The sequence below is a fragment of the Gracilinanus agilis genome, chromosome 5, assembly GCF_016433145.1.
Source record: "Gracilinanus agilis isolate LMUSP501 chromosome 5, AgileGrace, whole genome shotgun sequence".
NCBI classification, from domain to species: Eukaryota; Metazoa; Chordata; class Mammalia; order Didelphimorphia; family Didelphidae; genus Gracilinanus; species Gracilinanus agilis.
Window position 1 is genome coordinate 82,787,091 of NC_058134.1, and position 72,089 is coordinate 82,859,179.

The following is a 72,089-nucleotide window of genomic DNA, read 5'->3' on the forward strand; positions in this document are numbered from 1 at the left end:
ATATTATGTTTTTAATTATTTTCCTATAAAGTAGATCTGCAATATTATAATAATCACCAAGACAGACTTACTCATTATCTCTGGTACAGTTGTAAATGCAATATAAACTAATCAGATTTACCCAGTGCTTGTTTACTATAAACCTTTTATTTAAAATTGATTTTTTTTCTTAAAAATGACAAAACTAACACAATTATTATCCAGTCACATCATTGTGGCTAAAAAGAATAATGTGTCATGAAGTGCTTTCTAAATTTATAACAAAAACTAGACATATATTTATGGAGTCTTGTCACCTTGCAGTAAACACTTTTGTACAGACTGAATAATCTCCAATGTTTGCTGTTTAGGTGAATGTGACAGAAGTTCTTGTTTCTCAGTATTACATGGCTTTGAGGCAATGGTTGAAGATCCTATTGCAGGGTTTCTTTATAAATTTCCCCACTTAACCTGAAGTTCTCTGTGGGTGACAAAAATTTTTCTAGGCCAATAACATCATAGACTTTACTATATAAATGAACATGAAAATTATATGTGATAAACACATAAGTATATACAGGGGTACCTTGGTACTCATCAATAATTCATTCCAAAAGGAGGTCAAATAATAAAAAGATCAATAATCAAATGAAGTTTTCCCATAAGGAACAATGTAAATTTAATCAATCTTTTTGAGACACTCAGAAAACCCAGATTTTATAAGGTACTATCTATATAAATGGACTTGTATTTTATTAAATCAACAATAATACATTGATATTAATAAAACAAAAATAATTGGATGAAATGAAATAATTTTTGCTTACCTTTACCTGTATTAATAGGAGTTCATGGTATAAGGAGGTGGAGGGGAGGAGAAATGTTATTTCCTGGAAGAAAAGTCCTGCCCTTCAGAGTTCTTTCTCTTTCTCTTTTCTCTCCTTATGTTGTAGAAAAATAGGTTTTTAGTTAGCAGAGCAGACTTGCCTGGCAAGGGAATTTAGAACATCGAGACTGGACACAGGAACACTTGACAGTTTAAACCTGGTCTAATGGTGGATTTGGTCAGATGAATCATCTCTGAAGTTGTTTCCCTGGATTTTAGACTATGGAACATCTTCTATCAAGCTTCCCAGTGAAGTAGAAAGGTAGAGAAAGTGGATTTGTCTTTTTGTGGTGGTCATCCCATCTCCCTCTCTTCACAATTTGGATTAATTTGCTGAGTTTCCTGTCTCCTGTACCGGCTTTTGAAGACATCATCACTGGACATCTTTGTGAGATCCTGTTTCCAGATAGACCTTGCTGTTAGCAGTCCACTGATAGATTTTAGCCTGTAAAGTAGTTTAATCCATCCCTTTTACCCTGGGTGGAGATTTAGAGATCTTAGTGGCAGCTTTCCTAATCTCCTTCATTCCCCATCCCACTTATTTATTAAACAGTTCAGACATCACAATCCTAATTTGTATGTCCTTACCCAGATACCTAGGTTGACACATTGAACCCACTGTGTATTCAAGCTATTTTCCCTGGTTTTATTCAGTTTCTGTTGACCCAGTTATCCCCAGCTAAGTGTTGTTACCTGTATTTATTCATTTACCCTTTCCAGTTCCCTTTAGTTAGTTTACTCACCTAACTGACAACCCCAATCCCATTTTACTACTAACAGTTTGGCACCCCACTTTTCCCCACTTAGTTATATATTTAGTCACTTCACTTATCACAGCTGAACTCTGCTTCAGATTTGTAAGCTTCAAAAGAAACCTATGCAATGATGTTTATTTTTTGTCTGTGTTTCAAAATTCCTCAAAAGTAGGAAATGGTATGGTCATTTAATAAATTCACAATTCTGCTTGTTAAATCATTATCAGTGTTACATATTTTAATAAGTTTTGCACTTCCTCCCATTCTGCACACATTTTTTTAAAATCCTTAACTTCTGTGTATTGGCTCCTAGGTGTAAGAGTGGTAAGGGTGGGCAATGGGGGTCAAGTGACTTGCCCAGGGTCACACAGCTGGGAAGTGTCTGGGGCCAGATTTGAACCTAGGACCTCCCATCTGTAGGCCTGACTCTCAATCCACTGAGCTACCCAGCTGCCCCAGCACACATTTTCTTGATCAATGAAATGGAGACATCCTCCTTTGTCTCATCTTCTCCTGAAGAAAACTCCACCCCCACTAGCTGTTGTTGCTTCCTTTGAAGTTCCTTCAGCTCCTCAGCATTAAGCTCTTTGCTATGTTTCTGAACTAATATGTGATCCTCTTTTTTGGCTGGAGTGGTATATGCTTCCCAAGATCAGGATACCACCAAGTTCTAGCAAGTATAATGAGTGCCAAGCAAACATCAAATACTCTGACAATTTTTTCTCTATCAAAATGTGTCCATGACCAAATTTGATGATTTCTGAAATCATAGGGTATACAGTTTGACTGTATTGCATACATATGAATGTTTTATAAAATGTATATGCATGTATAATATCAGTATACATATCTATGTGTATGCAAATAGATTAGATAGCTAGATAGATAGACAGACAGATAGACAGATGGACAGACAGATATTTAGACAAATGTGTGATTTTCTTCAAAGCAGACTAGATTTGAAATCAAAGAACCATGGTGCAAATTTTAGCTTTGATATATACTTCCTATGCAACTTTGTATCACTAATTTCTTTTAGTCTGACTTTTATAATCTAGAAGGAAATCTGAGTGAGTCAGATTAAATTCCCTCTAATGTCTATTTTAGTTTTTAGTCCTTGATCCAATTTACCAGTATATAGTTATGTAAATACTGAAATTATCCTGAGAAAATTTATACTGCATATTTCTTAATGTTTTGTGTCTTAAGTTCCTTACCTAATAGACCACTGCGAAGACCAGATGAAATGCATAGTAGGCCATGAATTTCTTCTTAGAAAAGTACTATATAATAATTTTCTAAATAATTGTACTAATAATCCTATATAATCAAAAATGTCATAAAACCAAATTTATTTGAATTTTGTAAGAGTTGCTGCTTTTACTTATCAATATGTCAGATTTACTTACATAAAAGTTATAAATAGCTGGGAATTAAAAACTGTGTGATATTTATAAGGGTATATATTTCCCACCTTTTTGAACAAGTAATAATAAATTCATTATTTTTTCTTTTTTTGTAAGTAACCCAAAATTATACATTTGTTTCATTCCTGGAAAATTTTCTTACATTGTCTTAGTGTTTTCCATTATAAACTACCTTATATTTGATGATTTTGTATTTATTGCCTTGATACTAACTCTGTGTATGAACATACCTATAGATTACAAACTATTAAGCATACATATGTATATATGTATATTCCTTTACTCAAACTCAAGCTGTCTTTGGTTGGCACCTGGACTAGCGACATCATAGATATAATCAAGCACAATAAGCATATATGATAAAGAAATACGCATATTTTGCATAGATGTGCAATATATGCACATTGTAAGAGAAGCCTTGCACAGAGAGGGGCTTTTGGAATGTTGAATACAGAGAGACTTGAGTGACAGGAGAGGCAGTTGGAAGGAATAAGAAGGACTTCTGGGAAAGGAACAGTCATGGAGAGGGGAAGGAGTTTGTCCTGGACCCTGGACTAGACAGAGCCCATACCTCACCTCAGGATTCAAATTCCCTGAATACCTGAGGATATCCCTATATTTTACTTGTACCTCAAAGACCTATGATTGTACCTATTCTCCTGGACAACAAAAGAAAAAGGGCTGGCTGAACACTTTACAGAGGCTTAAGTGTCTTTACCCAGAAAGCTTGCTGAGTCAGCCTGAAGACAACTTATTCTCACTGTGCCTACCAATGAAAGACATTGCAACCTCCCATTTAGATTGAGTTAGCAGTGTAGGAAGGAAGACGAAATCAAGAACGTTCCTGGCCGAAGCCTTTTGGTTTTGGCTTACGTCAAAAGAGACTCCACACCGTCCTATGATCAGACTAGGGCAGTGATGGGCAAACTACAGACCACAGGCCAGATGTGGCCCCCTGAAATGTTCTATCCTGCCACCGTGGAACATTATTCCTAATATGATGAAAACAATGAGTAGGATACAATACAATGAAACTTTGAAAGAGTTGTCTTAGAAACAGAATGACATCGGAGCATTTCCTTTCCTTTGGCCCCCTCTTTAAAAAGTTTGCCCATCACTGGACTAGGGCATTCCTGTTCCTTCTCTCCAAATACCTTTCCTTTAACTTGTTCATTAAACCACTCTTTTGAATTGAGATAAAACAGTCAGATAAATCCTTTTTGAGAGGAAAGGGCATGTAGGGTGAGGGGTTTACTTAAGGGTGAAAAGCTCTCTGTAGCCCCAAGTTTTGTCAATTCTTGGGGTGCCCATCATTGCTTTTTCACCCTAGCTGGAGTTGACCAGGAGGGACATGGGGGAAGGTCAAGCATAAGCAAAGTTCTGACCAACAGCCAAACCCATTTCCTTCAACGTCTCTGCCCTGGCCAGACTCCTGCTTGCCTTTTCACAACCACCATATCCAACAATGTCAGAGTGCAACCATTGACTCTCTGTCAGGAAGGGAGGAAGTTTCCCTACATGTCAACTAGTCAGTCCATCTTGACTAGGACCAAACAACACCTACTAGGGGAACTCCCTTTCAGTCTTTTGATATTTCCATCCCTCCATTAGAGAACTATCAACACAGATGGGGAGGGGATTTCCCTGGAGGAGTTAGTTCACTGACTCTCTCAACAACCTAAAATAAAAAAGAAGCAATAGAAACATATCTCACTGCAGTGAGAAGGGAGAGTAGGTTAGGTCGTATGTCACCTAAGGAAATCAGGCAGAATGAGGAACAACCAAGCACACTGCTACATGGGTAGAGAGGCAAAGAACCTGCAGAGCCAGAAACAACATGTGGCAAGCCATGCTGGTGAGGCAACTGAAGCAGAAAAGCAGGGTATAAGCCCAACACTCTTCCAAGTGGCCTAGGGTAATGAAGCAGCATAACAGGCAAGCAGAGGAGACCATTAGGCAAAAAGGTGACCAGTACTAAGGAGGGTGGGATCCAGTTGGACAAAATAGATGCAAGCTTTCCATAGGAAGTCAACTAGGCTACCCCACCAAAGTGCACACTGTGGGAAGCCAAAGACAACTAGGACTACACCAAGCCCCAGAAAAAAGCTACACCAAAAGCTTGAAAAGTGCTCCCTCTATCCCAGGAACAGAGTACAACCTCAAAAGATAGACAAGTATTTTTAAAAAATAAAAACTAGAAAAATATGCAAAAGAAAAAATACATAACCTAAGAATACAACTTTAGCAAGAAGAAAGAAAAAAAATACAAACTCAGAAAAGAATAACAATGGCAAAAAGGAAACAAAAAAGTGAGTGTGTCAGATCCTAAAAGTAATTCCTGAAAGAACTTGAAATGAAATTAAAAATGAAATAATAAGATAATTGATAGAAAGAGTTAATAGTTTAGGAAAATATTACTGAAAAAAAAACTCCTTAAAGTATAAAATTGGCCAAATGGAAATGTAGAAAAAAAAACACTAAAGAAATAACTGTAGAAAAGCAGAAATATTCATTGCATCCTTTTCTAGGCCCTAATAGAGTAAAAATTATAATTTATGAAATATTGAAAGTTAATTGGAAACTAAATAATCTTATTTTAAAGAATGAATGGGTCAAAGAACAAAACATATAAACAATCATTGATTTCATTAAAGATAATGGCAATGTGGAGACAATCTGCCCAGCCTTATTTGATGTAGCCAAAATTGTATTCAGGTACATTTATATCTCTAAATGCTTACATTAGAAAAATAGAGAAAAAAATTAGACTGATGAGTGGGCTATGCAAGTTAAAAAGTTAGAAAAAGAGCAAATTCAATATTCCCAATTAAACAATAAACTGGAAATCCTGAAAATCAAAGGAGAGATTAATAAAATCAAAAGTAAGAGAATTGTTGAACTAACAAATGAGGAAAGGAGCTGACTTAATAAAAAAATCAATAAAATAAATAAATCATTGATAAATTTGATTTACAAAAGAAAGAAGAAAATTTAATTGCCATTATCAAAAGTGAAAAAGGTGAAATCATGATCAATGAAGAAGAAATAAAAACAATTATTAGGAATTATTTTGCCCAAATACATACCAATAAATCTGACAATGAAAGTGAAATAGATGACTATTTACAAAAATATTAATTGTTCAGAAAATGAAATAGATTACTTAAACAAAGCCATATCAGAAAAAAAAATTGAGCAAATTATCTATGAATTCCCTAAGGAAAAATGCCTGGGAACAGATTGATTCACAAGCAAATTATACCAAACATTCAAATAACAATTAAATCTAATATTATACAAACAAAAAATAGCCAAAGAAGAAACTCTTCCTTATTCCTTTCATGAAACAAATATGGACCTAAGCCAAAAAAGAGCATAACCAAAGAAAGAAAATTATAGAACTTTCTCCTTCATGAATATTGATGCAATATTAAAAAATAAAATACTAGCAAGGATATTATAGTAATACAGCAAAATGTTCAGACAGAATGACTAGGCTGATTTTAAATCAAGAATGAAAGGATTGTTCAATATGAAGAAAACATTTAGCATAATTGACTATATCAGTAACAAAACCAACAGAAATAATATGTGTATCTCAGGAGAAGCAGAAAAAGATTTTGACAAAATATAATATCCATTCTCTATAAAAGGAATTAGAATTGTGATGGCAAAACTATGGCACACATGCCAAAGATGGCATATAGATAAATATCTATGGGCATTCACTACCAACTAATTAGTTACTAGAAAGACAGGGACTCTGGGGAATTTCCCCCTTCCCCCTCTCCACCATGCCTCCTTACCACTCTGCCCATCAGCCCAATCAAAGTGCTTACTCACTCTCCTGAGTGGAACACTAGGAATAATCACCTCCTTTTCTTCCTCCCCTGTCTCCGTTAAGGTGGTGAGAGGGAGTGGGGTACAGCATGCAGTGGGAGAAAGGGCATGACACATTGTCTCTAAAATGTTCTAAAAGTTTCACCATGATTGAATTAGAACAGTAGAAAACATTGAAATAAATTGGTCTTTTCTTAAAGTGATAAAAAGCATCTATCTGCTTAAAATCATCTGCAAGCATTAGTAGTAAAGGAACTAAGTTGGAAACATTTCCAATAATGTGAAAAGTGAAACAAGGATTCCCATCCTCACCACTACTATTTAATACAAATTTACTAGTAATGCTATCTATAGCAATAAGTGAAGAAAAAAGAAATTGAAGGAATTAAAATAGGAGATGAGGAAACAATATCATTACTCTTTATAGATGATAGTGATGACATAATTAGAGAACTTCAGAGAATAAATAAAAAAACTAATAGAAACGATTAACAACTTAAAGTTTCGGGATATAAAATAAAATCGTATAAGTCATTGGCATTTCTATTTACCACCAACAAATTCCCACAGCAAGAGATTGAGAAATTTCATTTAAAATAATTATAGACAATACGAAATACTGGGGGATCTTCATACCAAAACAGAATCATCAAATATAAGAACACAATAACAAAAACATTTTTCAATAAATAACATCTAAACAATGGGGAGAAAAACATGAATCTAATGGATAGGTGAAGCCAATACAATAAAAATGGTGATTCTATCTAAATTAATTTACCAGTTCAGTGCCATAACAATCACACTATCCAAAAATTATCTCATAATGCTAGAAAAAGTAAGAACAAAATTCATCTGGAAGAAGAAAATATCTAGAATATGAAGGAAATTAATTTTTAAAATGAATGAAAGAGGCCTAGCTATACCGAATCTCAAACTGTATGACAAAGTATTAATCCTCAAAACAAGATGGCAATGGCTAAGAGATGAAGTAGTGGGTCAATTAAATAGGTTAAGTAATCAATACAGTAGTAAATAACCTAGTAGCCTAGTGTTGTATAAATCCAAAGATCTGAACTCTGAGCAGGAAGAATTTAATATTTGAGAAAAATTGCTGAAAAAATTTCAAAACAGTATGGCCAAAACTAGGCACAGACTAGCATCTCATACCATATAGAAATATCAGTCAAAATAGGTACTTTATCTAGAAAGAAAGAGTGATATCATAAGCAAATTAGAGAAGCATGGAATATTTACACCTCAGATTAATGTATAAGGGAAGAATTTATAACTGAACAAAATATAGAGAAAATTCCAAAAATTATATGTACAGTTTTGATTGGGACTGCTCTGAATGATAATATATATATATATATACATATACATATACATCTACTGTGGGATCAGGCCTTTTTTTTTCTGTTCATACATTTTCTAATGACATTCATTATATTACTTTTGTGAAATGTTCCACCTTCAGCTGCAATGTGGCACATGGAACCCAACACATAAGGCTACATGGCCCTGTGCAAGGTATTTCATTAATTAGCATTTTAGGAAATTCTCTAATAATATAAGGTGTAAAGAAGATTCTGATCTGCATTGGAACAAGAAATTTTCTCATAAGAGAAATCGTGATGCTGAGAAAAGCATTAGTCTAGTCTAATTTCATACCCTTAAATTCTTCTTCCATTCCCTTCCTAATCTAGAGGAATTAAAATTTCTATACCAGTACATTAGTTGACACATTGAATTGAGGAACTGGAAGAGTTTTTTAATGTTCATCCCCATCTTTAATCATGTACTTTGGATACTCGCTGTCTTTTCTAGAAGAGTAACATTGTATCTTTGTGAGTGACAAAAGGTCATTAGTCTAATAGCTATAATACTATAATTCATTATCATTATTAATAGATTATTAAATAATGACAAAGTCTACTTTTCCTAATATATCCAATTAATAACATAATTTACTTTACTTCTCACATTATCTGTACATTCTTCAAAAGCAGCTTCTTACTGGAAAAGATAGTGAGACCAACAAAGATGCCAGCATACTTAAGACATTTTTGGAGCTTTCTGGTGGAATAAAATAGAAGTGTATTCAATACCTGAATAATTACACTGAACATGCCACACCCTAATATAGGAGGAAAACTGATTTAATTATTTTAAGGATTAACTAAACTGACTAAGCCACTGTATTCCTCCTGTGAAAAGAGTGTGTCTTTTGGAAGACAATGAACTGAGTAAGATTTGAGCACTATCCCATAAAACTCAACAAACACTTCCCTAATTCACTGCACTCAAAATAACCAAATTTTGGAAAATGGGGCCAATCTTAGGCATACTTGGGAAGTCAGAAAATTTTGTCCTTACATTGCTAGGCTTGACTCCTTTTTGAAATTACATGCTTCATGATTCCAATATAATCATTCTGCTCTCTAGTTTCACACTATAGAAACTAAATCAAGATTGTCCTATCCAGCAAAGTGTTAAAATTGAACTCTCCCCCTTTTCTCTCAAATTTTTTTATTAAGAAGAGGCTGACAGAGTCTTAACATTAAGCTAGTAGACAATGGAAAAGCACTAAACAAATTTATTATAATGGATAGAGTTTCAGGGTTGGAGACAGGAAGAAATATTCCTTAGTTGAAATCTTGTCTCAGATACTTATTACCTATATGATCCTGGGCAACTCACTTCATGGTGTTTGCCTCGGTTTCCTTAGTTGAGGAAGACATTGGATGAGATGGAGAAGGAAATGGTAAACCCCTCCAATATCTTTGCCAAGAAAACCCCAAATGGAGTCATGAAGAAATGGACATGATTGAAAACAACTGAACAAAAAGGGAATAAATAGAATAAAATAATGATGTCAGAAAAGGTAGTAGATACTTGAGCTAGATCTTAAAAGAGGAAAGGGGTGCAACTAGAGGAGTCAGTGGATTGAGAGCCAGGCCAAGGGACAGAGGTCCTGATTTCAAATCTGACCTCAGACACTTTTAGTTGTATGACTCTGAACAAGACACTTAACCCCCATTCCTGGCCATTATGCTCTTCTGCCTTGGAAACAATACAAAATATTGATTCTAAGATGGAAGGTAAAGGTTTAAAAAAAAGGAGTAAAGGCATTCTATGGGACAAAGGTGAGGAATGCATGCATTCCAGAAAGGAAAAAAGAGAGATGCATATACAAATAACCAATTATGTCCCAGCCAACATGCTAAGCATTTTATAAATGTTATCTTATTTGATCCATATAATAACCCTGGGTATTATTATCATCCTTTTTTTACACACAAGGAAACTGATGAAGTTAGAGATTGTCACTTAAAAGGCATTAAGATAATATGTTTCTGATCCTGGATTTAAACATTATTCTGACTCCAAATTTATCTAATACACCATCTAGGCATTCTGAGGGAAAGTAATATCCAATTAACCTGAAAAAAATAGACTGAAGCTATGTTGTGAAGGATTTCCAAAACAAAATAGATAAGCTTATATTTGATTTTAAAGCAAATAGGATGCTGCTAGAGAGTCTACTGAGTAGAGGAAGTATGTAGTCACACTCTGCTTAAGGAAAGTTTTCAGCCATGTCAGGGATTGATCAAAGAGGGGAAAGGTGTGAGGTAGAGAAAATAATTAAAATTCTATTTTAGTTCTCTAGAATAGCAATAATGAGGGCAACTAAAAACAAACTATGTGAATATAGAAAAGTGGGAAGACTTAATAGATGTTTTATACCTGCATTTTACAAAAAAGCTACCTGTTTGGATATGGAAGGTAAAAAGAGTAGGTAATTGATGCTTACACAATGGTAATAAAACTTGGAGTTTGGAAGAATGGTGATGCTTTCAATAAAAGTTGGAAAATTTGGCAAATAACAAGTTTTTATTCAATGTTATTAAAATTAAGAAAATATAAATATTAAATTCATTTACTACTTCATTAGTATAAAAGTGCCATGGTAGTAAATACTTTCTCCCTTACAATTATTTTTTTCTAAATTATATTTTATTATTTTCATATTATAAATTAAAGCATTACTATTAGTGCATATTTCATTTGAGCAGGCACTATTAGTGTACATTTCTCCTAGATCTATTTTCCAGGGCAGTTGTTTTTTCAATATTTCATATTTTATTCCTTTTTTCATTGTTTTGATTTAGTTTTATTGTTTCTTGATGTCTTGTGAAATCATTAACTTCTAGTTTCCCAGTTCTAATTTTTAAGAAATTATTTTCCTCCATCAGCTTTTGAGCCTCCTTTTTTCATTCGACCCATTTCTTCTTGAATTCTTTCATTTATCTTCCTCATTTTTCCTCTGCCTCTCAATTGATTTTTTAAATCCTTTATGAGTTCTTCCAGAATCTGAGTCCAATTTGTATTTTTCTTTTGAACTTTGCATGTTTTTGCTTTGCTTTCATTGCCCCCTTCTGTTTCTGTGTCTTGATTTTTGTATCCATAAAAAAATCTTTATAGTTAGGTGCTTTTTCAGATATCTGCTTATTTCCCCATCCTTTTTAAAGGTATACTCTGCTCTCTTGGATTTTATGGCACCCTCTTAAACTTCAGTCCTTCCTTTATGCTACCCTTAGTTTTATTTCTGGGTTTCTACAAGTTTCATTTTTTCCAAAATGGTATGATAGCCTGTGGGCTGGAAACTCTGAAAGCCACCTTCCATTCCTCATTCAATTAAGGCCTGGGACTGCCTACAGATGAAATTATAGCCTCTGACTTGTGAGAAAGTTTTTGATCTCACTCTGAATTTGATCAGGTCAGGCACAGAGCAGACTGCCCTGCCCTGCAGCTCTGCCTTCAGCTTTTGCCAAGAGGATGAAGGGGTACAGCTTTGTGTAGACTGACTACTTCAAACTAGGATTGATGTCCTCACCACAAGCCCAAGCTGGGACTTCTGGTCTACCTCTGGCCCTACACAGATCAGGCTGTGCGACATTAATTGCCCTAGGCTAGAATTCCAGACCTCACTGCAGGTTCCCATGGAACTTTAAGGGGTATGCATTGGTCTGGACTACTATTGGCCCAGGAAGGGTCTCCAAGTCTGGAGGTTTACTTGGGCTCATGTTTAGAACCTGCCACAGTAGATGTGAAGTGAGGTTGTTTGGGAATTGATCTTGGCTTGCTTCTTAATTCTTACCATTGCCTCCTACTGACTGTACTCCCCTCTCACCACAGTTTTCCAAATGTTCTATGCCTACCTTTCAGGCTATTCTCTTCTTGAAAGTTACTTCACTCTGGCTCCTTATTAGTTCTTTCACTCCTTTATTTGTTTTGTGGTGTTATTTTAAGACCAAATGGAGAGAATTCTCATGGTGGTTTCGAGCTTCCCAGCTTCTGTTCTGCCATCTTGTCTCTATTGACTAATTTGAACCTTAAGTAGCTTAGCTTTGACTTAAATATGTCCTAGTTACAGCCTTGTTTCTTTCTTCCATTTTTGAAAATATCTTCTATAATATTAAAGAAATTCAATTTGAAAAATATTCACGTGCTCTGCAAACTTAAAAACTTTTTTTTCATGTTGTTATGTATCCTGAGGAGGGCAAATCTGAAATGCAAGTTATGAGATCATTAAGAGAAATGCTTCCTGCCCCTATGCCTGTAAAACAGGAACTTAAAAATATTTTTCCCTCCACATTTATAAAAGTTTTGCAGATTCTACCATACACATTCAGACTCAATAAGGAATTTTGACAGGAATATCAAAAGCAGAATAAGTTCCCAGTTAAGTTTTTAAAAACATAAGTACATCCAAAGAATAGTGCACATGAAGAAATACTAAATTGAGATACCACATTTTCAGAGGAATATTCCTTTGCAGTTATTTAAGATGTAAAGCTATTTTTTTTTGCTTTTGTGTATTTTGCTAGGTTTACCTTTGGGTAATCATCTTTGAATGTTTACAAATTAGTTTTAGATGTAAATGGGGAAATATGTGGGTTAGAAAGCATAGGGAATTGTCTTGACAGCTGGAAATTAATTATTTTTCTCATCACTATTGAAAATATGGTATAATATCTTTCTTTCATTATTTTTCTCTCTTTTACCTTAGTTTTTCATTCTGTCCTTTGTTCCCAATACAAAGAATTATCCACGTGCCTGAAAAAATCATCACATAATATGCTGGAGATTGTTTGTTGTTGTTGTTAAATCAACTTGTGGAGCCATTGAATTCAGTTCCAATAATCCAGAGCAATAAGGTATTTATTTTTATTTTCTTTCCTCTGCAATCCCATGAAAAATCCAAGTTTTTCACATTTCATATAAGCTACATGGAAATACATCCACTTGTTACACCTGGAATTCTTACATTTATATTCATTTCAGATAACCTCTTCACCTTTACTTAGTCTTAAAAAACAAGTGAAAGGAAGAAAAAAGCATTAAAGAAAAATGAAGACTGTTTTAATCCATCTATAAAGCAACTAAATATTAATCAAAATTATTTTTAGGGAATGTATTCACATTGAAAGACTTAAGAAATATGATCAATGAAATAACTATGATTCCAGAAGACTCATGAAAAAGTATACTACCCACCTCCTAAAATGAAGGTGAGAGAATTGGAGTATAGATTGAAAACTATATTTTTGGACATGTACAAAGAAAGAATTTCTGTTGATTGAATTATGAATATGTTTTACAAGGGTTTCATTTTCCTTTATTGCCAATGGGTGGATTTGAAGTGAGAGGGGAAAATGCATTTAAGAGGTACTTCCCTCAGAAGACCTGCCAATTTATTGTCTAATTTTATTTGCCACATAGAATTAATAATTTAGTCTTCTTAGTATCCACTTTGAACTTGATACAATTGAGGTAAAGAAGATGTTTTAGTTGCTGAGCTATTCAGGAGATACTATAGAAGATAGATAATTGCTAGTATAACACTATTTTGATATAAGAAAACATCATTTAATGAGGTGAGAGGAAATTACTTGGAATAACAGAAAATATGAATGATAAAGATAATTTATTTCCTAAAATTTTATATTTCTAATTAATGAATGGATAGATAGATGGGGGGAAGCATTTATTAATCATTTTGTGAGAAAAACTAGGTACTGCTGATACCAGCAGAAAATCAATACTGTGCCCCTATTAAAGAACTTATGTTCTTGGGGAGATAAAAAACACAATATAACTTTGTCATATAGAGAACCCAGTGGTTCTTAGGAGACAATAGCAAAGCATTGTTTTAGTTTTATTTTGATTTATAAAGCATCTCTGCTTATGATGTTTAATAACTTAACACACTAACATATTACATTTTTTTAGACTTAGTACTTTAAAATAATTTTCCCTATTAATTACCCTGTGGAGATAAATAGTACAAGAAGTATTATGATATCTACTTTGCAAAATAAGGAAATGTAGACTTAAAACTTGAGAGTGATTTCCTTTAGGTTATTCAGTTTGCAAATGGCAGAACTATAATAGGAATTCTATGTGATAGGTGACCACTGAGTTCTAATATCAGCTCTAATATTCTAGGTGCTCTCTGTAGTCTTCTCAGATCCACAGCTCAATCTATACACAAAGACAAAAAATATAAACAAAAGGACAGAAAAAGTAGACACTTCAAAAGATACAATTAATTCTTTATTGTATGAATTGCCTTATTGAATTTCAAATCTTCTGAAACTGAGACCTGTGTTTTACTGTTATTTCCCATATCTCAATTGGTAATGCCATGTGGGTATGAATGATGGTACAATAGGATCTTAGAGGAAAAGTTAAAAATTAATCATGACCTGAAGAGAAATAAGAACATATATGGTAGAGATGAATGGATAATAGTAATAATATTAGAGAAATAGTATAAAAGATATAATCAAGGAATTTTTAGATTGGGAAAGAGAACAGACTAGTCACAAGACAAAAATGAATCATAACACAGTAAAGGATAGCTGATAAGTAGCCTGTTGCCCTGGAAATTACCAAATATTAAAATAACTAGATGTAATCTTTCCCCTAATTGGAAGGGGGGATTCTTTTGCATTATTTATAGGAGGATATGAATGATAGTTATTATTGTTGTTATTCAGTCATGTCCTCCATGGTTATATGGACAAGAACACTCAAATACTATCTCTGGTTTTTTTTGGTAAAGATTCAAGAATTGTTCATCATTTCCTTTGATGGTAGATTAAGGCAAACAGAGATCAAGTGACCTTCCAAGATCACACATCTAATCAGTATCATGAAGCTAGATTTGAACTTAGGTGACCCTGACTCCAGCCCAGTGCTCTACTTCCAGACCATCTTGCTGCCTCTTTCAGGGACAATTACCATGTCAGTGATGGGAAAACTTTCGAAAGGGGACCAAAGGTAAGGAAATGCTCATCTGTCCGTCTTTTTCTAAGGCAACTCTTTTGAAGTTTCATTGTATTGTATCCTACTTGTTGTATTCATTGGATTAGGAATAATGTTGCATGGCTTGGATAGAACATTTCAGGGGGCCACATCTGGCCCGTGGGCCATAGTTTGCCCACCACTACCATAGGTGAAAAAGCACAAGTATGTTATGGTGATAATAAGAAGGAATATTGATATTTGTGATTTCACAGATTCACTGAAGTATTAAAGTAAAATTATAAAAATAGTCAAAAAATCAAGACAAATAAGCATTTCTTTATGAAGGACTTCATACCAATTTATCTGAGCAGGTACTTAAGATACAAATGAAAATGATTTTGACAGTTTCTCTCTACTCTTTAGTGGTTTCCTTACATGTCATTAAAGTAAAGGATGGTAGAAAAGATGTAAATATTTTTCTGATATATTTTGTGTGATAACTGGGAATTAAAAGTTAGTAAACTGCATACACTATTTGGCCCAGTTTTATTACTTGTAGGCTTATATCCCCTAAATATCAAAATGTGGAAGCATATGTACAAGTATTTAAAATAGTTCTTTATTAGTGACGGAGACTGACAGTAGGTAGTGAAGTGTAGTAATAGGAACAGGACCCTCCTATTCTGAAATCCTGGATTTCTCACCAGTCAGCACTAGTTAAACATAATTTGCAAGCATTAATCATATAGTGTGTATATATGTATCCTATACTGAACCATCAGCTTTATGCCCAATTTGTTTTATTAATTACACATATTGTTCTTTATTTACCTTACTTCTCTACAGTTAAGACCATACTGCATACCCTACCCCATGTTTCTATTCTGGAAGGCAGTGAGACCTCTCCCACAATGGCCAATGTTGACAAGGTGCACTAAGGACTCTGGTATTCCAGAAGAATCCTCCAAACTTGTGCAAGATCCTTATTCCCTTTGACATACATGTCAAACCCCAACTAATTTTAGACATGCCCATTTTCCAGGTTTTGGGGGAAAGGTGAAGATTTCTCTTGAATGGGAGATGACTAGACCCCAGACTCTAATAAATATGGAAACCTTGAACATTAGGGCACTAAAACTGCTACTCTACAGCAGAAGCTTCTATTATACAGCTGGGAGCTGCTACTTTGCACCAGGGGCTGCTACACCACACATCCACACCTGAAGAGCTACTATCCTATTAACTATAAAGAAGTCACTCTACTATTCTGTAGGTCCATGATGGTGAACCTATGGCACAGGTGCTGAAAAGGACATGCAGAGCCCTCTCTGTGGGCACATATGCAGTTGCCTGCCAGAGTTTGTTACCATCAAGTCAAAGGGACTCAGGGTGGAGCTGTTCCCCTCCCTGTCTCCACTTTGCCTGAGGACATTCCTCACTTCACCTGCCCCTCTGCCCAGCAGCCCAATGGGAGTACTTCTTCCCTCCCAAATCAGGCCTAAGGTGCTAGGTGGGGAGTGGCTCACATGCTGCATGAGGGCATGGGGCAGATGGCAGCCCATTGAGTCTGTGGCAAAGGTAATTTCCATAGTGGATTTGGAGATGAACTAGGTTTGAGGGAAGTATAGCTTACAGTGTGGCACATAGCTGGAGGGGAGGGGAGTTCTCGGGCCACTCTCCTCCCCCTCTCCATGTTCTCCTCTCATCACCCACCCTTCTGCCCAGCAGCCCAATAGGAATACTTCCTCCCTCCATGCCTGGGGTAAGAAGGGAGCCAGGAGGAGAAGAGAGAGTGGAATGTGGCATTTGGTCCCTGGGGGGGGCAGAGGGAGCAGGCACGGCACTTGGTCTGAGGCAGGGTGGGATGTGAGGTTAGACCTGGTGCTCCATCTCTAAAAGGTTCACCATCACTGCCATAGGGCTACATGATTAGCCCACAAGCTATTCTACCAACTATTATGCTATTATACCACTATAAACCATTTTTCCTTCAAATAAAATTATTTTCTTATTTCTAGATTGAATGTAGTTTGAGTCTCCTATTCTTGGGATGAGACCCTGCCAGAAACTTAGGTGTGTTTCTCCCACAACATAAGTAGCTCAAACTTGGAAACTAAAGAAATTATCTTCTAATCAGGAATGGCTAGATCAATTGAAGCATATGAAGGTAATAGAATGAAAAAGGAATGTATATCCAAGAGGGGATATGTTGGTAGGAAAGAACTAGATGGATTGGTGATTAAAAAACTCACCTAGGGACTTTCCTAGAGCCAGTGAAGTACAAACCCCTTGAGACTATGGGAAACCAAGTTTATTTTACTTATTGAAGTTAAGGAAATGGTAGGTAATGTATCTATATCTCCTCCCACTTTCTACACTCCTCTCATAAGAAAGCTCTTCTGATCTTCTTTAAAAGCTTCTTAGTCATTTCCTACTCTTTCTATCCCCAAAAAACCATCTGACATCCTTGCTAAAGTAAATATCCCAGATTGTCTCTAAAAGGCTGAGGAGACAGGACTCACAGGTGGAATGAGTCCTTCCCCAAGCATGGGGTTGGTTTCTTAGGTAAAACCCAAAGTCCCAGTTGTAAAATGCTTTGGTTTATCTTAGCCAAATTGCCACAGCCAAATTGTCCACAGCCAGATTATTTACAGCCCTTCAGGGAAACACAAATCCTCTCCTAGGTATTCTTCCAAACCCAAGAATCTCCTAGTTTTTTCATGAAACTAGTTAAGTTATAGCAGTGATTCCCAAAATGGGCGCTACCACCCCCTGGTGGGTGCTGCAGTGATCCAGGGGAGCGGTGATGGCCACAGGTGCATTTATCTTTCCTATTAATTGCTATTAAATTTTTTTAAAAATTAATTTCCAGGGGGCTAAGTAATATTTTTTTTTCTGGAAAGGGGGCGGTAGGCCAAAATATTTTGGGAACCATTGTGTTATAGGAACAGATGGAACAGGTGTTATCCCTTCCAGCTCAGGGAAAGGACAGTTGTTTAATGGCGGTTAATCTCAGTTAACTCCCAAGATTCTCCTCTGTAATGCTTTTTCTTTATAGATTCTTTTCCCAGGATTTGTGGCTAAATTCTCCTCTTTCTCTTTTAGAGATAACTTTTTGCATTTTCCCCTACCCCTTATCCTTACAAGAATATAATTTCATCATAAGAAATGAAAAAAAAATCAACAGGTTCAGAGAAAACTGAATAAACCTCTTTAATCAGATTCAAAATGAAGTTTGCAGAATTAATTTACACAACAGCAGAGAGAAAAAGTTTAAGAGAGTTTAGAACTATATTTAATGCAATGATAAATCACAAGTTGAGATGACTAGAAAAGAATTCCCCCTTCTCTTGGAACAGAAGTGATAAACAACATCCAGAAAAAAAATACATGCATGTTTTGATATAACTAGTGTTTGAATTTAGTTTTGTTATTCTAAAAATTAGTATTGTGAAGATTTTTATAATTATAGTTGGGAATCAGTAAAGAAGAAAGAAAAATATTTTTAAAAATATATAGGGATGGAGGGAAATAAAAGAGAGGAGAAAGGGAGAGAAACAGACTGAAAGGGAAAGATGGAGAGAGAATATGAAGGAGAGATTAAACAAGTCAATGAAGTAAAAGATAAATTTAAAAAAAAATAAATTTGAAAGTCCTTACCTTCACAGTACCTATGATATACTTAGAGTATACCTGGCGAAGAACATGTATATGAATATGATAAAATGTAATAACAGCAAAAAGGAGGTATTGAATAGTGGTCTTTAATTTTTTAATTATTAAAATTTTATCAATAGATAAATTTGAGTAAATAAAAACTGACTCCTCAGAGAAAAAGAAAAAGACACTTCCGATATAAATCTACAGCTTTGCTTTATTCAAAATTAGACTTTTAGTATTTTTAACATTTGCTAATATATTTATTTATATGGTCATTTTTATTTTTTTAGGTAGCAATGTAGAGGCATCCCTTATCAATCGCAATATTAACTGCTGATCAGTTGTTGAGAATGTAGGTAAGACCAAGAGATCTTTGAACATCAGCAGCAATCTGAACCAATGCCAATGTGAATTCTTAGTTGTCATAATCATTACCCTAGGAAGCATGCCGTATGTAGAGATGACCTAGAAACTGCTTCTCAGGTGCTGCAACTCCCAAAGGAAACTAACAAATTTAACCTGAATTTAAGGAACAAATAAACTCCAAATAATATGAAAAAGTTGAAGTATTTAACATATCTTTAAGAGATCATAACACAATAAAAATAGGAATTCAGGTAGCACAAACAAAACACAGCCTTAAATTGAGAATCAATCTTTTTTTATACATTTATTAATATTCATTTTTAACCTGATTACATGCTTCATACTCCTACTTTCCCCTTCACCCCCCGCTCTCCCCCCACCCATGGCCGACGCACATTTCCACTGGTTGTAACATGTGTCCTTGTTCAGGGCCTATTTCCATATTGTTTTTAGTTGCATTGGTGTGGTCATTTCGAGTCCACATCCCCAATCATGTCCACCCCAACCCATGCATTCAAGCAGTTGTTGTTTTTTTTTATATGTTTCCTCTCCTGCAGATCTTCCTCTGAATGTGGGTAGCGTTCTTTAACATAAATCCCTCATAGCTGTCTTGTGTCATTGCATTGCTGCTGGTACAGAAGTCCATTACATTCAATTTTACCATAGTATATCTGTCTCTGTGTACAATGTTCTTCTGGCTCTGCTCCTTTCACTCTGCATCAGTTCCTGGAGGTCTCTCCAGTTCACCTGGAACTCCTCCAGTTTATTATTCCTTTTATCACAATAATATTCCATCACCAGCATATACCACAATTTGTTCAACCATTCCCCAGTTGAAGGGCATACCCTCATTTTCCAGTTTTTTGCTACTACAAAAAGCGCAGCTATAAATATTTTCATACAAGTCTGTTTATCTATGATCTCTTTGGGGTACAAACCCAGCAATGGTATGGCTGGATCAAAGGGCAGGCATTGTTTTATAGCCCTTTGAGCATAGTTCCAAATTGGCATCCAGAATGGTTGTATCAGTTCACAACTCCACCAGCAATGCATTAATGTCCCAATTTTGCCACATCCCCTCCAGCATTCATTAATCTCCCCTTCTTTCATTTTAGCCAATCTGCTAGGTGTGAGGTGGTACCTCAGAGTTGTTTTCATTTGCATTTCTCTAACAACTAGGTGGCTCACAGGGTAGAGAGCCAGATGTAGAGACAGAAGTACTGGGTTTAAATTTAGTCTCAGGCATTTCCTAGCTATATGAACATAGGCAAGTCATTTAAGCCCAATTGTGTATCTCTTACTGTTCTGCCTTGGAACTCAGCACCAATTCTAAGACAGAAGGTAAGGGTTTAAAAATATGTATTAACAAAATAGAAAAATAGGGATTAATGAACTGAGAATGCATTTGAATCAATGATTCCCAAAGTGGGCGCCACCACCCCCTGGTGGGTGCTGCAGTGATCCAGGGGTGTGGTGATGGCCACAGGTGCATTTGGGGGCAGTGAATAACTGTAAGGGGATGGTGATATTATGTGACAGGAGGTGTTAAGTAATATTTTTTCTGGAAAGGGGGCGGTAGGCCAAAAAAGTTTGGGAACCACTGATTTTAATTAAAAATTCAGTAATAAAAGAAATAAGCACAAGAGCAGAAAGCTTAAAAATTAGAGCAGAAATTATCAAACTAGAAACCAAAAAGACTATAGAATTGACAAAATTAAAATCTGGTTCTTCAAAAAGATTAACAAAAATGATAAAAATTTATTCATTTAATTTAAAAGTTGGCAAAAAATAAGATAAATACAGAAGATCCTTAGTTTTGATATCCTAAAGTATTTTTACCCAAATCACAAGGAAACATAATATATAATGTGGATATGCTAGAAGCATCACTGACAAATACAGTAATAAATCATTTATTAACCCTAGCCCAGCAATTATTCAATATAATTCTAGAAATACTAGCAAAATAACAATATCATAAGTAAAATTAATTAAAAATATAAAGGTAGGGAAAGAGAAGATGAAAAAATAATTATTATCTAGTGGCATGATAGTTTGCTTTGAAAATTCTAAGGAATCATCAAAGATACTAATTAACATAATTAATACTATTAGCAGTTCTGTAGGCTACCAAATAAATCCATGCAAAGCAAAAGCATGCCTATAGAATGACAACAAACTCCAAAAGTCAATAATAAAAAATTAAATCCAATTGAAAATAATGCTAAAATTCCAAAAATATCTGGAAGATTTTATAGTAAAGGACTTTTAATACTTATTTTGATTAATTGCTTCATGTCCTTCAAAAGTATTTAAAAAAACTTGGACAAAGAAATATCAGTGTTCATGGATGAACTATACCCACATAATAAAAATTACAATACCACCAAAAGTATCTCAGATAATTTGTGCTATACTAATATGACTACCAAATAGACACTTTAGACATTGAAATAAAGTCATAACAAAATTAATTTGTTTAAATGGAAGGATTAGAATATCAAGTTAACTTTAAAAAATAGAAATGATCAGAGAATAAACAAAGGAGTTAGGAATGAAACTCAATAATAGTGTTCAATAAATCTTTCAGCATGAGTTACTAAGGAAAGACAACCCTATCTGATAGGAGCTGCTGGTAAACTAGAAAGCAGTTTAGTACAAATTAGACTTAGGTAATCTCACTTTGAAAAATGTTTGCAACCTGAATATTAAATATTATAATATAAAAATGAGAACAAAAGTCATGTATATACCTTTCAGACATCTATGTAGTAAATACTTAGAATCTATTATATAAGATAAAATACATGAATTTTTTAAAAATCACAAGCAAAATTATTGCATCTATGATAGAATAAGAAATTACTGATTTAGAGAAAATATAAATATGTATATATGTACATATATACACACACGTGTGCATATATTTTCACCAATATATACAAGGAAATTTTCACCAAAGATGAAAAAGGATATGAACAATTAAAATTATTGAAGAATGCTTTAAAACAGTAATAATAAGAGAACATCAAATTAAAATAACCTTGAGGTTTTACCTAACATCATGTTCAGATTTGAAAATATGAAAATACATTGGGTAAAGTCAATATTAATGAGTTTGGATAAAGACAGAAATACTATCTTAGTGGATCTATGGGTTAGTAAAACCAATCTAGAAAGCAATATAATATCATGTAAATATATTCGCTTTTAAAAAATTCATATTGAATTTATATTTGTGTTTTAGTTCATAAATGACTAAACTAAATAACTCACAAATATATGTCAGTGGGCTATCACTAATCTCTCTCCATTTTAAACTATGGAAACTTTTCAGCAATTATATTATTGCATTAGTAGTAGAATAGACTCATCATAATCCAAGACAAATTAAAAATGTAACCTATGAATTATGAAATTCTACTGATAGGCATTTATCCCAAAGGAGTCTTTGTTAATAATAGAAAAGGCCTCCATAAAAATTTGGTTTTGATCAAGTCATTTTAAAAAAAAAATGAAAGGGGGGCAGCTGGATAGCTCAGTGGAGTGAGAGTCAGGCCTAGAGACAGGAGGTCCTAGGTTCAAACCCAGCCTCAGCCACTTCCCAGCTGTGTGACCCTGGGCAAGTCACTTGACCCCCATTGCCCACCCTTACCAATCTTCCATCTATAAGACAATACACCGAAGTACAAGGGTTTAAAAAAAAATCAAAGTCCTAGAAACAATTCATACAGCAAAGTAGATAAGATTGTGAAACATAAACAAATATAATGAAAACATAGAGAGACACATGAATAGATTCAAAGTAAAGCAAGCAGAGACAGGAAAACAATAACCCCAAGGACTACAATAGTACAAATGGAAATATATCATTCCCAGAGATTAAAAAAAAAGATGTAATAATACAAAGAATAAGCTTGGCCTTCTGCTTCTACTCCTTTACAAAAGTCCAGTGTGTTCATATGTGTAGAAACTATATTTGATGTCAGATTTTTTTCAAAATATTTATCAGTATTACTGATTTGTCCTCCTATTTATTAATAAAGTTTCTTTCTATGAGTCTTAGTTCCTTACTTTCCTTATGTTGAAAGAGATAAAGATTAGATCTTTTAGGTTATTGACACAGGAAACTTCCCAACCAGTGCCAGTTTAAAGTTTTTGCGACATGTTTAGTGTTAAAAAGGTGACTCTAGGAGGGGAAAGGAAAGGGTGATAACTGGGGAAAATTTAACAATGTGGAAGCAAAAAAAAAATGACAACAAATATCCACTTAAAAATAGAGGTTAATATCTAAGGAATAAGAAACTGAAAATAACATATTCAGAGACAACAGATGTGGTATTCAATTTATTTCCTTGTTTCTATGCAGTTGGAGCTCACAGTTCTCTCAATTCCTAATAACAGAAAGCCTGACAAAAACCTGTCTCTTCTCTAGTCAGGTAAGCTGTTTATGAGAGAGGTTGAGGCTAAGCCATGATTTTTTTTCCCTAAAAAAGGCCAGTCCTATTTTTCTCTTTAAAGTTAACTTCTGATTAAGGTTGAAAGAAGATAGGAGCACTCCCAAAGCTTGTGCCCTTTCATATCCCACTTCAGAGGAACTTCATACAATTTTTTAAGTGCTCTTCTTTTGTTCTAAGATCATTTCAGAGCAGCACATGCCTTGGCAACCTCCCATTGTCTAATTGCTGCCACTAATTTTTCCAGTCTGTTTGTGCCTTCCTGTCAGGAAGACAAGCTGTTTTATTTCTTTCCTCTTTGAGGATATCATAACATGAGCAAAACATCAGGCATAATTAGACAGAATTATGTTATAAATTCTCAAAGGAAAAAAATAGATTTTACTCAAAAAATTTTTGCATACAAGAGAGGAGTGACCTACTAGATTAGTTGGTCGGGGCAAAAAGTTAAGTAGATTTTGAAAATTCTAATTCCATCCTCAGCAATGTCCTGAAATGGTATTTATTTGCCTTGGCCCAGATTCACCTTTCAGGCCACTCTGTCTTGTTACTCCTGTGTAGAGTTAGCTGGCTTTATCTTTTTCTTGACACTTAAAAAATTCTTTCTGTTTTCCAATATAAGGATTCATTCCACCATATGGTCTGCTGGAGCTGATAAACCCTCCTGCATATTATGAAGTAATTAGAACCATGCAACACTATTCGTGCTGCAATAGCTAAGGTTATGTCAGTGTTTTCATGACCACCAAACCCTGCCCTCATTTCTAGGAGTTTATTATCATGCAGTCAATTTGATTTCAACTGAAACCTAGTAAGAATGAGCTGCCTGGCATCTTACAAGTTAACCCAGAGATCTCTTTTTCTCCATGTGGAAGTGAATAAATATATCAATTTTGTAAGGTGAAGTGAGGAAAAATTCTTACAATGGAGACTTAAATGACAAAATATTTTCTGCTCAAAGTATAGCAAAAATTGAACCTTAAAGTGTTTGTCAATGCCAGATTGCACGAATAGTGCTATGCTATTATTCCAAATACTGCTCTAAAGGGATATATGGCTATGGATAGGCCATTGTCCTAGAGGAAGAATAGTCCAGTGAGGAGAACTATCTCTGGAGTCATATGATGTTGGTTAAATATCACACCTCTGACACTTCCTTTGAAATCTTTGGGAAATCCTACACATTTCCTGGATAATAGTTTCTTCATTCCTAAGAAAAGAACATTAGATTATATGACTTTTAAAATTCCTTCTAGTTCTACCTCCATGATTCTAATGCCCTTTAATCATTAATTCATCTCTTCATTGTCTTCCTGGACTATTCTGCCTGATGGTATAGCTTTTGTTTGCATTGTATTGCTAGCTAGCATTCTGATTTTGTGACTCCATCTCTTTTCTGTTCATATTGCTACTAATAACATTTGCTAAAATATATATTGTAATATGACTTAGTCATATCAGTTATGTCTTACTCTGTGACCACATTTGGGGTCTGGATACTAGAGTGGTTTGTCATTTTCTTCTCCAGATTATTTTACAGATGAGGAAACCGAGACAAATGAGGTCAAGTGACTTGTCTAGGATCACATACCAACTAAGTACCTGAGATCATATTTGAACTCAGGTTTTTCCTTAGACCCAACCCAGTGTTCTATCCACTGAGCCACCTAGCTGTCCCTGCAAATATTTACCACTTCACAAAAAATGGTGCAAAGTACTTATACAAAATGATTTCTTTCTTCCTTAAAGATCTTATAATATGATCAAACTATCAGTTATAATTAGGCAAAATTATGTTATAAATCTAGAGTTAATGTAATGTTTTGGAAGAAATTTTCCATATCTCTAAAATTAAATCAAAGAAAGGTCATCCCACATTCTGGTTCTTCTCCACCTATTTAAGTTCATATTTTTTCTTTCATTTAAAAAATTCAGTTACATGTAGAAACAATTTTTGATAATTCTACCATTTAAGAATTCAGATTTTCTCCTTCCCTAGTCTTCCCCCTTCCCTGAGGTGTTGAATAGTCTTATACAAGTTATATCAGTACTTTCATGAAATAAATATTTCCTTATTGTTCATGTTGTGATAAAAAGCACATCAAACATATGTTAGAAATCTTATGAAAGCAGATAGTGGGCTTTGATCTTCATTCAGATCCAAACAGTTCCTATTTCAGCTGTGGATAGCATTTCCATCATGAGTACTTTGTGTTATCTTGGAGATTTGCTTTGCTGATAGTAGTTTAGTCATATATAGTTGATCATCATATAATATTTCTATTACAGTATACATTGTTTTCCTGGTTCTTCCCACTTCACTTTACCAATGTTATATGAAGCAATGTTCATATCATTATTTCAAGGTTTTTCTGAACTCATCCTGTTGATCATATCCTATGGTACAATAGTATTCCATTATAACCACATACCACAACTTGTTCCTCCATTCCTCTAGTGATGGATCACCCCTAAGTTTCCAATTCTTTGCCACTACAAAAGAGCTTCTAAAATATTTTGTAAGTCCTTTTCATTTATTTTTGATTTCTTTTAAATTCAATCCCAATAATGGTATTGCGTTATCAAAGAGCTTTGAGGTCCTTTGAGTATGGTTCCATAGATCTCTCCAGAATGGATGTATCACTTCACTGTCCCACCAATAGATTAGAGTCCCAGTTTTCCCACATCCCTTCTAACATTTATCATTTTCCTTTTTATCACAATAGCCATTCTAATAGGTATGATGTGGGTATCTCAGTTGCTTTAATTTGCATTTCTCTTAACAAGAGGTAGTTTATCCTCTTTTATTTTACTCTTTTTCCCCATGTATTCCTCTTTCCCATTCCTTTTTAATATATATCATCCCATGTTGTTTAGCTTCCTTAATTCTATGTATACACCTTTTCATTGACCTAATAGTGATAAAGTTCTTAAGTATCTTAGGTACTTTAGGTATCTTAGGTACTTTAAGTACCTTATTTTTCAATCATCATAGATATCTTAATTATTTCAATTGTCACCTTCCCAAGTATGAATATTAAGTATGAATGAATTTAACCTTATTGAAATCCTAAAGTAAACTTTACATTTTTATGCATATATTGAATGTTAAATGTGCTCATCAAATTTTTTTTAGTCCAGGTTTTTTGGTCAAGAATGTTTGAAATTCCTTAATTTCATTAAATTCTATTTTTCCCCTTTGAAGGATTATGTTCAGTTTTGCTGGATATGTAATTCTTGATTGCTGTCCTAGGTTCTTAGCAATTCTGTGTGTTTGGAATTCAAGGACGTGCCATTTAAAAGTATCTTACAAACTTCCTGTCGACACATGGGGACTTTGAAACTACATTCCCCATGATCCAATGAGTTTCTGGGTTCCGGTTTTGGACTTGGAGACTTCAGACGTCCCCACATATAGGGGAGCTTAAAATTCGGTTGTTGGGCATCAGACATCCCTTTTTTCTTGGCTATGTAGCGAGGATGGGCTGTGGAGGTAAATTTAAAAGATAGTCAGGCACGGTCATGTATATTTCACCAACATGGCCATGGCAATTAAAATATTAATTTCTCTTATTTTATCAGTCTTTATCATTTTTAATCGTAACAATTCAAAATTTCATATTCTACATCTTTCAGTCTGTTAATTAAGAATCTCTAAATCCTGTGTAATCCTGACTATGACTCAATGATATTTGTATTGCTTCCTTCTGGCTGATTATAGTACTTTTTCCCTGTCCCGGGAATTTTGGAATTATTTTGTTTTGGGGTCTTAATCAGGAAATGATCAGGGGACCCTTTCGATTTCTGTTTTTATTTCTTGTTGAAAGACATCAAGCCAGTTTCCCTTGATGATTTCTTATAATATGGTATCCAGGCTCTTCCTGTGATCAGGGGTTCTTTTGATTCATACATTATCTCTTCTGGATCTGTTTTCCATTTCATTCATTCTTCCAGTGAGTTACTTTAGATTTTCTTCAATTTTCTTCATTTTAAAAAATGTTGTCTTATTGTTTCCTAATGTCTTATGGCTTCATAAGCTTCTATTTGCCAAATTCTAATTTTTAGGAAGTTATTTTCTTCCTTGAGTTTCCGTGTTTCCTTTCTTATTTGGCCAATTTTACTCTTTAAAGAGTTGTTTTCCTTAGGTGATTTTTTTTTTGCTTTCATTTAATTTTGGCTCATTCTGTTCCTTAGGAAGTTTTTTTTTAATTTATTTTTGTGCCTTACTTTCTTCTTGGCCTATTCTAGATCTTATGGAGTTGATTTCTTCTGTGATTTTTTTTACCAAACTGTTAAGGTTTTCTGTTAGTTATCTTATTAGGTTTTTTATACTTTTTTCAGGTTCTTTGAAGGCCTGAAATCATTACACAAGGCTGTAGATTTTTATTGTCTTTTGCATATTTTTCTAATTGTTGTTTTTTCTCCCACTATTACCTTACCTATCTTTTGAAGTTCTTCTCTGTCTAGGGTAGAGAGAGCACTGATCTGGGCTTGTAGACTACTCTTCTCTGTTACATTGGTTAGGCCCAGCTGTCTTTGTTTTTTACGTTATGACTGTTGAGGAAGTGGCTCTGCTGTCTTACTCTGGGGAGATTTCTAGCTATTTTGTCCAGCTGTATTCACCTTTCCATGTTACCAGTTCCACTGTTGTTTCATGGGCTGGGCTATTCTTCACTCTGCTACTTCCCTGCCCCTGCCAAGAGGGTTGGGCTGGGAAGATTCTCTACTCTGGGATATGGTGCCTTAGGCACAGTATTACCATGTGGAAATATTTAGTTTACTGCCCCCTTTGTGGTCTCTTGTAGACTCAAGGCTCTGCTGGCACTTGAAAGTTTATATGCTTCCTGTCTTTTCTGACTTCTATACCTGTTTAGAGTAACTCAAGATGAGTTTGTTTTTGTCCTACAATTCATTGCCTCTAGTGGTATTAGACTGCCCTAAGTTCTTTTGGTTCAAATGCTGTGCTACCAGGCTATTCTCTTTTCTTTTTTTTTATTTTAATTTTTTAATTTTTTTAGAAAAAATTTCCATGGTTACATGATTTATGTTCTTACTTTCCCCTTCACCCCCACTCCAACCACCTTACCCCATATCCGCTCCCCATATTTCCACTAGTTTCAAGATGTGTCATCAATCAAGACTTATTTACATATTATTGTTAGTTACATTGGTGTCATTGTTTCAAGTCTACATCCCCAAGCATACCTGCATCAACCCATGTGTTCAAGCAGTTGTTTTTCTTCTGTGTTTCCACTCCTGTAGTTCTTTCTCTGAGTGTGGGTAGCATTCTTTTCCATAAATCCCTCAGAATTGTCCTGGGTCATTTCATTGCTGCTAGTACAGAAGTCCATTACATTTGATTTTACCACAGTGTATCAATCTCTATGTACAATGTTCTTTTGGCTCTGCTCCTTTCACTCTGCATCAATTCCTGGAGGTCTTTCCAGTCCACATGGAATTCCTCCAGTTTATTATTCCTTTGAGCACAAAAGTATTTCATCATCAGCATATACCACAATTTGTTTAGCCAGTCCCCAATTGAAGGGCATATCCTTGTTTTCCAGTTTTTTGATACCACAAAAAGCATGGCTATAAATATTTTTGTACAAGTCTGTTTATGTATGATCTCTTTGTGTTACAAACCCAGGTATGGTATAACTGGATGAAAGGGCAGGCATTCTTTTATCACTCTTTGGGCATAATTCCAAATTGCCATCCAAAATGGTTGGATCAGTTCAAAACTCCATCAGCAATGCATTAATATCCCAGTTTTGCTACATTGCCTTCAACCTCCATTACTCTCCCCTGCTGTCATTTTAGCCAATCTGCTAGGTGTGAGGTGATACCTCAGAGTACGTTCCTTCTTGTCCCCCCACTGTTTTTTTGTTTGTCCAATTAACTATTCTCTTTTCTCAACTCAATGAGACATATTCTTTAAGATTTTCTTTGTTTTGATATGATTAATTTTTTTGTGTGTGGATGTGGAGGGACTGGAAGAGCAGAGCATCCTGTATTTACTGTATCATTTAAGTTCACAGCCTCTTGTACCTATTATATTCAGCATTTCCTATTCTTCTGTTGTTTCAAGGGCTAAGCTTATTCCAGCTGTGGGCTCCACTGTCTCAGGCACTGTGCTGCCAAATGGGAGTGTATAGTTTCCTGCAGTTCAGCTGGTCCACCACTCTTCTCCCTCATATCCTCAGGTACTTGGTGGTCACATGAGAATTTGTAGGGTTGTTACTCTCTGTGTCTTCTCTAACTGTGTCGATTGGCTTGGGCTGGGCTTATTTCCATTCCATAACTTAATTGTCCCTGATGGAGTCACAGAATTGTAAGGCTTGTAAGAGGTAAAAAAGGGTTTTGATTGGGTGGATATTAAAAGGCTTAGTTGCCAGAGAATTGAATAATTATCAATCCCCAATTAAAGAATAACCTCAAGTCAAATTGACCTTTATGGAAGTATATTTATAAATGAAAAGAGAGAAAGAACGTAAGAAAATTAGAGTGAGGCTAAGATAAGTAACCTAACATACTAGGTAATTTGCTCTGATCCCGTAGTTTAAGCCAGGCAAATCTAATTAACCCTCAGCCAAGGGAGAATTAGCCTTCAGTCCAAGGATGGAAAGTCAGATGGCTAGAGGCCGGAAAAGCCCCAGAGGTGAATGAAGCAAAAGCTTCAGGCACAGAGTCTCTTTGAAAGGAAAGTTCCTTAAGAGAAGATCAGGAACCTTCAGTCTTTATACTTTCCACATGGAATTTTAAAGGAAAGATTTAAGAACAGTCTTACCAAAGTCTCAGAGTCACAGGTCCAGAACAAAAAGAGCTCTTTCAGATCCAATACACAAACCAGAAGAGATGCTGAGCTCACTGAACTCTTTTAAAGGGGCTTCTTTTGTGCCACTTCCTGTACCTTCCTCTTAGTTTATGTGTCCAATCACAACAAATGCTTTTCTTAGGAGTGCCCAGGAGGCAGTCAGTAAATTCTGATTTTTCACTCACTCTAGCACACGTGGGTCACAGACCTCCCAACTTGTGAGTTAAATGGAGATGTTTTCACCTTGGTGATTAAATCTAAAGATGGGCAGGGTAGACTTATTCTAATTATCACAAGGCTGGTCCAAGTTCTGCTGGTTCTTGAAGATGCTGGCCTGAGCTACTCTCTTTTATTACACTAGGGAGATAAGTTCCTCCTGCTTTTCTTTGTTAGGTCATTTCTTTTCATGTGTGTGTGTGTGTGTGTGTGTGTGTAGGGATTAGAAGTGTGGAGCATCCTTTACTCTACCATCTGTAAGAGGGAAAAGGGTTTTTTTATTGGATATATTAATATTTAAAGGTGTTGTTGCCAAGGAACTGAATAAATAGCAATTCCTAAAATGATTTTAGTAATTTATTTACAAAATATAGGAAAGAGTTGAAGTAGGGAGAATACAAGAGGGTAGTGTAAGAGATCTAGCTTAAGGAACTAGATTTGTATTCAAGTCTGGGCTTTACTCTGACATGGCTCCAGAGGCCCAGCTGGAGAGCCAAAAAGTCAATTAGCAAGGGGTTTAGCCACTAGGACTTCTCCCAATTAAGGGAGCTGCCCAAAGGCTAGTACCTCCAGGGAAGTTAAGGTAGTCAGTCATTCTTTTTCCCTCACCAAGGTCTCAGGGTCCTAGCCAGAGCTCCTTCAGGTTCAAACCATGAGGAAGCAGAGGTCCTTCAGGTCCAAGACATGAACAAGAAAAGATAAAAGGCTGAGCCCCGGAAGTTCTCTTAATTTATACAGGTAATTTCTTTCGTCACTTCCGGTGCTTTTCTCTTAGTTTACATGTCCAATCACAATAGACACTTTTCTTAGGACTGCCTAGGGGGCAGTCAGTCAATTTTGATTCATCACCCATCTTTGCACACATGCGTCACAGACCTTCCAACTTGTGAGTTAAGTGGAGTTGTTTACACTTTTGGTGATTATATTTAAGAATGGGCAAGATAGATTTAATCTCACTATCACACATCTTTACTCCCAGCATGCACTCCTAAATTGCTCACTAGAATATGCACTATTCTTTCCAACCATAAGCAATAGTAATTTCCATTTCTGTGCTTTTGCTCATGTTATTTCTCTTACCTTCTTGACCTTCTGAAACCCTACACCTATTTTTATATGTATTTAAGATCTCATCTCTTCTAGAAAAACTCTTCTAAACACATCAGCTCCAAATTCCCTTATTCTCCTCAAAAATTCAATAAAACAATAATTTTCTCTTTATAATTACATATTCGCTATGGAGTCTTTGGTAAGTTTTTCAAATTGTTTCTTGCTGAAATCTTTTCTTCCCAAGCTAATTATAAATTACTTGAAGGCCCTATCTTTGAGGATTTTAAACTACATAATGTTAAACATAGTTCCAGAGTTGATAATGTACAACTGTTAGTGTTTTTATTCAGCGTTGTAAGTAATGTGGCATAATGGGCAGATTTTTTTCCTACCTTGAGTAAGGAAGAGTGGGGCAAGTTCACACTATGACTCTTACATAGCTAAATGTCTCTCATATCAAATTAGTTAGTGGTTTTATCTCAATGTCTCTTATTTCCATTGGCAACATTGACTAGAATTGACACAAGGTATTACCCTTCCAGTGCAATTTTGAAGTCTTTTTGACATGTTTAGTATTAGGAAGTTACTGTCTAGAGCACTGAAAGGTTCAATGACTTGTTCAAGTATATACCAGAATCAAGAATCTAACCCACATCTCTCTGGCTTTGAGACCAAGTCTTGATGCATGTAATCATGTAATCTACCCAAAAAGATGACAAGACAAAAACTAGAGAAGAAAAGGAAAGAAAATAGAAACAAAAAAGTAAAAATAAAGAGAAAAGAAGCAAAAATGAGCATAATACCTATAATACTCATTTCTTGGTTGTCATAATAATGTTCAAATGAAAACATGTAAATTGCTTAACAATTCAAAATAACCAAGGTTCATTGTTACTATTAAGTCAATTTCCATACTGCTATCTAAATGAAGTATTCTTTAACTTTGAGTTCATGAACTTAAAAAATATATAAATACATTTCAATTTGATTATCTTCCTTTCTAATTCTATATATTTTATTTTGTTCATTATTTTGTATATTCTGATAAGGGGTCTATAAAGTTCTCTAGACAGAGGGTCCATGACACAAAACAAAAGAAAACAAACAAACAAAAAACCCTTTCTCTAAATATATAGAAGATTCAATATGAAACAGAGAAAATATATATTGGTATTCTTAAACAGTTCTCTTATCTAAAAATATAGGGAAAAATACCCAAACTGTTCCAATCAAATGGAATAGTTAAAACAAAAATCTCTATTTTCCTACAAGGTGGAGGTCTACAAACCATCCCTCAATAACTGTGCAAAGAAGGAAGAATAAATATTAATAGTTCATACTGCCAGAATTAGGATTTGAACCCAATAATTTTCTAAAGAAAAGCATGTTTTATAGTTCCATGATGTCATTCCTCACATTCCCCTAAGTCTCCTTTTGCTTAGGTGATATAGTCACCTCATTTGGTCTGCAAATGATATGGTGAATCCAAAGACTAGATAACCCTTTAAGCATCAACTGATAATACAGAAATGTCATCATACTATTGGAATGTCATCTATGTTTAAAGGGTTTTTGTAATGTGGGTAATTTGAGGAAAGGTGTGGTATAAGGGAAATTGAAAGGGAGAATGTTTGAGACTTGCTAAGTGGGTAATCTCGGTTACAGGTAGGCTGGGATTAAAGGAGATTCAGGGTATAATAGGACTGAAGTCAGGAGTATAACACAGAAGGGAAACAGAGATTTTTTAGGGAGAAGAGAAATTAAACTAAACAGACAAACACAGCAGGCTTACAGACTGGGACTTAGACTCAAACACAAGCTGAGGGAAATAGACTAGACTGAAATTAACAGTTAATTAATTTCACAGGAAGGGACCTGTTTTGAAGTAACACCTTCCTTCAAGATGGATGCTCAGCTTCCCTCTAAGCCCAGAGTATGTTGTCTCTTTCCCTCTTCTTCCCTTTTGATAACTAACAGACAAATTACACTAATAGGGCTGTTGAAACACAAAAGGGTTTATTTTGTTTGAAGGATGTTTGTTAGGAAGGTGGAACAAAGGAAAGCCCTATCAGTTGTCTCAGGAACCTCAGGTGGGGGAAGGGAAGCAAAGATGGAGTCTGAGTAAGGACCTGCCTTTAAACTCAGCTTTACGAAGTGTTGTTTCTATCTAAAGGGAATAAATGATGACTGACTAACTATAACTAATGCTGTCAATTAGGTAACTCTTCACAGATTTAACTCCTCTATAATTAATCTCCTTATTAACTCCACAGACATATAAGGTAAGGGAGGGAAGGCAGGGATGGTATTAGGAAAGGAAGATATAAAGGGTTTATCTAAAATAATAATTTCTTAAGTAAATATATCAAAGCTAGGCTAAATTTCAATATTAAAGCTACGTAATCAAGGCAGCTCAGCTGATTCACAACCTCCCTCCACGGAAGATCCAGCCAACTGCCTTTTCCTCAAGATTCCAAACCTTTAACAGCTTTTGGAACTCAGCCAAAGCTAGAAAAAACTATATCACCCCAATTCTGTATACTACATTTTACATTGAAATAATTTCAATAATAATTATGCTATCTTGTCATGCATTGGGTACATGGGAAAGGGAATAGAAACATTATAATAATAAAGTCTTCAATTTTTAGAAAACTTCTAAAATAAAAATGTATAGAAGAGCTGAAATTCCAAAGGACTTAAAAACACATTGCCTTGAAATGGTCCTTATGAATATCATGGAGACAGTAGCATATTATGTAGACAGTAGCTTCCTACCAATTAGTATTTATCTCACAGATGCTAAAGGTTGGGATTTTAATTGTCATTTTTCTTAATATCATTCATGTTTGGCACTCATCAATCATGCCATTAGATCCATCCAGCATTCTGCCATTTCAGTTTTTAACAAGATGATTCATTTCTCTTGATGTATTATGAGTTTGAGGCCTAGAAAAGAAAATAAATGTGGTAATTTTAGCACTGATATAATTTTGTTATATACATTCAAGAATACAATTACATATTCATTGACTCAGAGAATTACAATTGAAAGGGACCATAGAGGCTATATAAGGTAACATTTATCTTAACAGAAATCTTCTATGCATTATGTTCAACAAGTGGTCATTCTTGAAGAGTTCTCTTAATGGGAAAACTACAACTACTGGATACCACCCATTTCACTTTTGAAAAGTGTTAATGGTTAGAAAGTTCTTTTATCAGTGCTAAGTTTGTTTCTGCAATATTCAACCATTGCTTTTATTTAGGTTTCTCTGGGATCAATCAGGATAAATATTTTTTTATCCTGCTTTCAAATAGTACCTTTTCATTATTTAAAGGCAAATATCATATCCCCCATATGTCCCCTGCTCTGCCTTCATATAATACTCATTTGGCATGGACTCCTTATATAACATAAAATCCTTTAGGTCATGGACTATTTCATATTCACAATTGCACAGGATAGCATCTGGCTCTCAATAGAAGTTTAGAAGATATTTCTGATGTATTCAAAGACCTTCATCAACTTGTATGCCTTGCTATATTCTTTCCAATTTACCCACGTTCCTTGCCAAGATATGGTGTCTAGTTATGGGAAATATATTAAGTTTGGACTAAGCAGAACATAGTGGGACTATCATGTCCTGGTATTAGAAACCCAACAGTAGTACAGTGTGTTTTCACAAGCGATCATAACTTGAAGGTCCTAACTTTTCTCCTGCCAAGGAGTAATATGTTATTGGAAATTTGGGGCCTTTGAACTACATTTCCCAAGAGGACACTTGCTTCCTGTCATTACACACTGATGTAGACAGAGGGATAAATTTGAGGAATTGGGTATGGCTAGTTCTTTCCTTCCTATGGTGGCTTGCAGCTGTGAATGGTGGCCTGTTTGAACAGGTAGATTAGCCATGGCACATGGTTTTATTTTGTTACTTATTTATTCCTTTACTTCTAGTGATTATTAATAAATTTTATAAAAACATAACATTTTAAAAGTTATTCTTTTTATTATATATTCATTTTAATTTTTACAATGGTGGCAACCACTGAAGTTGGAGAAAGAATTCTCAATTTTTTAAAATAAATTTTGCAAACCCACATTTCTCCTGTGATGGATTTTCACCCTCCCCCCCACCCCAAGAACTCCAAGAGAACTCCAGACTCTCTCTGGAGCTGCTGCCCTGCTCCTTCCATTTTTGTGTTTGTGTTTGTGTTTTTTCTCTTTTTCCCATTTTCCCTATCCACCTGGCTGCTTTCATTTGAGGGACTTTTCTGGGAGCTCTTGGCCAATAGGGAAAATCCACTTCTTTTACTGAGCCTCTTGGCTGCCAAACCAGCCTCCTGCTCCTGCAGTTTCACTGAATGCTCCTCCCTGCTAACTCCCAGCCTCCTGTTTTTGCCACTTCTGTTCCTGATCCTGCTGACCCTGCTCTGCTGTTGCTGTGATTTCTGTTGCTAATTGCTGCCACTGAGTCTTTAGAACACAAACTGGGAGGTTTTAAGAACTGGGTGAAGTATTAATCACACACCCCCACGTGGGTTTTTGAGTCTACTTTAGCTACTTTTCTATTCCCCACCCCAGTTAGGCTTCCATGCTCTTCCTGTGGGGGAGGGGATTGAGATAGCACATGAGCCCTAGTGTTTTACCCCAAAGGGGAAGGGGAACAAAGTTTTCAAACAGGAAGTAGATTTGCAAGCATGGCTCACTCTATGTAAGAGCAGTGCATTACCTATTTCAAATAGCTCCCAGTTTGAGGACATTTTTTTTTCCTTACTATTCCTGAGTGCACTGGTCCTTGCAATTAGCTTGAATGAACCTGAGAATCAGGGGAATGATTAATCTCCCTACCTACCCTGGCCATTTGGGTCTACACAGCAATTTTATGAGATTTATCCACACTATGCCCAGTGGGTGTATGGGGATCTCCAGAGCTCCAACAAAAAGAACCTAAATGGATAGGGAAAGAATTTAAAAAGTCTGGAGGTAGATTGTAAGCCTTTTCAGACGCCATTGTTTTATGAAAGTCTTTGTATCTTATTGTACTTTGCAGATTGTTTGCTCTATGATTTAATTTTGTTGTTTTAAGTTCATATATTAATCTGATCAATATCTTCCTATTATATTGAATCATTTTAAGCTACTGTGTTTTTGGCTATTAGATAAATTTGGTTACGTGATTTTATTTGTACCTCCCCATTTCTGTACTAAAGCAAATATTATTGTGAAAGTTCAATCAACTTACAGAAACCTTTTCATGAGATAACATGTGACCTCAGTAGCCTTTTGTTCCTTTTTGTCTTTGTTAATTGTCACATATATGATGGATGGACTCCATCAAACTGGTTACAACCTGTATTAACAACCTTTAGAGAATTTAATGAGCTAAATAGCTCAATTTATTGTAAGGGGTTTTCAGAAGTAATTTTTAGATATTTAGTAGCATCCACTTCCTCTGATCATTTGCCTGCCGCTGAGTCCTTTGTAACAAGAGGTACGGGTTCATTTAGTAGCTGAAGTGATTATTATATATCCCTCACTTCTGCATTTGTTAAAATATATAATGGATGAGATATAGAACAGTCTCATACCAGAGGAGCTGGGAAGANGTTACAACCTGTATTAACAACCTTTAGAGAATTTAATGAGCTAAATAGCTCAATTGATTTTAAGGGGTCTTAGAAATAATTTTAGATATCTAGTACCTTCTGAAGGTATGATAGGTATATATACATATATATATGCATATATATATATACACATATATAATAAAAATGTTCTAATGATAGAGAACCAAATAGAAATTCCTTCCAGAATTTTCATATAAAGCTCCTGCATATATGATATTTTAACTCTTCAGTTTAATTTACTTCCACCAGAACAATCTAGATTTCTTGGTGATGTTTTAGACCCAAAAAAAGATTTCATAAACAGTAAAAATATCTTTGCCAAGGTTGAAAGAATTGCTATATCTGTATAACTTGTGACTAATTTCCATCAGTCCATAGTTTTTTTTTTTAAATATCACACAGCCAGTGGCTATATGTATATATATTCACATGAGTGTGTATACACACTCATGTGAATCCTATTTAATAATTGATTCATTTGCTATTGTCAATAACTGGGCTATTGTGAATTTTGAGAATTTTGGTACTTTCTTTGAATGGGCATTATCTACTATATTATTGTTTTTATAAATCTGTTATTTTCTAAAAATCATTTGCACTCACACAGTGGATCATGTCCAAGTTTTAAAAAAAGGAAATGGATTATTTTTTGGTGAGGAACCTTAGTATTCTACCTTCCCTTGGCTGACACAGTGTGTCACTAATTCTAAAATATGTATTTTTGATTTTTAAAGCATTTTTCTATTCTTTTTCAATATAGTATTTGAGTACTTTGAAGTACATATAATCAATATTAATCTTTTTTATTTTGCAGTAATATAAGTTTAAAATACATTTGTTCTAATATTAACGCATAATCAAAAAGCTTTAGACTATAGAATAATGCCATTAATTGTTTTACAAAATAATTATGGGACTTTGCTTAATGATTCTGTCTGATTCCAGAAGAAGGAATATAAAAAGAGCCATTGCATGGTGCCAAGAAGCATAAAGCTAATCTGCATAGTGCCTAGAGAGCACAAAGGTAAAAGAAGCCAACCAATATATTGGGATTGATATAATTTTGAGCCAAGACAAGAGGAATTGGTTTTGGTTGGGGTTTGAGTTTGTAACTGTTTTGACATATATCAGAGGCCAGACTTCCTCCAAGCCCTAATAAGCACCTCACTTTGGCTGCTATTCTGGCTCCTGTAATCTAGTCCCTTTTCTGTCTCTCATAGGCAAACTTTCTATTGTCCTGGCTACTAATTGGTTAATTGCATAATTACATAAGCCACTTCAATTGGGCCCTGATTCAAGGACCTATTATAAGTTTATTTTTCATTTACTTACATTTTTACAGATAAGACTTTGACTTTTTATATTTCATCCACAAGTCATTTTTTCTCTCTTATTCAAATTGTTTGATGTTTTTGGATTTCTTTTGTCAATTGATTCATACACCCCCATAACACAACCATGTACCCTTAGCTGATCTGGGTGTTTGTCAATATCCTCCTCATGGGGGAATGTGTTATTATTCTATTCAGGAGGGAATGTGTTATTATCCTATAAATCAAAGTTTAAATTCTCTTGAGAGTAATTTTAGGATAAGAACTTGCTACCTTCCCAAATCCAGAAAGTGAACTATTTGGAGAAGGCACCATGAAGATGCCTGCAGAGACCCTACACTGCATCAAGAAGATCCAGAATGAACTTTGGAGTGTAGTGCATAGAACTGTGGAGGTTAAATGCATTTGTTTTGAATGTACACTCTTATGCTGAAGGGGACTGCCCCCTAATTGTCTTTTTGTAAATGTGCCTAGCAATCATTGGTTTTGTCCTCTTTTCCTTTTATTACCAAATTACTGTAATTTAAAAGTTGGTTATGTTTACAAGATACATAGGAGAGACCAGTCTTCCTCAGATCTTGGGGGGAATGTGCTATTAGAAATTTTGGGCCTTTGAACCACATTTCCCAAGAGCCCACAGGCTTCTTGTCTTTACACACTGATGTACACAGGGGATAAAACTGAGGGATCTGGTGTGGCTAGCTCTTTCCTTACTATGATAGCTTGCAGCTGGGAATGGCGGGCCATCTGAACAGGTAGATTAGCCATGGCACGTGGTTTTATTTTGTTACTTATTTATTCCTTTACTTCTAGTGATTATTAATAAATCTTATGAACATGTAATATTTTAAAAGTTATTATTCTATATTCATTTTAATTTTTACAGTACCCCTACTCTACTCAGTGAATGCCTAAATTAAATAGCTTGTCTAGGTTGTCCCAGATAGGCTTAACCTTGCACTCCAGGTATCTTTTTCATGATTCTTTTAAATTTCCAAAACAAATTAAACTTCCCTGGCCACCTTTTCCTTATATATGTTATCTTTCCCAATTAGAATTTACTCTTCCTCCATAAAAAGGACTATTTTCACTTTGGTGTTAATATCTTCATTTGTTTGTACATTCAATGCTTGGTGCATAATCAACTGAATAATTGTTTTTACATTCATTCATTCATTCAGCAAGTATTTCTGGTTAACATCTATGTTTACTTTGTTTCTTAAGTATTTGAAGAATTTTTAGTTGATTGCAAGATTAATACTTTTCAATAATATGTGATATTAAGAAAATAAAGGTTAAGTCCACTTTCTTTATGCATTATCTTTTCCCATTACATTTTAATTTATTGAAGACCTAATTGTCTTTTTCTTATTTTTATCTCCAATGATAAGCAAAATGCCAGGCACATAGAAATCATGTAGTAAATGGCAATTGAATTAAATTATTTTTCAGAATTTTGGAGTAGTTTAGAATTACAATAATGCATCAATTAATGGAACCGGGGGGCAGCTGGGTAGCTCAGTGGATTGAGAGCCAGGCCTAGAGACGGGAGGTCCTAGATTCAAATCCGGCCTCAGACACTTCCCAGCTGTGTGACTCTGGGCAAGTCACTTGACCCCCATTGCCTACCCTTACCACTCTTCCACCTATAAGTCAATACACAGAAGTTAAGGGTTTAAAATAAAAAAAATAAAAAAAAATTAATGGAACCTTATACAGCATACAGTCCATTATATGAGGGAATTAAAGACTGAAATATAAAGTGATTCTCCTAATCTTATAGTTGGGCAGAGTTGGAAGTTGAGGCCAAATAAGATACAATTGATGCTTTACAATTTTGTGCCTTTCATTAATGTTGGCTTGAGGTTTCTCCTCTCTTGGCTTAGTATTTGAAGTTCACTTACTAAATGCTTATGTTGTTTGGTTTTGTTTGTTTGTTTGTTTTGTTTTAACTGCCTTAAGTATTTCTTTTTCCTGCTTCTGCTTGAGTTTACAAAAGTAATTCCTAAAGCACTGAAACCCAGACTGAACATGGAACTCCAGCTGTTGACTAATCAAATAAGAGGATATTTGGACAGTTTCTATCACATTCTGGACTCAATGCTGTTACTACAATCATAACAGGACAGAGACAAGGATGTAGTAGAAGAAAAGACATATCTGAGACTCAAGCCATTTCCATTTTTTTTCTCTTAAATCGATAATTTCTTCTTTTAATCAGAAGAATCAAAAGGAGATTGAATTTTGGTGAGGGCAGGCTTAGTGCCAATCCCTCCTGAAGTATGGATGCCTATAATAGGCTTTATATGAAAAAATGTTGAGAGATAATTGAGATATTTCTATGTGTGGAAGGAATCACCTTTTTTTCATCCCATTGCTTAATGGTAGTTGACCTGAAACCAGCCCATCAGCTTTGATCCATTATTTTCCATAAAAATAATCATTTAGCCTATGATTAACTAGATAGAAACTAGATGAAGAGTTACTCTGGAGAAGAAATAAAGGAAAAAGAACATACATTATTGCAGCCATTATAATAATCAGAAAAAAACTCAGAAAACTAAAAGAATTAAAAAATGACCAAAATGCAAAGCATCCCAAATAGGAAAAAGAAAATACAAACCATTTGACCTCTAAAAGGGTAATTTAAGGACATTATTGAGTGAATTCCCAAGGCAGAGGAGGTACTGCAAAATACCTCTTTTTGAGATCAATAAATAGATTATGTTTTTCAGTATTGACAAGATCCTTTTGCGTCAAGAATATTCAATCCAATGCACTGAATTTATGCTATTTAATTTAGTTCTTAGAACAACACCTATTTTTGAGGCAGATACTGATAACCCAGCTTTACAGATGACACAACATTTTTATAGGGATTAAAAGATTTACCCAGAATCACACAGCAAAACCAAGTCTTTTTTCACTCCAAGTCTATTTCTCTTTTTACTGTTATACTGTAAAATGCATCAATTACATTCTCTTTCTTTGAAAACTGCTACTGTATATACTTCATATACTTATGTATTCTCAGAAAAAACCATTAAATTAACTAGACTATTTAATATTAACATTCTTTCTGGAGAAAATAGGAATTGGCTGTATCACCAAAGGAATCTCATAAGAACACTATATTAAAAGTTATGGGGGGCAGCTGGGTAGCTCAGTGGATTGAGTCAGGCCTAGAGACTAGAGGTCCTTGGTTCAAATCCAGCCTCAAACACTTCCCAGCTGTGTGACCCTGGGCAAGTCACTTGATCCCCATTGCCCACCCTTACCACTCTTCCACCTAGGAGCCAATACACAGAAGTTAAGAGTTTAAAAAAAAAGAAAAAAAGTTATGTGTCTAACAAATGAAAAATGAATAAATAAAAATTGTACCTGATCATGAATTCTACAAAGACATTTTCTTGGGTAGAGTTTAATATGAGTTTTTAATTTTTAAAAATCATATGTTGCTCTGAGAAATATTATTGAAAGTTCTCTTGCAAATGTGTGTATATAAATGTGTTTGTATGTTTTTCTTCATGTTGAACCCCTCCCCCTAAATATTATCCCCTTAAATATATTTTACTTTCTTCCTATTAACTCTTCATTTTGACTTTGTATGACAAATAATGGTTTCAACAAGTTATTCTACTTTGCATAGAGATTAAGGGTGTCATATCCTAAGTTTCTAACTGTGTGAGTGAAAGTTTATTTATATATCTGGAGGGTGGACAAATCTTTTCTGATACTCTCTATAGACTCATTAAATATGATTTTTCATTACTTCTGAAAGAGAAGGTCTATAGATCAAATATGTGGTGTTTCTTTCTCATCAAAGTTACCAAGGTAACCTTCCAGCATTTGCAATTTGGAGAAGATTTTCTTTCATTAACTTCTGCCAATAATCAGTATATATTAAAATAGATTTTTTTTAGTATGAGAAAATAAAGATGCCTTTAAACAGCATTATGGTAAAAAGAAACTACATCAAATTATATATGTGGATATATGTAATTCTGTTTAGAATTATGTATGTATATACACACATAATGTGTATATATGCATATATACATACATATATAAGTGAGTATGTATATATATATGCATATTTATTTTCACAAAACCTTGGGAAATAAGTGGATGTGCATTTGTATGTGTCAGCCATGGAAACACAGATTGATTCATATTCTCAAAAGGCTCTCATTGATTCATTCTTCTCAAAGGAATCAGACTGTATTTAATGGAAATCAAACCATAGGATAAAATAATTTAGACCTTCTAATTTCAAATCATTTAAAATTATTTTCATTTTTAAGAATTTAAAGAAAAGTATATTTAAGCTATATTAATGGTGACACTAATATTAATATAGAATCTTGTAGGCTACAAAGTGTACTCTGTACAACAAATGTATGATGGAGGCAATGGAATTATTATTCCAATTTTATAGTAAAATAATCTGATGCACAGAAATGTTACATGATTTGTCTAAACTCAAAAAGCAATAAGTGGTAGAGCTAGAACTTATGTCTTTTCTCCAGGTCATGTTCTCTTTAAACTAAATTATAATCACTTTTTATTGTAAACATTATCATAGCATGAAGTAGTATAATTTTTACATTTTCTTTACTTAAATAATACCACATTCTGTTGGCCCATCAAACCAATTCAGTATCCAACTTATCTTTTACTATTAACTACTATATTTTATTATTAAGCAATTTGTACCTTGTATTCATATCAAGACAAGCCTATCAAAATTATTTTCATAAAATATCAGCATTCATACTGCTGTATTTATCCTTTTATCCATGCATCCTATATTCAACGCTCATTTTGAGAATCAGCTTGACATAATGGAAAAAGTGCTGCACTTAGAATCAGGAAAACCTAGTGCTGAATCAACCAGAGACAACAAGATTTTTGAGTTTTGCTCAAGTAGATCCTACCTTTGAGAGCCACCACTACCCCATGATGGATTGACATCAAATCTGCCCTCCCAGAAATAAAAACTTGACTTAATTCTTTAGGTTAAAACTGGAGTTAAGAGGAGAAAGGGGGAGGAGAAACACAAATGTCTCTCCCCTAAATCCTTATTCCTGCTCAGATCTGATAGCAACAGAAGGCCTGGGGTCTAAACAGATGAAGGGATAGTCTAATTATCCTTTTATTGGGCCAGCCAAGAGCTAGAATTCCATTTTTAGTATGGGGCTAAACACCTTAGAAAGGGTATTAATAAGGTAAAGCAGAATCAGGTGATTCTCTTAAATCTTTTAAAGCACTTTGAGCATAGCTGTAAGTTGCTCTCCAAATTGGTTGGATCAATTCACAACTCCACCAGCACACAACTCCTCCAACATTTACTGTTTTCCTTTACTGTCATATTGGCCCATCTCCTAGGTGTGAGGTACTACCTCAGAGTTGTTTTGATGTTCATTTCTCTAATTATGAAAGATTTAGAACACTTTTTCATGTGCTTATTGATAGTTTTAATTTCTTTACTTGAAAACTGCCTATTCATGAACCTTGGCCATTTATCAACTGGGTAAAGGCTTGAATTTTTGTACAATTTACTTAGCTCCTCATAAATTTGAGAAATTAGACCTTTCTCAGAATTTTTTGCTATAAAAATTTTCCCCAACTTTTTGCTTCCCTTCTAATTTTGTCTCCTGTGCTGATTAACTAAATTAGGCTGATGGATCTGACCTGTTGTAGTAATGTGCCCTGAGGCCAGATCATCCCCAGCTCCCACCAGAGGCTAAAGGTAGTTAGTGTCAGTCCTCCCCTCTATTCTTTTCTGCCAGCCACCCTGTTCAGAACCCTGAGTTTCCTGTGCTGATGTCCAAGCATTCTGTTGAGGTCAGAGCCTATATCCTGGGATCCCAGTCACCCATATTCCTATTAAGGGTTTCAGTGCTGAAGGCAGGGGAGGGGTATTAGATATTTCCCTTATACCTGAGAATTCAATTTTATCTGTGTACCTTTCAGGTTGGATTGAGTAGGAGAGACCAGTGGCTCTGTCTTGTTATTGAGTTTGGTTTTCTGTGTATTTTTAAACTTGCTCTTCTGTTTTTTGTTTTTTGTTTTTTTTAAGTTCTGTTAGATTGAGTTTTTCTGCCTTTTGGAGGCTTCTTCTCTGCAATACTGATAAATTGGATTAAATCAGTTGAGCTGATCGACAGAGTTTGGTGTGTCATGAGGCCAAAATTTCTAGAAGTGGAGGTCTAAAATGGAGGTAAGGTGGCTGAAGGCTGTGACCAGCCTGCCCTCTTCTCTGCTTTTCTCCTCCAGCTGCCTCCTTGCCAGCTGTGGTCAGAGCCCTGAACTTCGCATAGTTGTGGTAGTAAGGTACCGTTTCCCAGTTGGAGCCCTCTCTCTGAGATCCCACTGACACCCCTCCATTCTCAGCACAGTAGGTAGGGGAAGGGTACTGGGAACCTTCTTTCTTTTCCTTAAACCTGGATATTCAACTTTCTCTGTATACCTTTAAGTTGAATCAAGCAGTAGGGTCCCACAGCTCTGACATGTTGTTGGATTTGGTTTTCTGTCCCCCAGAAGCACTTTGTTATTGATTGGTGTGGAAGAGTTTTCACAGAGAAATCAACTTTTGCTGCTTCTAAGTCACCATCTTGATTCTGCCCCTGTTGTCTTGATGGATCACAAAATGTCAGAAAATGATTATTAAATATTGTATCAACATATAAACTGAAAAAATAATGGCATCTATTTTACAAGGCAATTTTTAGGTATAAGGATAAGGAATGGACTTGTGATTTCATTTATGTAGAAAATCTCCTCCACCAAATAGATCAGAAAACCTCTGCAACTTAGAGTTTTAGAGCATTACCTAGGCACACAAAGCTGAAGTAAGTGACCTGGGTCACCCAACAAGTAGATGTTAAAGATGAAACTTGAATCCACTGTGCTACCACTTCATTCACAAATTATTTTATAAATTTTAAAATACTTGTAAATTGTAAAAACTTGAGCTTTAAACATCTTTATGACCTGTCACATATTTATTTTCTATATGGCCAATTTGGATTATTATTCCTTCTAACTATATTTCTATCTTGTATTATCTTTTAAATATTTTATTTTGTATTTTTTAAAATAAGCACAAAGCCACTTGAAAACAAAGGTCATTTCATATACTTATTTTTTTTATTCATATAGTTCTTTTGAATCCTCCCCAGAGTCTAGTCCAGTGCTACCAAACATCACACATAGGTAAACTCCAAAGAATTTTCACAAAGAATGTCATGGAAATATGTGTTTATACATGCTTTTGCATATTTGTCTACATGTAGAAAAGACATAAATATTTTTTATCCAAAGATATTTCACTTCCTTCCAATTATTTAGTTTTAAGTTGAGATGACATATTTTTTCATGTTCTTATATAAAGGACTATTTTTATTGAAGCTCAGAATGAAATAATTTACATATATCTACAAAATGCCCATCATTTTATTTAGATATTTTTAAACCTCCCAAACCTTGCAATTTTCATCTTTGTCTGGAAATATTTATCTGTCTACTTAATAGCATTTCATTATAAAGGCATGCAGAATTCCATCCTCATACCTAACCTAATATTTGCTTGCTCTGTACACAGATAAGAACTTGTCTTTAGAAGTTCAGCACATTTTTAGCAGGCTTAGAAAAAACATAATTACATATATTATTTCAGTTTCTTTCTCTTGTATTTGTGCAATTTTCCAACAAATAGACACTTTAAAAAATGAGGAGTTCGGCAAGTTGTTTTTCTTTAATGTCATCTAAGCATGAAGTAGAATATAATAACTGACATGGAAAACAGTAGGAAATATTTCCCTTCTTTTAAAGATAGATTTTTCACTCAAATTTTATTTTATTGCTATCTTATCTTATCTTTACATGTATTTCTGAAAATATTTCCCTTATCATCATCATCATCAAGCATTTTAGTATTTACTATGGCAGTAATTCTACTAAATGCTTTTATGTTATCATCTCACTTGTTCCTCATAACTCTGGAAAGTAGAGGTTAACATCCTCATCTTACAAAGAAGGGAAGTAAGATAAAGAAAGGTTAAGGGACTTGCCCAGGGTCACATAAATAGTCAATGTCTGAGGCTAAACTTGTTCTTAGATCTTTCTAACTCAAGTTCCAGTGTTCTATTCACTGTGCCACCTACTTGTGTTAACAATTCTGCTTCTATAATATTTTAAAAAAAGAAAAATGAAAGAAGTTCAGCAAAACTATTAATATTTTGATTGGACAAGTCCATTTTTGTAGGTAATATTCTACCACTCTTATTATGTAGGAAATAACCTTCTTGAGTATTTTATCAACTCTTCTTTGGGTCACATTTTTACTCATAGTACACCACATTTAGGTAAATTTTGAAAATCTTTGCATTTGAGTTTTTTGTAGTCACTGTGTACAACTGTTTCCCAATTGTTTACATCATTTGTATCAGTTAATATATCATCTATTATTTCTCAAATCTTACTCCATTATATTTTTATATTACAACTTCTTTATCCAGTTATCAATTAATAGATGTTTAATTGGCTTCTTTTTTCTACCCTGAGAAGGGTTATTATAACAGTAACAACAACAATGCATAATGGTCAGCTGAGAATTTTAATTATTTTAAACAAGGAAAGGATCCATAAAAACTACACATAACTCATGGCAAAAAAAATGATATCCTTTTCTATACAAGGAAAAGAGTCTTAATACAGATCGAAATATACACTCTTAACATTTTTCCTTCATGAATTTTTTCTAGTGTAGGCAATAAATATCATGTTTCACATTATGAACATAGAAATATGTATTATATGATAATATATGTACTACCTATATCATGTTAACTGGCTTCTTGGGGAGTAGAGAGCAGTGGAAGAAAGAGAGAGAACATGGATTGTAGAATTTAAGAAAATGAATATTAAAAATTATATTGACATTATTTGGAAATATAATTTAAAGGTATATTATAAAAAGTTATTATGAATATTTTAAATATCTTCATTTTTTGCCTTTGAATTCCATATATTTCAGAACATATTCTTAGCAGTGAGACTTCTGAATCAAAAAGTATGTCTACTTAGTAACATTCATAATTTAAATCAAAATAACTTTCTGTTATATGTTTGTAAATATGTTTGGGAAAATTCACGTCATTCAACTCTGTCTTAGTGTGTTGGTACCTTTCTTCACCATCTCTCCATACTATCTCCAACATTAATTGTTACAATCTTTTATCATTTTTGGCTATTTTTGTGTTGTGAGGTGAAACCACAGAATGTTGTTGTTATTGTTGTTTTTATTTGAATTACTCTTAATTATTTGTCATTTGGATTGCACAACCATTTACTTTTTAAGATCCATCTTCCAGAAAGAATAGTCAAAATGAGCAATAATCTGAGAAATACAAGTTAAAATCATACTTGATGGGTAGAAATTTGATAAATACTGACAAATTATTGGTTATTATTAAGTTAAAGAGGTTGTGTACAAAGTAGGTACAATAATAAGTTATTAGATCTGTCAATTAGTACAACTGTTCTGTAAAGTGATTTGAAATTATGCAAATGAAGAAAGCAAAATGGATATATTCAAAAGATTACCCTTATAAATATATATTCCTAGGATATTATTGAGTAAAGCAAATGCTTCATATACATCAAAATACATTTTTAGTAGCAGAGAACAGAAAAGAAAGTAGATATTTGAGAATTGAGGAATGCCTAAATAAATTGTGTTGCATGAATATAATGAGCTATTACTATTATATGAATTGGTGAATATTATGAATATAGAAAATAGTGCACACATGAGGTATTACAAATAAATTAAATGGCACAAAAGCAATATCCACAATAACTAAAACCAGATACATGTAAAGGACAGCCACCACAAAATAATTCAAAGTGTATATTATAAAATTACTGAGAACAAACATGGCCCTAGTAGACAGAATAAAATATCTCTACTCCATTCTTTTGTCCAAGTAGGAGGTCTGCAATAATATTTGTAATGTTTCAATTTTTCTGTATACTAATTTGTCTTATTTTTGTCTTTTTCTTCGTTACCATTTTTCATAAAAATATTGTTGTGTAGAATGTCTTTCAGAGGAGAACGGTCATGATACAGACAGAAGTTTTGGAAATTTCAAGATGTAAAAATATCAAGAAGACTTATTTTTAAAATTCTTGTGATATGGTATGAATTTCTGGGAGGAAAGAAGGGGTATATTGGTTGCTTTGGCTCTATAAAACAAAAATATATACATTTATTTAAATATTAAAGAATTTAAAAAATCTATTTATTCAGATTATTTGACTACATATTTAATGAACTAATAATTTAATCAAAAGTGGCTTTACTTCCCAATACATAGGGTATAGGAACTATCATCAGATATTTGATCCCTTTTCATATATATATATATATTTCATTGATCTTGGAAGCCTTTCACTTTCATGCAATTAAATCTATCTGTTAGGCTTTGTGAAACTCTCTATTCCTTATTTGATTAAATATTCCCACTTAATATCAGAAAAATGTCTAAAAATTATGATACCACTGATTGAATATAACCAGTAAAATGTGAATGGTAAGAATAGCATTCACATTATATCTGAAAAATAAAGGTTTAAATTCTGCAACATGACAAATTCCAATAAAAATAAGGCAACTTACTAACAAATAACCATAATAATTGGAGAATATTTAGGCTTAGATCAGCATCTAATATCATAAGCTTTAACAAAATACAAATGGATACATGGCATAGACTTAAAAGGCCTTATAAACCAATAAGAGGAACATGAACAGATATATCTTTTGCAGTATTGAATAGGGGAAAAGACTTGATCAAGTAGGGTAAAAAGAAAGGTCCTTACCACACAAGAGATATAAGAGGCAATAATGATTACATAAAATTGCAAAGCTTTTTCACAAACATAATTGAAGTTATAAGAATTAGACATAAAAAATAATAAACTAGGACAAGTGATTTCAGGTTATTTCATTTATGCAGATTTAATATCCAAGTTATAAAAGAAGTTGCTGAAAATATATGAGTACTATTTCTCAATAGTGAAATAATCAAAGGATATGAATGTTCAATTTTTAAAATGAGAGAAACAAATTTAATGAAAAAATATTCCAATTCACAAGTGGGAAAAATGAAAATTAAAGTAATTCTTAGAGTCTACCTCACTCCTATATATCTGATAGAGATGTATAATGAAAATACAAAATGTTGGAGGAGCTGTGGGATCAAGAGAAGATACGCACAATGTAGCCTATGAAGAGGTCACACTACTCCAAAGCAAATCAGAACAGTATCTTTTAACTGGGCATATATTTTGATTCAGTGAAACGACAAAATTAAAAAAAAAAAGTACAGGAAGATGTCTTGGTGAGCCATGGTCCTTCCCAAAAACATGGAGAATGATAGCTCTGAAGAGGAAGAAGTTTCTATGCCTAGAAATGGTGATTCTGAATCCTCAAGTATTTAATGTCCAACCTTTAGTATTGTAATAAAATTGATTTTGTAGATGTTCAAAAGATGTGTAAGCCAGAGGACATCCACCAAAAGCTTTTCTATGAAAGGCATGGTGGTTATGTGCTTGACAGTTTGGGCAGGCTGCACACACTATACAGACTATGGTAGTTATACCATGGGCTATCCATACCTCTTTTAACAGAGTCTAAAATGACTTGGGTGCCAAAATGACTGTTTTTTTTTTATGAATTGATTGACATATTTGAGGATAGAATCTTCAAAGGAGTAGGGGATGTAAGAATGAGATTTGTGCAAAGGGGGATGGGAAAGAAGGAGCCAGAGAAGGAGTGACTGACAGTTGGTGACAGTTGGTGACAGTTGAGAACAGAGAAGATGCCAGAGAATTCTCCAGAGAAGGAAAAAGAAAAAGGAGGCTTCCAGCTGAGGACTGGAGAAAGGGAGGAGGACATTCCAGCTTGGATCCAGTCCTGAGCACTTCCTGAGGATCTTTCTTTGGAAATTCAAACCCTGATTCCCTGCTCAAAGGCATCCCATTGCTTCTTACCCAGCAAGACTTCAATCATGGAGTTAGTTAAGTGTTTCGACTCCATTTTGGGAGCATTCTCTTAGGCTCAGTCTCCCATTACCCAACCTTGCTGAGAGACCCTTTCCAATCAAACTTACAATTATAAAAAAAGATAGAAATAGGAAATAGAAATAGAAACAGAAGAAGAAGGGTCAAAGGGGGAGATGCTTAGGAGTGGGAACCTCAAAGGTTCCCACCCAAGTGACAGACTCCATAGAAATAGAGAAGAGGGCACCCCAAAATCCCTCTGCCCTTCACCCCTTTCCCCAATCCCTATACTGATATTAATAAAAGACATTCATTAGTTAGATAGCTTTCCAGAGTGCCTGAGAGACAAGAGGGAGGGGAATCACAGCTTGGTCTGGCTGCCTCCATCTTGAAGCCAGACCACCCACTATGAAGTTGGCTGACCTTGGGGGAGGTTTGCATGAACCCCGCCATCATTGAAGTCCCCTATACCTTATCTTATAGTGAAACCTTGCCCCCAACTCCTGTGGGGGTGGCATGACCTTCCAGGTCACCCAGTTTTGGGGTGATACCCCCTGAAAGTCTCAGAGAGTACATATAGCAGGAGGGGAGAGCTAGAAGAGCATCTCACCACATAGACTCTATTTCACTTCTTCATAACTTTGGTGGCTGGCTCTCATTATTATTACAGGGATTTCCTTCAGATGAAACCCATACTCCATTAATCTGATTTGCTTTGAATTTTTGTTTCCATTTTTGCACTTCCTTTACATTATAAAAAGGGATAAATCTGATTTGTTAACAGTTGCCAAAGGTAAAATAAGTTCAGACACTGCTAAAGCAGTGAATTTTGCGACAGAATCTGCCTGGTGGTTTCCTCTAGAGAAAGGGTCAGTTCCTTGTGTATGGGCAGAGCAATGAACAACAGCTAGGGCTTCAGGTATTTTGAGAACAGAAAGAACCTCTTTAATGATTTTTGCATTTGCAATACTTTTCCCAGCTGAAGGTAAAAATCCCTTTTGAAGCCAAAGCATACCCACTGCTTGGCATATTCCAAATGCCTATCTAGAGTCACTATAAATTGTTGCTTTATTATCTTTTGCAATCATGCAGGCATGTTTTAAAGCTATGAGCTCTGCACCTTGAGCACTTACATTTGAGGCCAATGAGGCTGACTACAAAGTGGCAAATTCTGTGACTACAGCAACTCCAATGTAACATATGCTATCCCTCATGAATGAAGAACCACCTGTGAATAAGACTAGATCTGGATTGTCTAAAAGAGTGTCCAGGAGATTATCTTGAGATTTTTCAATAGTGTACACTAAAGATTCACAACTGCTTAATTGTTCTCCTGCACTTGATAAATCAGGAAGCAAGGTGGCAGGGTTGAGTGTTGTGCAGCATTATAATGTGGTAGTTTCATTGCCTAACAAAGTTACTTCATATCTTGCAAGTCTTTAGTCAGAAAATGCCTGTGTTCTATGCCTTAGCAATAATGCTTTGACTTCATGAGTACACATTATTGTTAGTGAGCATCCCAATACTAACTCAGCAGATTTAGTTACTAGCAAAGCTGTGGCAGCCATGCCTCTAAGACATGGTGGTGCTCCTAAAGCTATTGGGTCCAACTGAGCCAAATAATAAGCAATTGGATGTTGAACATGTCCTAAACTTTGAGTTAATACACCTGAAGCTAACCTTCTCCATTTGTGTACATGTAAATTGAATGGTTTGCTGTAATCTGGGATGCCTAGAGCAGGGGCAGACAAGATAGCCTGTTTTAATTTAGAAAGAGCTCATAGGTATTCCGCATCTAACCTAAGTAGTTCAGTGACTCAATCTTTTGTCAATGCCATAAGGAGTTTAGTGATTTTCCCACAGCAAGGGATCCACTGTCTACAAAATCCCTGTGTTTCTAAAATTGCCCTCAACTGTTTCTTAGTGCAGGAAGCACTCAATTTCTGAATATCTTTGGCATGCTTAGGGGAAATGAAGAGGGCACCATCAGTTAAAATAAACCCTAAATACTCCACTTTGGGGATGAACCACTGAATCTCTGCCTTTGAGATCTTGTGTCCTCTCTTATATAGTTACAAAAGAAGATGTTTGCTATCTTCTTGGCATGCTGCAGCATTTGCTGAAGCCAAGAGCAAATCATCTACAAAACGTATCAAATGGATCTCCTTAAACTCAATATTTGCTAAATCTTGTGATAAAATCTGTCAGAATAACATGAGACTTTCCATGTGCCCCTGGGGTAAACAACACCACATCCTTTGGGAACCTTTCTAGGTGAAGGCAAATATATTTCTGGAATCTTTATGAATGGGTATTGAAAAAATGCAGAACACAAATCTACTACTGTAAAATATTTGGTGGTTCTAGGAATAGAGGAAATAATTGTGGATGAACTTGGAACCACAAGGTCTTTTGATGACAATTATTTATAGCCCTTAAATCTTATACAAGTTAATAGACAGTTTTTCCATTTTGATCTAATTTCATCTTTTTAACAGGCCAGATAGGCTTGTTATATTCTGATTTGCATGGAATTATTATTTTCTGTTCAATTAAAGGACTTATCACTGGGATAATCCCCTCAATTGACTCTTTTGATAGAAGATACTGAGGAATAGAAGGAGGTGGGCCACCTTTTGTCTTAATTTGAACAGGAATGTCTGGTAGCCCTACATTGGAAAAAGATGTGGCCCACTTTGTAATTAGACATCTTGAACCCTTGGAATTCATCTCACAGAATCCTTCCCTTTCATTTACTTAGCGTCCTTATGTATTGTAAATAAGTCTTCTATAACCCTGCCCACTCATTCTCTTCTCTTGTGACCGTGTTTGAGTTAGTTCCTTCCTTACTCTAACTCCTTGTTTTCCTTTGCTTCAAGTTATTTCCAATAAATTTTATAAAACACACTTGGAGTACTTAGATATTAATTTTTAATCCTACATTCTTGGCAACCACAAAGGGGAACGGCTTCTCTTCCAAGTCCTATTGACTACAGCAACAGTCATTAAAATTGGGGAGAGAGACTCATGGATTCATTGTAGCCATGTAGAACAAGTACCTTCTGTTGATAATAACTGCCTGTACTGAATTGTATTTTACGATTTATCATGATAAGACTTCACTATTGCTGTATCTGTACTATTTTGTTCCACTGTATTAGGTTGATCCTTATACTTGAACTGCCCTTGTAAAACAACACATAAATTACCTCGAAAAAGAAAACCTGTATTAGTGACCTATATTGACTTGATGTCCCTTTTGTAACATTTTGAATGTTCTGTAATTTTTTTGTATTTTCTTTAATGTATCATTGTTTTTATACCTCCATTGCTTTATTTACTTAATTTGCACTCACACCGTGGATTATGGCAATTTAAAGAGGAAATTAACTTATTTTTCAACAAATAGACTATATTTTATCTATATAATTGTGAAACATACACATTTTTGATATTTTTCATTATTGTTTTTCTTCCTGCATATGTGATACAGTATTTTATTTTTCTCTCATTTTTTGTATTTGAAACATATGTCACCAGTATTGAAAATATTTTTAACTATTTTGATTTTTGCAATAGAATAAGCTAAGATGTAGATTTGCCTAGCATATAAATGCATACTCCAAAAAGCTTTAGACTATGGCAAACTTTTACTATTTATTTAAATATTATGAGACCTTTAGCTGATTAATATGTCTGAATCAAGAAACAACGGACCACAAAGAAGTACAGAAGTTTTCCTGTAAAGTGCCACATGAGAAGAAAAAGGTAAAGAAGACCAAACCAATCCTACGGTGATTGATGATATTCTGTGCAAAAAGAGCAAGGACTTGATCATGTGTGAGACTTGAGGTTGTGGTTTTTTAATATGTGTTAAATACAAGACTTCCTTGTACCACACTTTCTATCAAGTACCTAACATCTATTGTTCTGACTCCATTATCCCAGAAAGCAAACAGAAAAGTCCAACCAGGGAATGCTGTTTCCCATTTGTTTTGAGATGTAGTCTTTTGTCTATTTTTTTTCATGATGTGACAATTTACTATAATCCAGACTGCTAAATTGGGTTAGTAAATGTTGTAGGAAAACTTATAAAAGCAGATTTAGAAATTTGGCCAAGCTAAAGTTCTAACCTGGAATATAGCAAAGGGCTGAACACAGGGGACTCTCTCTAAAGGTAGTTGGGGTTTTGAAGGGGTTGGGAAACCACTGACCTGAGAGCCTGTGGATTTGGGGATAATGCTATTAAGGTTTCTGAGGACACTAGGGCAGAGAAAGAACTAAAAGCCCAGAGTAATAGTGATATCCCAATTAATCTTTTTCCGCTTCGAGACCTCCCAGTGGTATGAGACAAAGGTATATTCCATGTGAAATAGCACACCCGTTTCAGGGCAGAGGATATGGATGCAATCCAAAGACAAGCACCCAAATTCTATGATGACTCTGGGAAATTTGTAAAACCTTGTGGTCATTTATTAAGACCTATGACCCCGATTTTGCAATTTTTTTTTGTTTATCCTAGGATAGTTGATGTCCAGACATGACAAACAAAAGTTCATTGAGGAGACTAGGAATACTCAGGACCTAACACAGCAGCCTGAGAATTGGGAAGAATTGGATTTTAATTTGGTGCCGATCTACCAAATGTTAAAGGGGGCAAGGAAATCATTTTTAAAGGAGTTGGAGAATAACTCAAGACTCTCAAATGCATGGTTTAAGTTTGAGAAGGTCAGGGAGATGGGTCAAGAGGCACCTGCTACATTTCTTGACCAAATTCTTGAGGCAGCAGATGTTTATTTAGGTGTTACTATATTAGAGGGTGCTACCACAAAACATGTCAAATGCCTTTTTGTTATGAATGCTATTCCTCAAGTAAGGAAATTTTTCAGTGAAAATAGTCCTGATTGGGAACTCTTTAGCTTGGAGGAACTTAAAGAAAAGGCTACATATGTCTTTGCCCGGGAGAAAGATAAGACCAATGATGAATAATATCTGATAATTGAAAATTTCCAGAAAAAAACTTACAGAGGTAAATACTAAGGCCAAGGAAAAGGAAATAGATAACATCAAAACAGTAACTGCTCTCAGAGCTTTGGAGTGAAAGAATCCAAGTTATAAGAGTAATACAGCAGTGAATACAAAGTACCCAGAGCCAAGAAGGTGTTTTTTTGTGTGACCAGGTTGGGCATCTAGGGAAAGACTGTAGATTTAAAGGGCAATTTAACAGACAAAGATTTAATAATAGATACAATTGGTATAATAATAATGATAATTATGGTTATAGACAGAACAATTGGTATAATGGCAATAATAATTATGGATTTAATGCACAAAATAGTTTTCAGTGACAGAATGTTTATTGTCAGGGTATTTCAGGCTCCCAATATGGCAATAATGCAGGATTATATAACAGCTGGTAAATGGCCAAAGTATAGTCACATTGTCCAGGGAAATGTAAATTATGGTAACCAAAATGGGGGGATAGCTTCATTATGAAAGCTTGCCTGAAATTCAGAAGTAATTGGTCAAGTTGATGGGAATAAAGTGAATATTGATGAAATTTTATGTATTAAAGATAATGATAATGTGATTGTGAATAATGGTAATGGTGTATTTGGTGTTAATAATAAATTAATTGGTGTTAAAGGTAATTTAAATGGAATAAATAATAATTTAATAAATGTAAATAATTTAAAGGGAATTAATGAAAATTTATTTGGTGCTAGTGCTAACTTAACTAAATTAAATGGTATTATTGGTGTTAGTGGTAATTTACCTAATGTTAATAGTAATTTATCCACTTTTAGTAGTGATTTAACTAGAGTTTGTAATCATTGGACTAAAATTGATAATGATTTACTTGGTGTTGATAATAATTTAATTAGTATTGTAAATAATTGTGAAAAAAAGAACTGTGTTGTAAATGGTGTTGGAACTTCTAGTAGTTGTGTAATTAAGGAGAATAATGGAAATTGTGATTTGGTTAAGGATAATTTGATTGTAAATAGAGACAATGATACCAGAATAGAGGTGAAAAGGACCAAAAGTGCAAAATCCTGGGAAAATTCTGTAATTTAAGATTATGTTAACTTGGATGGACAGGAAATAACTCAGCTTTGTTCTGATGTTACTGTTTTAGCTCCTATGTTAGAAACTTTTCAACCTCCCAATAGCATAGAACCATACCTGTCTGTTACTATTGGAGACCAGATTTATGACCTTCTCGTTGACACAGGAGCCAGTAAATGAATTTTGCAAAGTTTTCCCGAGAATTAAAGAACTGTTGGTACAAAAAATGATAACTCTTGGACCCCTTTCCATGGAGCACACTTTCCTTTATATGCCACGATGTCCCATGAATCTTTTAGACAGGGGTTTGCTGTGTAAATTAAGAGCTACAATCCAATGTACTGAATCTGGTGATATTTCTTTACATCTAACAGAGGAATCTTTGAAGGTCTTTCTATTGTTTTTCTTAGATTCCAACAATATAGAGGATGACTTAGGTAATATCTATCCAATACTCGAGGATATACCTAAGGATTTGTGGTCAAAATCATCAACAGATGTTGGGTTGTTAAAATCAGCTACTCCAGTCAGGGTGAGAACAAAGGAAGGACCAGTTGCTTGTGAACCTCAATATCCCTTGATTAAGAAAGCAATAGAAGGTATAAGACCAATTATTGAGTCCCTAATCCAAAAAGGTATAATTATATCTTGCTTTTCTGAGTTCAATATACCAATTTTGCCTATTAAAAAAAAACTTGATGAAAATGGCTGACCTGTTTACCTATTTATCCAGGATTTGAGAATAGTAAATGATTATGTCATCAAGATTCATCCTGTTCTTCCAAGTCCAGCTGCTATAATTTCTTCCATTCCAAGTCAGGCTAGATATTTCACTGTGGTAGATTTATGTTCTGCATTTTTCTCAATATCGATTCACAAGGATTCTCAAAAGATCTTTGCTTTCACTTGGGAGAAAACCCAGGGGACGTGGATAAGACTTCCACAAGAGTATACAGATTCACCCAGTCAGTTCTCTCAAATTCTGAATTGAGATCTAAAAATGATTAAGTTTAAAAAAGAGTAAATTGGTGCATTTTGTGGATAATATTCTTTTAGCATCCCCAAATGCAAAGGGATCCATCCAACTGCCACTTAGACTAAAGCATCCAGGGATACTTTACTTCTACAGGGAAAAACAGAATAGGAATAAAAACACTTTTTTAATAGTTAACTTAAAATTAAAAAAGGTAGGAGAGGTCACGCTACTCAAAAACACTATGGTATCAATTCAGGATTAAAGGTTAAGGGTCTGGGAAATCCATACACTACACTATGCAGACAGCTGGGACATAAGGGACTAATGGGATCTCCCATAGATGGTTTGATGGACTTGATCAGTAGTTCAAAATGTATTAGTCCAAGTATATTCCCAGAGCACAGGTTCCAGCCAAATAACTCTTCAGAGAAGTCAGGGAGACTGATCTTGCTTGTCCACCAAACAAGACAGTGTTCTCAACCTGTTCTCTTTAATCCTGCTAGTTGAAATCTCCAGATGTTTCTCAAAGATACTGACAGTCTCTCAGATCAGTGGTTTCCCAACTCCTTCAAAACCCCCAACTACCTTTACAGAGAGTCCCCTATGTTCAGCACCTTGCTGTGTTCCAGGTTAGAACTTTAGCTCCTGCCAACCTGCCTGGCCAAATTTTTAAATCTGCTTTTATAAGTTTTCCTATAACATAAGTGATTGTTGTTTCAGGTTTATGGGACATGGATCGCTACAAGAACCTGTTGTGATTTGTGATTTTTTTTTCTTTTTTCCTAGAATTTTTCACATTTTTGATATTCTATATTTCACTCAGGGATTATTTTTAAAATTTCTTTGGATTCTTTGATATTTTTGATAATTAATTCATGTGCCTTATGACTCAACCATATATCCCTGTGTGATTTCTATATGCATCCCTGTATCCTCCTCATGGGGGAATATGTTATTATCCTCCTCAGGCGGGACTATTTTATTGTTGCAAACTTTGATTTGAATTTGAGCCTAATTTGGAACAAGAGGCTACCTCCCAGAATTCAGAAGGCCAACATTTTGGGGAAGGCACCATAACAATGCTTGCAGAGACCACATGCTGCACCAAAATATTTATATTGAACTTTGAGATCCAGTGAATTTCAACTATGGCGGGTTGAAAGCATTTATTTTGAATGTATACTCTTATGACAAAGGGGATTCTCCATAATTGGCCTTTTGTCAATGTATCAATTATTGGTTTTGTTCTTTTTCTCTTTTATTTCCCTCTTATCCCCATATCATTCTAATTTCCCTTTAGAAACTGCCATATTATATCTACCTTTAACTAAAAAATACTTAGAGTTTTAAGTTGATTTTGTTTTAAATGATCCATTGGGGAGACTGTTCTCCCAAAGCATCAGGAGGGGAAATGTGTAATTAGAAATCTTGAACCCTTGGATTTCATCTCCCAGAATCCTTTTCCCTTCATCCATGTAGTATCCTTATGTATTGTAAATAAGTTTGCTATAATTCTGCCCACTCACTCTCTTCTTTCATGACTATGGTTGGGTTAGCTCCCTCTTTATTCTAGCTCTTTATTTTCCTTTACTTCAAGTTATTTTTAATAAATTTTATAAAATATGGTTGGAGTATTTAAAGATTAATTTTTAATCTTACACCAGAGAGATAAAGGTATATCAGTTGGTATTTCAAAGGTGGGAGGTTTTTCCACCACTTTACTATCCATGAAATGTACAGGGAGAAAATTTAAAGATTTTTCAGGCAATTCTAGCATTATAGCACCATCTTAAGAGCAGGTTATTGTGGCTCTTAGTTTATACAAAAAGTCTCTCCATAACAAATTTATAGAGGAGTTAGGCATTAGAAGGAAAGAATGTTCCACTGCTAGAGGTCTCACAGACATCATTTGAGGTGAAAGCTTTGGGACCTTAAGAGATGCTCCTGACACCCCTATTACATTTATAGAGTCAATGGACTCACAATCAGAACCAGGTGTACTCATTAACATCAATCTAGAGGCACCAGTATCTAAAAGACAATTGTAATAAGTATTTCCAACTTTCAAAGTTACATGAGGTTTATTACGATTTGGGAGAGAATGGACTGAAATAACTGGTACTAAAATATCAATGTCTAGTAAATCAAAGGTTTCATTCTCTGATTCCAGAGTCATTTCTCCCTTTTCAGACCTTCATTCATGTCCTTAGCCATTTCTCTGAGGTTCCTCTCATTGAGCAGGATTTCCATTCTGAATGTTATGTGGACAAGCCCAATTTTGGATATATTGTTGTAACTTTGCATTTTCTTCATTCAGATTATTATTTCTAAATGCATTTCTGTTATTGTTATTATTATTCTAGAATAGTTGTTGTTATTTCTAAAATAGTTGTTGTTCCTAGTTCCTAAAGTTTCCATTATTTCTGAACACTTGATTCTAGCTTCTACAGTTTAACATTAAGTGACCCCTTTTTCCTCATAAATAACATTTGGTATCTGATTTGTAAATTCTCACAAAGGGGCAATGTGCATACAATAATTTGCATTTCATTTTTCAATTTTTCCCCTTAATACTTTTATTTCTTTCCTTAATGCCTCCACCAATTCACTGTCATCTTCATCACCCTTTCCATGGCAATTATATACGTATGCTACCACTTTCCTTAAAAATTCCTCAAGGTCCATATTAGTCTAATTCAGACAGCTGTTTTTTTAAAACCCTTAACCTCTGTGTATTGGCTTATAGGTGGAAGAGTGGTAAGGGTGGGCAATGGGGGTCAAGTGACCTGCGCAGGGTCACACATCTGGAAAGTGTCTGAGGCTGGACCCAAACCCAGGTCTCCCATCTCTAGGCCTGACTCTCAATCCACTGAGCTACTCAGCTGCCCCTCCAGACAGCTGGTTTTAAAATAATCCTTGACAAACCTGCAACAATTTTTCACAAACTGCCTTCTTTTCTGTCTGACATCCAGTTCTCTGATCAAATCCAGGTCTATATATTTTCCTCCCAACTCAATTAAGTCTGTCCATGAACTGGGAAGGATTTTCACCTATCTTTTGTCCAAGATCTTCACATTTGTCCAGGAACTAGGTCTTTCAGAACATACTCTCATGGCTCATAGTAATGCCTCCTTCGCCCAACACAGTCTTGTGTAGTCATTTTCATTATTCATATTCCATTGTGAGTCTTGCCAGGGCCAATGAACTTCTCCCCTTCCCTGAGCCTGATTGGCAAGAGAGATGATCTTATTTTTCTCCTTTTCCTTTAAAAATGCCTGTAATCAATTTTCAAAGTCAATCCAAGTGGGGTTATATGTTTGAAAAATATCCTCTAACTTTTTGATAGCTGCTATAGGAACATCATCAAAAGAAGTAGTATGCTGTTTAAATTTCTCGATAACTTGAGAGGTAAATGGAGTTTGATGTCTTACGAAATGAACTCTTCTTTATGATTAAAGGTATGTATTTCTCTTAAGGGGAATAGGCTTATTACTAGATTATTTCTTGTTTTTGATTCTTGGCTTCCTGTTTGAATTTCCATGGAGTAGGTGAAAGAAGGAATAATTGTAGGAACAGCAAGAGACAAGATGAGTAGAGTGAGATGTAGTTTTTGTAAGGTGAGAAATAATTTGGGCTAGTTGTGAGATGTAATTTTCAAGGTATTCTATCTGAGCCTCAATTAAGCTATCTTTCCATTGTTTTTTCTTGTTGGAGAGAAATAGGTAAACTATTTAGTAAATTTGGTAAATTTGTAAGGATCCAATCAGAACTAATAATCCCAGAGATGGTAATAACTGGAGACAATCTAAAATTGTGAACTGTGTCAGCTTGTTAAAGCTCTCTGGGAGTGGAAGTTGTTTGAGATAGGCCAAAAACTATTCCTTCACAATGTGTGCATGATATCTAGCACCATACTAGATTGCCTATATAGTCTTAAAAATTCTAACTAACTAACTCCAGTAGGGATAGTTTAATAGCAAGTGAGGAAAATAACCAGAACGGAAAACTAAAAGATTAATCAAACTTCTACCTGGCTCGCCAAGATATGTAGAGTTTAAAATTATGAGCTTGACAAAGATAGGAGAGCAGTTTAACAATTTTTTTTAATTGAGAAAAAAATAGGAAAGATGAAAAGATAGGGAATGGAGGGAGATTTAACTATTTACCCTAGTAGTACCTAAAAATTACCTAAATCTTCTTATATCAAACTATAAATTACCTAAAAACTATCATTGAGAGAGTCTCACTAATAACTCTTCAGCCTAGCTAACCAGGACAAACCTATACTATTTATATATTCTAACTAACTCACTAAACAACCCACACACTCTCCTTCAATAAGATTTTACAGGAGCCACCTTTCACCAGCAACCTCCAGCAGCACTCTGCCCTCAGGAAACCTTAGAGTGAAATCCCCCTGCTCACACTTTATGCTTGCCTTTATCTCTCACTGTCTAATTGTCATCCTTACATCACTTCCTCTCTGAGAGCAGTTTCTATTTCCTTTAACTGTGGGCTGTTCTCCATGGTAATAGAACCTCTTATCTTTGGGCCTGGCTGTCTGTCCACTGAGCCAGTCAGTCTTTCCCCAGTTAAATTAGAGCAAGGGATTAAGAATCCCCTTTTAAAATAGATAAGGAAACCAAATCTGGAAGCTAAGTGAATCGAACAAATTATCCAGTCTAATAGACAGGAATTCTAGGTCTTATATGTTACCCTTTCAATCATAATTGCTAACTTTAAATACATTTTTTCCCAAAAATATTTCTCCTAATTGTGTTTCCATAGGAGTTTTCAACATCTCTTTTCTGTTCTTTTACTCAGTATAGCCTTTTAAATACAGGTGAGTTTGTATAATGTATTATTTATCTTCTCCTGCCCCATTTCTTCTTCCTTTTCTTCTATCATTTTCTTTCTCTTTCTCTCTCCCCCTTCTTTCAAGGCATTTTAAGTGTTTTTGGTTTTATAAAGATCAAGGATTAAATTTGTACTCAGTTCTTATTATACTGCTAAAGCAGCCTTTGGGAAGCCCACCGTTTGAAAAAGAAAAGTCCAAGAATAAAGGTTTACTATTATGCAATTAAAAGCATTGTGTAAATCAACGGAAGTGCTATTCCACTGAAATAGTCTAAGAAATGATTATAGGTTTCTAAGTCAATACATTGACCATCTCCACTGCATGACACTAACATATTAGCCAAAGTGCATTTATTATAGCTTTTTACCAACCCATGCGACTCTGATTTAAAGTCATGCATTCTAATGTGTTTTGACAAGTAAATTGCTTGCCTTTTTTCCATGATAGCCAACCATATAAATAATGCATGCATAGTAATAGCTAGAGCAATAATGTAAAAGTCAAGTAAGAAGACACATACAGCATGTTAATGATAAAGATGCCTTATCCTTTTCAGGGAGTAAGAACCATTGCACAAAATACTTGAAACAGAAATACCAAAAGCCAGAATTTTCCTCACAAAATATATGAAGGAACTTCCTGATAAGCCATGACACCACTACTACAAACAAATCTATGCATGAGCAGAGCAGGAAATCTTGTAATAACTATTAAACTTGAATGGTTTGATATTTGTCTGACAGAGAAATAGATGTTTGTCCATTAGCTGCACAGCTTAGTTAAGTTTAGGAGAACTAAAAAGCAGAAGATCCTCCAAGAAGTAGTGAATTTTAGACAGTAAAACATGAAATTGTTTACCTGGGCAGGAAGAACAGTGATTCGCACTTGTACAGGAAGATGAGATCATGCCTCTGGAAGTAATTACATTTGCTATAGACTGAATTACTTCAAGACAAAGAACTGAAATATTAGCCAAAGGAAGGAAGTGAAATATAATATAATGTAAATTATTTGACTGCTAATTCTTACAAAATACTTATCAGGTCTCTCAAATTGGAGAGAAGTTCTTGAGAACACAGATTAATTCTCATTGAGTGTTTTCAAACTGAAATAGACTGTGGAGAAAATTCAATCACCCATCTCTCTATTCTCTTATTTTATAGATGAGGAAACTGCGGTACTGAAATACAGTTACTTTTATAAAGTCAAAAGCCAAGGTCTTGTTAGAGCTGAGATTTGAAGTTCCCAATTAAGATTTTTAAAATGTATTATTACTTCATGATGGCTCCCATGACCATCTTCACTATCATTCCTACTACTATAGTTAGTAGAAATTAATTTTATTTGTGCAAGCATTTTGTAGTCTTGACACCTCCATGAGATTGTATACAATGGCATGCTCCATAGTTAAAGTGACTTTTTACACTGCAAACTCAGAATGGACTCAGTTGTCCTGACTAGTACTCTTACCATAAATACATACTGCTTCACTGAGTCCTCATGATTGGACTGGTTATCACATTATCTATATAAAAGGGGATTTCCATTTCACCTTTAAAAATGAAGCCATGGTAAATTCAAATGTATGTACTTTTTCTGCTCTATCACAGGGCAAAACATTGGTTTATTTACATAAAATTAGAATGTATTCAGGAGTTGAGAATATAAAAATCTGAAATAATTTGTAAACATGTATGCTTTTCAGAAACAGTGATAACTCCTTCACATAAAAAAATGACTAGATTTTTATTTTGTCCTGAAGACACCATTATCTAACTTTCAGTTTAAGAGTATGACCTATCACTTAAACAGTAAGGTATGTGAGGTACAGTAACGTTCCGAAGTCTAAGTTCACCCACAATCTGTACTTTTAATAAAAGTGTCAAGAATAATGATCTAAGACCCTATTATTCATTGATTAAGTAATGCTGATGCATTATTCTTTTATTTTATTCAAATAGTCCATCAAATCAAAATCTTTTTTTTTAACAGATGAGATAAAAGAAGTCAACAAAGTTAAGAAACTTATGTAAGGTTATATAGGTAATAACCCCCAAGAAAAGATGTGAACCTTACATCTGGGTCCATTCATCTTTCACCACACCACCATACCTATTTTGCATTCTCTTTTATCATATGAGGCCTTGGAAATGAACATAGCTGTAAATGCCAGATGTTTTTGCCTAGGAAATTTCTTTCTTTTCTGTCTTCTGACTCCTAAATCAATTGATTTTTTATGGATAAATGACTGATCACAACTATCTAATTTTGTCCATCTGATAGGTTTATTTTTTTTAACCCTTGTACTTCAGTGTATTGTCTCATAGGTGGAAGAGTGGTAAGGGTGCGCAATGGGGGTCAAGTGACCTGCCCAGGGTCACACAGCTCGGAAGTGGCTGAGGCTGGGTTTGAACCTAGGACCTCCTGTCTCTAGGCCTGACTCTCACTCCACTGAGCTACCCAGCTGCCCCCTGATAGGTTTATTTTTGCCAAATTTATGTAGTCAAAATGATTTTTTCTTACAGTTTTTAGTTATAAATTTTTAAAGTAAAAATATCCATTGTCTCTTTAGTTTCTGAATGCATTTGGTATTATTGTACCTATTAGACAATGCACTGCTTGTATTTTCTCAGAGGTTCTATAGATTTAATATAATCATTGTTATACACTACTAACCTGTATAGGTAGGCACAAGTAAGAACTTCATGTCTTATATTCCAGGACCAACATAGTTAAGCTGCTAGTTGAGCTATATTAGGATGCATTTTCTAGTTACTAGCATTCTTAAAGGCTATTCAGTTATAAAGAGGATACAGCCTGTATCCATGGGGAAGACACTACTTAAGTCATGGGTCTTTAACTGTAGTGCCATGAAATCTAGCATTTGAATGGAAAACTAATAAAAGAGGAAACCTGTTCAATTTCATTCCATGTGGTAAATATTTGACATTGAGTCAGTCAGTTGCAGTAAAAATCCACATTTGTGACCATTGATACCAAAAAAATGAAACAAATAAACATTATTGATTATACCTCTGATTTGCACACTTCTATAAGTATTGGAGGGGGAAGGTGAAATGAATTCATTTATCATTGCTACTCCAATGAGGTTCGGAGTGTTACAAAGTCTTCTAAAGAAGACCCATGGTCACTTAAAACAAATCAACTTAACCATTAATACTGGAAAACAGGGAATAAGCATGCATCTTCACCAGATTATTATGTACAAATGGTGAAGCAGTCTACCCAATTCATTCACTTTTTTCTATCTGTTCAATATGTTCAAGAGAGAACTGAATTTAAATAAATGATGCAGTATAGAATTAGAATTTTATTGCACTAGGAAAATTGAACCCCCAAGTTTCCTATGACTATAGAAGTCTATTATTTTTTAGTCTGATTTTTCTCAGGAATAGAATATGATCAAAGATGTTTGAACCCCACAATCTCAAAAGAAGCACAATTGCAGAATCTCTGAAAAAAGGACAGAAAATTCTGGGAAGAAGCAAAAAGGCTGCATCAAATTATTATTAACAGGTTTTGTGTAATAAATTAGATGAAAAAAGATATACATATAAGTCTGGAAAACAGATGGGCTAGCTACACAATAAAAATGTCTGTTATATAACTTTTTAAAATCACTGCATTCATTTACTTCGTTGCCATTCCAATGTTAGGCAGAGGACCTGAAGGTAAATACTTTGATGTTTTCTTCAAGGAAACATCTAGTTTAGTGGAAGTGGCACAAATATCTGGCACTATGCTAAGTGCTGGGAAGTTACAAAGATGTGTAAAACAATGTTATCTGCCTCCAAGGTCCAATGATACTTATAAAAATGGATTAACAGAGAACTTCTAATACACAACAGTGGGATAGACATTTTAGTATTATATGTATATTAAAGTAGAAAAATGAGGATTCTATACAAATTTTTCATTTATTCAGATCATCTTTTCTTCTTGAACCATCCTGTCTCTTGGAAGAAACACTGTTGTTTTCAATTATCTGAAAAACAATCATGGAAAAGTAATGAGATTTTCCCTCTTCTTTCAGGGTAGCAGGTAAGGGAAATAGGTGGAAGGGAATAGAAGAATGACTTAGATTCAATTTTAAAAATACTTTAATGATTAGAGCTCTTGAAAATTTTAGTGTGCTTTTTCTGGGAGGTATTGAGGGTCTCATTACTAGAAATCTTCAAGTAGATACAAGATGAATTGTACTGAGGGAATTCATCTCTCAGGGTCATATTGGACTTTATGACTTTTATTGTAACTTCTAATTCCTCAGAATTTGATGATGATGACAATGACAAGGTGAGCCCAGAAAATCAACTTTGTTGAAGATGATTGAATTTTTTTCTGACCTGTATCAGTCACATGTTGATAGCTGACATATCCTGGATTGCCTAGAAAAATGCTTCATCACCACAGAAAAAGGCATTTTCATCATGTCACTCTTGCTTCTGCAAAATTTCTTTTTCAATTTCGACATCATAGATTTTATGGGTAGGGAATGAATCTGAATTATAACTTTCATAAAGCTAGAGAAGAAAATGGTATTATTAGGAAATTTAAATACACCAAATAGAATTTCCATAAGTAAGTCTTAAAATACTATAACTATTTTAAGTCTCAATTAAAAAAATTCTTACCTTCTATCTTATAATCAATACTGTGGCAGAAAAGCAGTAAGGGCCAGACAATGGGGGTTAAGTTACTTCCTTAAGGAATCTAATTACAGTGTATTTTGAAATACTTTTCATTCCCCCTCCAACCTGGCAGAAAGCATTCCCATAAGTAGACAGTGCTATGCTTTCTTTTCTTAAAATGTTATTCTAAATTATAGTAATATCATTTTCAATATGACATCTTAACCTTCTCTTTACAACATTGCCTTGTCGATGTTTTATTATATTTTGACAATATTTATAGATTCTTCTCAAAAGCTTGATCCATTATGTCTTCAAAATGGAAACCAACTCGCACATACAAATAGTTTTGTATTGGAAGAGAATCTCTGTATGATTATAGTAAGTACTATAGCCACTAATAGGATGATATAGCCATAGATTTTGAGAGACTAGATATTCTAAAAAGGCTTCCAATTAACTCATTTTATATATAAGGAATCTAAGTTCTAGGACAATTCTAATTAACTCATGGAAAAAAAGGCTATCCACCACCATAGAAGTTCTGAATGCACATTGAAGCATACTGTTCTTAATTTTTTTGCTCCATGAATTTTTCTCTAATGTAATGTCTTCATTCAAAACATGATAAACATGGAAATGCATATTGAATAACACATTTGCAACTTATATAATGTTATCTGGCATCTCAAGATGGTGGAAAAGGTAAAGAGAAGGAGGAAATATGGATCACAAAATGCTAGAAAACAATTATTAAAAGTTGTATCTACAAATAAAAATAAGGCCCATTCCAGTTTTAAATCAATGATCTCAAATTATGGAAATTAAATCATATTGATAAATTCTAGCCTCCTTCCTTCCCAATAGTTTGTTCCATTAATCATTCCATTTGTTTCTCATCTTAAATTATTTTCAACTAGCTTTTTCTTTAATGTCATGACTTGTGAACATGCTCACATCTGCCACAGCCTTTCCAAAAAAAATCTTACTTATGAAAATTTCCTAATCAGCCTGCTTGATTTTACTCTTCTCTCTCTAATTCAAATTATTGTCGAAATAATGTCTCTTAAAGCATCTTTGATTCTTTTCTTCCTCACTTTAAAACTTTTAGTGACATGTTGTTTATAAAATAAAATTCAACTCTTTCACCTAGCTTTTAGCATCCGTTAGTACAGGGGTCGGCAACGTACAGCTCTCAAGCCATATCTGGCTCTTTCTGCAGGAGCCATGAAGTCATTTTTTTTTCAGGCGCTGTTACAGGAGCGCGCACTGTGAGCACTGTATGGTTCTAACGAAATTATATTTTAAAAAATGAGGAGTTTATGGCTCTCACGGCCAAAGAGGTTGCCAACCCCTGCTTTAGCATATTGTATAATATACTCCAAACTACATTTTGAAGGCTTTTTTTAAACATTTATTAATATTCATTTTTAACATGGGTACATGATTCATGCTCCTACTTTCCCCTTCACCCCCCTCAGTCCCCCTACCCATGGCCAATGCACATTTCCACTGGTTTTAAGATGTGTCATTGATCAAAACCTGTTTTCAAATTGTTGGTAGTTGCATTGGTGTGGTAGTTTCGAGTCTACATCCCCAAACATGTCCACCTCAACCCATGTGTTCAAGCAGTTGTTTTTCTTATATTTTTCCTCTCCTACAGTCCTTCCTCTGAATGTGGGTAGAGTTCTTTTCCATAAATCCCTCAGAGCTGTCCTGTGTCATTGCTTTCTGCTGGTACAGAAGACCATTACATTCGATTTTACCATAATATATCAGTCTCTGTGTACAATGTTCTTCTGGCTCTGCTCCTTTCACTCTGCATCAATTCCTGGAGGTCTCTCCAGTTCACATAGAATTCCTCTAGTTTATTATTCCTTTGAACACAATAGTATTCAATCACCAGCATATACCACAATTTGTTCAGCCATTCCCCAATTGAAGGACATACCCTCCTTTTCCAGTTTTTTGCCACCATGAAAAGCACAGCTATAAATATTTTCGAACAAGTCTGTTTATTTATGATCTCTTTGGGGGACAAACCCAACAATGGTATGGCTGGATCAAAGGGCAGGCATTCTTTTATAGCCCCTTGAGCATGATTCCAAATTGCCAGCCAGAATGGTTGGATCAGTTCACAACTCCAGGAGCAATGCATTAATGTCGCAATTTTGCCACATCCCCTCCAACATTCATTACTCTCCCCTTCTTTCATTTTAGCCAATCTGCTAGGTGTGAGGTGATACCTCAGAGTTCTTTTGATTTGCATTTCTCTAATTATTAGAGATTTAGAACACTTTCTCATGTCTTATTGACACTTTTGATTTCTTTACCTGAAAATTGCCTATTCATGTCTCTTGCCCACTTTTCAATTGGGGAATGGCTTGATTTTTTATACAATTTATTTAATTCCTTGTATATTTGAGTAATTAGATCCCTGTCAGAGTTTTTTATTTTAAAGAATTTTTCCCAATTTGTTGTTTCCCTTCTGATTTTGACTACATTGTTTTTGTTTGTACAAAAGTTTTTAGTTTAATATAATGAAAACCATTTAATTTACATCTTGTAATTTTCTCTAACACTTGCTTGGTTTTAAAATCTTTCCTTTCCCAGAGATCTGACAAGTATACTATTCTGTGCTCACTTAACTTATTTATAGTTTCCCTCTTTATATTCAAGTCATTCACCCATTCTGAATTTATCTTGGTGTAGGGTGTGAGATGTTGATCTAAACCTAATCTCTCCCATATTGTTTTCCAAATTTCCCAGGAGTTTTTGTCAAATAGTGTATTTTTGTCCCAAAAGTTGGGCTCTTTGGGTTTATCATACACTGTCTTGCTGATGTCATTTACCCCAAGTCTATTCCACTGATCCTCCCTTCTGTCTCTTAGCCAGTACCATATTGTTTTGATGACTGCTACTTTATAGTATAGTTTAATTTCTGGTACTGCTAGGCCCACTTCCTTCACATTTTTTTTTCATTATTTCCCTTGATATTCTTGAACTTTTGTTATTCCAAATTAAATTTGTTATAGTTTTTCCTAATTTAGTAAAGAAGTTTTTTGGTAATTTGATAGGTATGGTGCTAAATAGGTAAATTAATTTGAGTAGAATGGTCATTTTTATTATGTTAGCTAATCCTACCCAGGAGCAATCAATTGCTTTCCAATTGTTTAGATCCAGTTTTATTTGTTTGGAAAGTGTTTTGTAGTTGTTTTCATATAATTACTGTGTTTATTTTGGTAGATACATTCCTAAGTAGTTTATATTGTCTAGGGTGATTTTAAATGGTGTTTTTCTTTCTACCTCTTGCTGCTCTAATGTGTTGGAAATATATAGAAATGCTGATAATTTATGTGCATTTATTTTGTATCCTCCAACTTTGCTAAAGTTGTTGATTATTTCTACAAGCTTCTTAGTTGATTCTATAGGATTTTTTAAGTAGACCATCATATCATCTGCAAAGAATGATAGCTTAGTCTCCTCATTGCCTATTTTGATACCTTCAATTTCTTTTCCTTCTCTAATTGCTACTGCTAGTGTTTCTAGTACTATGTTGAATAATAGAGGTGATAATGGGCATGCTTGTTTCACTCCTGATCTTATTGGGAAGGCTTCTAATTTATCCCCATTGCATATAATGCTTGTTGATGGTTTTAGGTATATACTGTTTATTATTTTTAGGAAAGGTCCTTCTATTCCTATACTTTTCAGTGTTTTCAATAGGAATGGATGCTGTATTTTGTCAAAGGCTTTTTCAGCATCTATTGAGATGATCATGTGATTTTTGTTTGTTAGTCTGTTGATATGGTCAATTATGTGGATGGTATTCCAAATGTTGAACCATCCTTGCATTCCTGGTATAAATCCCACCTGATCATGGTGGATGATCTTCTTGATTACTTGCTGGAGTCTCTTTGCTAGTATTCTATTTAAGATTTTTGCATCTATGTTCATTAGGGAGATTGGTCTGTAGTTTTCTTTCTCTGTTTTTGATCTCCCTGGCTTTGGCATCAGTACCATATTTGTGTCATAAAAGGAATTTGGTAGGACTCCCTCTTTGCTTATTTTATCAAATAATTTGTATAGTATTGGGATTAGTTGCTCTTTGAATGTCTGATAGAATTCACTTGTGAATCCATCAGGCCCTGGCGATTTTTTCTTAGGGAGTTCTTTGATGGCTTGTTCAATTTCTTTTTCTGTTATGGGATTATTAAGTATTCTATTTCTTCTGCTGTTAATCTAGGCAATGTATATTTTTGTAGATATTCATCCATATCTCCTAAATTGTTATATTTGTTGCCATATAAATAGTTTTTAATGATTGCCTTAATTTCCCCTTCATTATTGGTGAGGTCTCCGTTTTCATCTTTAATACTGTCAATTTGGTTTTCTTCTTTCCATTTTCTTATTAGATTGACCAGTACTTTGTCTATTTTATCTGTTTTTTTAAAATACCAGCTTCTAGTCTTATTCATTAATTCAATAGTTCTTTTACTTTCGATTTTATTAATTTCTCCCTTAATTTTTAGTATTTCTAATTTAGTTTTCATCTGAGGGTTTTTAATTTGTTCGCTTTTTAATTTTTTGAGTTGCATACCCGATTCATTACTCTCTGCCCTCCTTAATTTGTTAATATATGCATTCAAGGATATAAATTTTCCCCTGAGTACTGCCTTGGCTGCATCCCACAGAGTTTGGTAGGATGTCTCATCATTGTCATTCTCTTCAATG